The sequence below is a fragment of the Sminthopsis crassicaudata genome, chromosome 3, assembly GCF_048593235.1.
Source record: "Sminthopsis crassicaudata isolate SCR6 chromosome 3, ASM4859323v1, whole genome shotgun sequence".
NCBI lineage: Eukaryota > Metazoa > Chordata > Mammalia > Dasyuromorphia > Dasyuridae > Sminthopsis > Sminthopsis crassicaudata.
Window position 1 is genome coordinate 556,811,469 of NC_133619.1, and position 65,411 is coordinate 556,876,879.

The 65,411-nt window shown below is 35.7% G+C and overlaps 1 protein-coding gene across 1 annotated transcript; it reads left to right on the plus strand.

Moving 5' to 3' along the window:
• Positions 1 to 31,257: 31,257 nt before the first annotated feature.
• EED (embryonic ectoderm development) lies at positions 31,258 to 60,044 on the plus strand. Its single transcript, XM_074304671.1, has 12 exons — positions 31,258 to 31,583; positions 37,823 to 37,975; positions 39,585 to 39,677; positions 42,789 to 42,854; positions 48,150 to 48,275; positions 48,814 to 48,895; positions 50,999 to 51,090; positions 55,359 to 55,492; positions 57,305 to 57,410; positions 58,385 to 58,543; positions 59,185 to 59,258; positions 59,690 to 60,044. Exons 1-12 carry the CDS (start codon positions 31,470 to 31,472, stop codon positions 59,814 to 59,816), a joined length of 1,326 nt encoding a protein of 441 aa, XP_074160772.1. The 5' UTR covers positions 31,258 to 31,469; the 3' UTR covers positions 59,817 to 60,044.
• The last annotated feature ends 5,367 nt before the right edge of the window (positions 60,045 to 65,411 follow it).

Here is a 65,411-nt window from a genome sequence, read left to right on the forward strand (position 1 = left end):
AGGATCAAGAATACAATAGGATTAAACAAGATGAACTGGGGAGGTTTGTAATCTAGAGAAGGGACATCTCTATCAAAGACTTAAACTGCCTACCTGTCAATGACTAGCCAAAGCCCACAACAGAAACTTCAAAGGGTGTCTAAATTCCTGATAAAGAATAAACACCAATACCGATTTAAAACTTCCCCAAACAGTTCCAGGATCCCCCAGATGCAATTATAGAACAGTAACCTTTTGTTTATATGAGGAAGTCTGTGGCTCTGGTCTTTCCCATTGGAGATAACTGATATTCAGAGTGGATAAAGGAGAGTGCTTGGCATAATGAGCCTAAAGATAAAGGACTCTTCAGGTTTCTTGCCACCCCTGGAACATACATCATCAGGTATTAGTTAGCAGGCTAGGAGGGTTCCCTTTTACAATTAGATTTTAGTGTGTTTTTTTTTTTTTAATTTTGTTGTTTTGTATTGGTCAACCTGCCATCTGTGGGGGAGGGGGGAAGGAGGAGAAAAATTAGAACAAGAGGTTTGGCAATTGTCAATGTTGTAAAATTACCCATGCATATATCTGGTAAATAAAAACTATTATTATTTTAAAAAACCCAAAAATTTTGTTGTTGTTACAAGTGTATGGATTAGTGTTTAACTTAGTGAATTATTTATTTAATATTTCTATGCATTAATGACCTCATCAATCAATCAAGCATTGACTTGCTTCCAAAATCAAACATTTAAGTACCAGACACTATACAAAGATTGGAGTGATTTGTTGTATTTATTTATTTATATGTATACAAAATGAAAATGAACCTGCCTCTGGCTCTTAAGTACCTTAGAAGAAATTAGAGAAAATAGCATATACATAAATATACAAAATGAATACAAGATGACTTCTGAAAAAGAAACCTTAGTAGCTGTGCGGATCAGGAAAGGTCTCATGGAAGAGGTAACATCTGATTTGAATTTTGAAGGAAGGCAGGAATTGATTCTAAGAGGTAGGGATGAGGAAAGAGGAAATGGCAACTTCCAGGACAGTTTGGAAAAGGACTCAAAGGCAAAACTAGAAAGTTGAATTCCGGGAACAGCAAGCAAACCAGTGTGGCTAAACTGAAGAGGTGATGAAAGGGAATAATACTCTATAAGCCAGGTTGTGAGGCACTTTAAATACAAAGTGGTGGAATTTGTACTTCTTCCCAGAAGTAATAGGAAACCATTGGCCTTTGCTGCACAGGGGAGTGACATGATCAAGCCTGTGCTTTAAGAATGTCAGAAGATGGAATATGAGAAGACTTGAGGGAGGGAGACCAAATAGGATGATCCATGTGGGTGTTCCTTCTAACAACAGATCAGTAGACATTCACAGCTTCTCCCACTCTCTTTCATGGCCTGGCAAGTATCCTCTACATGAGGGCTTCTTGGTCTACCTTTAGGTTTCCTGCCACTAGGTAGGTACCAATGTAACACATGGGCCTTCCACTAGTTATCTCCCTCACTCTCACTTCATACCTGGCTCATGCCTTTTTCAGTCATATATCTGAGGATTATTTTGCAAATAAAAATTGTTTTGCACGTATTGTCTCTGTGCTATATTTCGTAAAATAGCAAGCCATTTTTTTTTCAAATAAATTCAGCAAAACTTTACTGCTATGGGTCATTGGGAAAAGTTTAGAACCGCTTTTATTATAATGACTGTTGGATATTGGTATATTAAAAAGTGGAATCTGACCTTCAATAATATTGCCTATCTAATAATAGGTAGCTGGTGGCACAGTCTATAGAATGTGATGGTCCTCACCTCAGAAAGACCTGAGTTTAAATTTGACCTCAGACATTTAGTAGCTTTGTGACTTTGAGCATGTTTGAGCCTCAGTTTCCTCAACTTTAAAATAGAGATAATAATAGTACAAACCTTGGACTATTAGTATGAGGACTAAATGAGATAATGTTTATAAAAAAAACTTAGTACAGTGCCTAGAATACTAGATAGAATTATATTCATGTTTATTCTCTTTTCCTTCCCTAATAGAATGACTATCAAGTTTCTTTTGTTTGTTTACATTTTCTTTTTTAATTTATTTTTAATACACATTATGAATCATGTTGAGAGAGAAAAAAAATCAGAGCAAAAGGGAAAAGCCATGGGAGAGAAAAAAAAAAAAGACGAGAAAAGAAGTGAATATAGGATGTGTTGATTTACGTTAAATATCCATAGTTCTTTGTCAGAATGCAAATAGCATTTTCTGTCCAAAATCTATTGGGATTGCTTTGGATCACTGAACCACTGAGAAGAATCAAGTCTTTTATAGTTGGACTATCGAATTTCAATACAAATCTTAAGAGATGAGTCTTTGGCTTTTTTAAAAAATGGAAATGCACTCTTTAAATCAATCAATCCATACTTAAGGGTTTGCTATGAGCTAATACATATGATTATTATAATACATATTATTATAATACATATGAATCACCTACTATGTGCTATGTGCTGGAGAGACAGAAAGAGGCAAAAGATAATCCTTGGTTCAAGAAACTATAGAGAAAATAAAAGGAAATAATTAAGAGGGGGAGCTATTAGAATTAAAAGAGGTGAAGTTTTAGCTGGTATTTAAAGAAAGCCAGAGAAGACAGTAGGTAGAGAGGAGGAGGGAGAGCATTCCAGGAAAGGAGACAGGCAGATTATGTCCAGAGTTGTTCTTATGTGCCCAGGGCTCTCCAGTTCTTGATTATTTATTTGTCCAGTATGATACTAACAATTTAAGGATGTCTCTTCATACCCTCTAAAGGAGTTCCTATAACTTGGAAACTGAATATGGCTACTGGAAGGGCATCTTCACCTTTGTTGAGAGAAGCTTTGGATATTTTGCCTCTGCCACTCAGTCTATGTGTGACATCTGGTGATCCACTTAATTTCTTTAGGCCTCAGATTTTCAGTCTCAGTTTCCTTATATGTAAAACAGAGATAAAATGTATAGTGCTTAACTCTCAGGGTTGTTGAAATGCAAATGAAATCAGGTGAAGTGCTTTTCAGACTTTAAAAGTACTAAATAAATACTAATTAATATTTTTTAGCCACAAGAATCCTGACATTAATAACAGCAACTCACATTTACACAGCACTTTGCAATTTATAAAATATTTACCAACCAATAATCCTGTGAGATTGTAGTATGCACATTATTATTCCCATTTTATAGAAATTAAGACACAAAGAAGTAAAGTCACATAGCTAGGAAACTGTTAGGATTACTAAGTGAGAACTGAGGTTTTCTGGACAATTACAAGGTGAGAACTCAGGTTGACTTGATAGAGGGGGCAAGCTCATTGGCTGGGGTGGTTCTTCCCAGAAGCCTTTGCATTATCCCACGCCCATTCTCTGGGAGAATAAAAGAGAGGACTCTCAGAGAAAGAAGAGGACTCTGAATTGCATCAGGCTTGACGGGGCTCTCTGCAGGAAGGGAAGTCACTTCTTTGGACAAGAGTTAACAGCAACTGCCTGGAGACAACGGTTCATTACAGGAAGAAGAATCTGTCGGAGAGATTTGAGTAGAAGACACAGCAGATCTCTTCCCAGAGAGCGATCCAGCAGCTTCTGGAGACGACAGCTCGTTACAATTGGCGCCCGAACAGGGACAGACACAGTCCTGATTCCAGTGGAAAAGCTTCCAATCTAGATCTCAGTCTCTCTGACCCAGAACCGTGAGTAACGAGGAAACTTTGTTAAAGATTAAGTGAGCGTGCTAATAGATAAATAAGGAACTTAACTTGTTAAGGGCTAAACCAGGAATCTCTTATAGCTGAAATGGGGCAGATGTTAGCTATATTCAATCCCTGGACCTCAGCCGACTCAACCTCAGCCCCAGACGCAACCTCAGCTCCATTCAGGAGTGGTACTATAGAGAGTATAATCAAGATAATTGAGGAGCAGAGTTTACTTGTAACCTGGGTACAGATTGCTAAACTCTTGGCTGCATTAAGACGCACATCCCCTTGGTTCTTAGAGGAAGAAAAGATAGATGTAGATAAATGGAAGCTAGTGGGATATGAAATGAAAGAATTTCAAGCAAAAAATGGGCCTCGTTCAATTTCTGCAGAAGTATTTTATATCTACAACATAGTTCAATTAGCCTTAAACTATCAAGCAAGTTGTAGGAGAAGGAAAAGTTCTAAAAATGAACAGAGGAGGAAGTGTGAGGAAAAAAGGAAAGATCAAGATCTTTCCCTAGAGCAAGAGGATTTAAATGAGGAATTATGGTATGATTCTCTTGAAGAAGCTTCAACCCTGCCTAGAGAACAGATTATTGACAGGCCCACATCAACCCCACCTTCAGAGATGGAGGAAGAAAGAGGGGAAGAGGCAGAAACACAAACAGAATTGCCTGTGAAGAAGCCTAAGCCTATGACAAGATTAGAAAAAGCATTGGTTAAAGCTAAGAGAGAAGGACAGGATATAAGTGATTTTATACATGCATATCCTGTGATTGAAAATACTGACTCTGTAGGTAAAAAAAGGAGAAGATATGCACCTTTAGATTTGAATACAATTAAGGATTTGAAAAAAGGTTGTACCCTTTATGGGGCTACATCAGCTTATGTCAAAATGTTACTAGATGGTTTGTCTTATGAAGTCCTAACCCCGAATGATTGGAAATCCATAGCAAGGACATGTCTGGAACCTGGAGAAAATTTATTATGGCTTGCGGAATTTCATGAATTATGGAAAATTCAAGTCAGATGCAATTTGGAAATAGGAGTTAACACACAATTCACTTTTGAGCACTTAGCTGGTGAAGGTCAATATGGAGAGAATTCGGAACAGATTAATTATACCATGACAATATATGAACAAATTGCTAAGGCTTCAATAAAAGCTTGGGGTGTCCTCCCTGGACAGAAAGATCGGGGAGAGGCTTTCACTAAAATACAGCAAGGTCCCAATGAACCTTTTGCAGATTTTGTGGGACGTTTGCAAACTGCTGTCAAAAGAACTATTGGAGAAAATTCAGCTACAGAAATAATGACCAGACATCTGGCTAAGGAAAATGCCAATGAGATTTGCAAAAGAATTATATGGGGATTAGACAAAGATGCTCCTTTAGAGGAGATCATAAGACGCTGTGCTACAGTGGGAACAAATGCTTTTTACACCCGGACTATGATGAATGTGGAAAGGCAGGGTCCCTCCTGGCAAGGGACTTCTAGAGAAACTCGGCGATGTTTTCAATGTGGAAAAATTGGGCATCTAAGAGCTCAGTGTAGATATGGAGATACAGTGAGAAGACAGGGTGAGAGAAGACCTAAAACTCCATGTCCAAAATGTCACAAGGGCCTCCACTGGGCCTCCGAATGTAGATTGACCCAGGGAAATGACAGGTGGGACCCAGCTTCAGCCCCCCAAGTGGGGCATGATGGCAGCCGAGGTTACATCCAGAGAATTTTAAGACACGATCAATCAGCCAAAAGGCAATCAGATGGAAGAAAGGGATTGAAATTAGGAAAAATAGAGTTGTGTGCAGTAGAGACTACCGAGATACTCCCTGGAGAAGTGAAATCTGTTCCTGTTGAGCCTATGGATCCTTTGCCTCCAGGCACAGTAGGCTTGACCATTTCACCTTCTGAGAGTGCCTACAAAACAGTGTCCATCCATACACTGATGTGGGAGACTGGAGAACGTGTATCTAATATCCCAGTCACTAACACAGGCAGACAACGTGTGATTTATCAACCAGGAGAAGTAGTAGCATCAGGCTTATTGTTACGGACCCCTAATAAGCAACCTAGTGATAGTCGCCTAGATTTTGACTCCAATGAACAAAATCCAGGAATATATTGGACAGCAGCTGTGACAGCTGACCGACCTATGCTTACTATTTATATAAACGGAATACCATTTGAAGGATTGGTAGACACGGGTGCAGATCGTACAGTTATTAGAGGTGCCAATTGGCCCGTTCACTGGCCAAAGATTAAAGCAGACACCTATATGTCTGGGGTGGGAGGATCAATAGCAGCAGAAGTTAGTGCTAGACCTTTGAGATGGGTATTTGAAGGAGAAACAGGAGCTTTTACTCCTTTTGTGGTTGAAAAAATCCCCATCAATCTGTGGGGAAGAGACATTTTACAGCAGATAGGATTACAAATAAGCACTTCGGCTTTTTAGGCAGGGCTGCTGTTGAAGGCCTACCTGCACTTTCACCAGTTCCTATTCAGTGGAAGACTGATTCACCAGTGTGGGTAGAACAGTGGCCCTTAAGAAGTGATAAAATTCAGGCCTTATTAGACATAGTGCAAGAACAACTTGACCAAGGACACTTGCGGCCTTCTCTAAGTCCTTGGAATTCCCCAGTATTTGTGGTGAAAAAGAAATCTGGAAAATGGAGGATGATAACTGATCTAAGAAGAGTAAATGAACAGATGGAAACTATGGGAACTCTTCAGCCTGGACTTCCATCTCCTACTCAGTTGCCAAGAGAATGGCCTCTATGGGTTATAGACATTAAGGATTGTTTCTATTCTATTCCTCTAGATAAGGAGGATATGAAAAGATTTGCTTTTTCAGTGCCTAGTGTTAATTTGGCTGAGCCTTATAAAAGATATGAATGGACAGTTTTGCCACAGGGAATGAAAAACAGCCCTACTATGTGCCAAATGTATGTTGCAGCTGCTCTTGCTCCAGTAAGAAAAGCCTTTCCAAAAGTAATATTGTTACATTGTATGGATGATATTTTGGGATGTGCACCTGAGGAACAAATGTTAGAGGCATGTCTACAAAGGACCATGGAAACATTAAAGTACTACAAACTGCATATAGCTACAGAAAAAATTCAAAGACATGCTCCTTTTCAATATTTAGGATATGAAGTATATCCTAAGACACTCACAGTACAAAAGCTTTCTTTAAGAACAGAGAAGTTGAACTGGCTTTATCCAATGTGGTTGAAAGAGTCACTCAAAAACCCTTGGAAATATCAGTTTTTGCTACAAAAGAGGCACCCACAGCAGTCCTTCACCAAGGAGACAGAGTGATTGAGTGGGTGAACCTCCCAGCACAACCAGAACAAAGCCTTACACCTTACCCAGTGCTTGTGGCTAGGATTTTATTAAAGGCTATTAAGAGAGTAACACAATTATCTGGGATAAGTCCTGAAAAAATATACACATTCTATACTAACGCACAGATTAATGTATGCTGTGAGACCATCCCAGAATGGCAAATTTTATTAGCCACCGCTCCAAATTTTGCACATGGATCTCCATTAAAGATTACCCGGCTACTACATAATTGGCGATGGATTTTTGAAGAAAAGGTTTCTAAGGTTCCTCTTAAAGGACCAACAATCTTTACAGACGCCTCCAAAGAAAATATTTGTGCCATATACTCTCATGATTTAACCATAAAGAGAGTAATCAGGACTCCTTTTCAATCCACTCAACAGAATGAATTATTTGCTATCATGCTAGCTCTCACTTATTACCCAGGAGACGTAAATATAATTACTGATTCAGCCTATTCAGTAGGTGTAGTACAAAGAATTGCCACAGCCCAAATAAAATTTGCAGCCTCCAATATTTATCAGCTCTTTAAGGAACTTCAAGAGCAAGTGAGAAAACATCCAGGCAAGATTTATATCTTGCATGTCCACTCACATAGTGGACTTCCAGGTCCCATTTTTGGTGGAAATTCAAAGGCAGATAGCCTTCTAACCATGTTAGCCAGTAGTCCTTTATTTCAGGAAGCACAAGAATCTCATTCTAAATATCATCAGGCTGCTCGAGCTTTACGTTTACAATTTGGAATCACAAGAGAGGAAGCTAGGAGCATAGTAAAAAGCTGTACAGCTTGTCTTCCTTTCCACGCTCCTACACTCCCTCCAGGGAAGAATCCTCGTGGTTTGAGACCCAATGAAATCTGGCAAATGGATGTGACCCATTATAAATCTTTTGGTCGTCTATCTTTTATTCATGTTGTGGTAGACACCTTTTCAGGATTCACATTTGCAATGCCAGCAGCAAAAGAGACAGCCCGAGTGGTCACTGAATTCCTTATACAGGCTTTTGCAATTATGGGTGTGCCACAAGCAATAAAAACAGACAATGGACCTGCATATACGTCCAAACATTTTACACACTTTTGTGCACAGTATAAGATTTTACATACCACGGGCATACCCTTTAATCCTCAAGGGCAGGCAATAGTAGAGAGAAGAAACAGAGATATTAAGACACTCCTCCAAAAACAAAAGAAAGGGGGAGCCACAGGTAGCCCTAGGGAACTTCTAAATTTAGTTCTCTATACCATTAATTTTCTAATTTTTGACAAAGATGCACTGGCTCCAGCAGACAGGTTTTATAACCCACCAGAAGGGCAGTGTCCAGTGAGAGCATCTCCACTGTCCTTAGATAATCGCCAGGTGATGTGGAGAGATCCAGAAAGTGGTGAATGGAAGGGACCAGATAGGTTAACTGCCTGGGGGAGAGGGTTTGCTTGTATTTCTTCAGCAGGAGAAGGAATCAGATGGGTGCCAACGAGTCATATTCGCCTTGTCCATCAGAGAGAGACAGAAAAAGAGAAAGGCCTCAAAATAAAGGAGAAGATCTAAGAAACATCTGACACTGAAAGAGCATGGATAATAAGAAGACTGTTAAAGAACTTTAAAAACCAGCAGGAATCATTGGACTTCCTCACACAAGATGAGACTAATGGACAATGGACTTATGGACATTTATAAATTTTCAATTTATGATTATGTTATATACTTCTAGCATGTGTTACGTTACTATGTTACTATGTGCTTATGTAATTTATGTAATTATCTGTAATACTTCCCATATTGATGGATTTATGTTTCAAGGTCATGACTGTCCTATGTTCTAAATCAAAAGAAAGGGGGAGATGTTAGGATTACTAAGTGAGAACTGAGGTTTTCTGGACAATTACAAGGTGAGAACTCAGGTTGACTTGATAGAGGGGGCAAGCTCATTGGCTGGGGTGGTTCTTCCCAGAAGCCCTTGCATTATCCCACGCCCATTCTCTGGGAGAATAAAAGAGAGGACTCTCAGAGAAAGAAGAGGACTCTGAATTGCATCAGGCTTGACGGGGCTCTCTGCAGGAAGGGAAGTCACTTCTTTGGACAAGAGTTAACAGCAACTGCCTGGAGACAACGGTTCATTACAGGAAGAAGAATCTGTCGGAGAGATTTGAGTAGAAGACACAGCAGATCTCTTCCCAGAGAGCGATCCAGCAGCTTCTGGAGACGACAGCTCGTTACAGGAAACAGTTTGTGACAAGTCAAACCTAGACTGAGCACAGGGCGTAGTCCTGAGTTTTCTCCCATTCTCTGATGCTCTTTCCACCAGATTTTTCTCACAGACTTTTTCAGATATATTCATATGTACCCAAAGCTAGTGATCAGCATCAAAAGTACCATCTTCAATCTAGCAGGGTAGTGATATATTCATATGTTTCTATCTGTATGAAATGTTTTCCCATAAATTGAGTGCTTCAAAATCATTGAACTAATACTAGGGGGATTCACTTGTTCCCAATCTAACACTGGGAAATTTAAATGGGTGTTAACCAAAATGCTGGTAGTGTTATGAACTTATATATTAATCTCTTCCTTTTTGGAAAGTACTGCTTTTAAACTCTTTGATACCAATGTAGTTTTGTTTTTTTAATATAAAATTTTCTAATTTGAAAAATATTTCCTTTTTTTTTCTTGTTTGAAAATTAAATCACATGGGAGATATAGAAATCAGTTCATTTCTCTAGGACTCAGTTTCTTTGTCTATCAAATGAGGAAGTTGGACTAATTTTATCTCTAAGATTCCTTCCAGATCTAAAAATCTGTGGTCATATTCTCTAACTATAAAAAGCAATACTTGTTATTCTAATTCTCTGGTTCAGTAGGACAGACAGGCCTGATGACAGTTAATTTAGGAACCTAATCTCTAGGTGTAGGTTTATAAAATCACTGAAAGAGAATCAAGTAAACTCCAACTCACTAAACCATTGACACTAAAAATGAGTTTCCATGGCCTCCCTTAGTGCATGCCTAATGTATTAAGCATTATCTAAAAGAAAAAGGGGGAAGTAGTAAAAATTTGCCCAAAGCATTTTACCAAGCCTATTTTCTCCTTAATACTTAAAGAGTATTTATCAAGTATAGAATTAATCTACTTCTCATTCATTTACATTTAACTCATCAAAATAATATTTTGAACACTCTGCTTGATATTAAGACTTCTTCTAGAATCTGTTTGCTACTTGTTAAAGCCTTTGTTCTTAGGAACCGGAAGCCACCCTTTTTTTTCCATGGATGAACTCCAACCCCCAAAGGTTTGCAATGAAATAAATGCCAAAGCAAGAGTGAGTTGTAAATTGATGATTCATAATTTAATGGTTAACACTTTCTTAGCTGCCTACATTTTTTTTGTTTGACACACTTTATTATTTTTATTAAACCTTTTTATTTACAAAACATATGCATGTGTAATTTTTCAACATTGACCCTTGCGAAATCTTCTGTTCCAAATTTTCCCTCCTTCCTCCTACCCACTCCCCAGATGGCAGGTAGGTCCAATACATGTTAAATATGTTAAAATATATGTTAAATCCAATATATGTATACATAGTTATAAAGTTATCTTGCTGCACAAGAAGAATCAGATCAAGAAGAAAAAAAAAAGTTGACAAAAGAAAACCAAATACAAGCAAACAACAACAGAAAGAGTTAAAATACTATGTTGTGTTCCACACTTAGTTCCCACAGTCCTCTCTCTGGGTATAGTTGGCTCTCTTCATCACTGAACAAATGGAACTGCTTTGAATCATCTAATTCAGTGGTCCTCAAACTTTTTAAATAGGGGGCCAGTTCACTGTCCCTCAGACTGTTGGAGGGCCGGACTATAGTTTTTTTTTGTTGTTGGTTTGTTTTTTTTTTGTTTTTGTTTTTGTTTCATTTTATTTTGTTTTATATTAATTTTTATAATTATAACATTTTCTTTGACAGTACATATGCATAGGTAATTTTTTTTTTTTTACAACATTATCCCTTGTACTCCTTCTGTTCCAAGTTTTTCCCCTCCTTCCCTCCACCCCCTCCCCTAGATAGCTGCCTACATTTTAATGGCAATTTCATCCTCATCTGGACCATAAGCTCTTCTCCCTTGGTCCCTTTCACATTAGCTATGTTTTCATTTATATGCAGACTTCCAAACTCAGCATAGCATGTGATCAGTCATGCAGAAATATCTATCCTCTTTCTTTGGTTACAGGGAATGTTTGTGGATTGCATGCTATCAAGATCAACTGATTCAAATGCAATCTGTTGTAAGGGAACTGTTGATGTCATTTTGCAGAATTTATACAATTTGCATATTTGTTTTAACACTAAATTTCTGTGCTCTTTTTTTTTCTCTACCAATATCAAGAGAATCTTGTCCTCCAGGCTAATCCTCTGGAAATACACTGCAATGATAAACTAAGAGCTGCATAGGAAGAAGGAAAACCAGAGATCAACAAAGAAATCCAAAGAAAGTTTTTTGTTTTTGTGTTTGTTTGTTTGTTTGTTTGTGGGTTTGGGGTTTTGTTTTTTGTTTTTTTGGGAGGTTGCTTATAAAGGCTCAACCTTACTAATCTCTAGTTATATACTGCCTCTCAAAGTAGCTTAGGCAAAGACTAACTTGTGAGGTACATCAGAGTTGACTTTCAATACTTTAGACTACTTAAAAAAATGTTTTTTAAACAGCAAAAACCAAACTTCTCTTCTAGGTGGAACTCTGGTTCTGTTGGTGTTCTATTCTGGGCTTAGGAATCAAATTGAGCAGAAAATTATATTTATATGGTACTTATAAATATTTATAGAATTTAGCTTCCTAATTAATATAGTGCTATTTGGTGTGTAGAAATTAAATTAGATATAGCCTATACTTGATAGTTATGTGTAGATAAGTTTAGTGCTTAATGCTTCATTAGGTACTGTCCTTATCCTGAACTCAAAATCAAAATTTGTTCCAGAAGATTTCAATGCAAGGAGAGAATGGGAATTGGCGTTTGAAAACACTAATTGAAATAGTTAACATTTTTGTGGCACTCTCAGTTTTCATTTGAAGTTTTGTTGTTTTTTTTTTAAAGAGCATGAAAGTCTTAGATTGAAGGCTCTACAGGGTTGTAAAGTATTTTTCTTTAGAAATCTTTTCATCTATGAGGAAAACTAATAGCTGAAGATATGATGTGAATAATTTAAGGGAGTCAGCAGTGTGACTAATGAAAGAGGCATTATGCTGGGGGACAGGAGAGGGGCTTGAGCCCATTCTCTGCTAGTCACTCACTGTGTGAATTTGAAAAATTCACTTCATCACCCCAATTCTCTCTTTCTCTGAAAAGACAAATAACAGCCCAAAGTATCATGTGTTCAGTACCTTGTCCAGTGTACATGCTTAAATGTTTGATGAGTTGAATTGAATGCAGGAGCAGAGGAACCTGTTAGAGTCCAAAATGGATCATTTCTAGATGGGGATTAACTGGGTGGGAGGACTAGATTCAACTTCCAAGATTCATTCCAGTACTAAAAGTTTTTTCTGTAACCTAGTATTTCTCTTCTACTTGGGATAGGTATAGAACATTGGAAATTTTATAAATGCTAATAAGTTCACCTTTAAATGTGTTTCTTAAAATATATTTCTCATCAAAGTTCAAGTTTCAATATCTTCAAAATGCATGGTCATAGGTAGGAGCTAAACTGGGTCTATTAATGAATGAGTAAAGGTAGGAGGAATGGGAAGGGGTGGGCTGAACAGGGACTGGTCACAGAGGAAATTGTCTTCAGAGGATATACAGTATACTTTTCCCATAAATTGGCCTGAGCTCCAGTACCTATATCTTCAAGCGGCAGTCTTCTGACCTTTCAAAGCTCATCAAGTCACAGATCTCTTCGATATTCCTTCATCTACAAGGAGGGAAAAAAAACAAAATAAAAGAAATAGCAGGACCATATAATCATGATTTCATGCTGACCTAGGAGGTGAAAGTAAATCCTTGATGCTGATGCTCTCTTTGAGTAACAGAAGTGGTTCCAGATGGGAAAGACCACAAGGCCTCTTCCTCATGCAAAGGCCCACTTATCCTAGACCACTTCCAAACAAGGAAAGAGAAAGGGTATTTTGCCCAATAAGGAGCTAGTACCTTTTTTTCATTAGGTGGCACAATGGATAAAATGCTGGATGTGGGGTTAGATAGAAGCGAATAGAAATTCTGCAGACATACATTAATTACGTTAAGGTAAGTCATTTATCCACCCTTAGCCTCAGTTTCCTTTACATATGTACTTTACATACAACTCATTTGATTCCTACAATTACTTCCTCTATTTCACAAATAAGTAAACTGAGGGGTTTAAATCACTTATTCAGAATATCTGTGACAGGATAGGAACTCAGTTCTTCCCTCCAAATGCCATATTCTATCCATTACACCCAATGCTTCCTTTTTGCTACTTTTTAAAAACTGCTTTACTACTTTTACTGATTTCTCTTTCCTTCATTGCGTTGGATATGAAGTCTCCATTCTAACAACTATTCAAATAACTATTCCCCACCATCATATATTATGCTTTCAATCCTTTAGAACTTTACTCATACTTTCTTATATATCCTATGTAGTATCCCCTCTTAGCTACTTCCCTAATTACTGATCTTACAGATCAATTGAATCTCAGATGACAGTTGGCTACTTCTGTTGGGGTTCTAGTGGCAGTCAGAGAGCTGTGGAAATCCCCTTTTGATTGCAGAATTCACGAACCTGAAGAGTTTTAGATGGCAAAAATGGAAGTTTATTGTTGGATGAGAAGTCAGCTTTTGCTTTTGCTAGGAGACTGACTTCCTAGAGGCAAAGTCCTATTAGGGAAATAAAAGGTCTTTCACTGAGAAGAGGGCCTCTCCATAGAGGACAGAAGTCCTGGCAGGCTTTGGTTGTTCTGCAAAAAAAGTGAGTTTAAAATTGCCCTTTAATAGGGAATCTTGAGGCTCCCATTTCAGGTTGAAAAGAAAGCCAAAGTCCCAAGGCCTAGATCTCCAACTGAATGGAAATCACCTTTTGAAGGCTTCTAGAATTTGGAATTTCCAAAAAAGGGTCTGTATCAATGGCATGATTTGCTTTAGAAAAGCCAGCCTGAAAAACACACTCTCTCATAAACTCCACAGAGCCTGGGAGACCAGGAGTCAAAAAGGAGACAGAATTTCAGTGTTAATTTTACAGATCAAAAGGGAACTGAGTTTCACACCCCCATCACTTCTCCTCTAAAGGTTCTATCATCAGGTGACTCTTATAGGCTTTTCTAAAACCATGATTCATGAGTTCCCATTCAGTGTGTTCCTCTGTGTTACTCAACCAGCTGACATCAATTAGCTTTTATAAAAAGGAATTTACTGAGAAACTACACCAAGAAAAGTAGCTATAAAGCAATATCTCCAAAGTGAGGGCATACTTTATCTTTCAAAACTCACAAATTTAAGATCAAAATGTAAAAAACCATACTAATGAGACATGTGTAGAGTATACATAAGATTAGGGTTGCTTGTAGACTCCTAGAGTTCCCATAAAATTTGCTTTGAAGACTGGAAGAGGCTCTTTCTTATTCATGTGTTTAAAGCTGTATTGTGTAGCATGGAAATAGTATAGTTTCTGATGAGGTTTGGCACAGGGCAGGGAATCGTGGGAACCCCCTTCTGGTCAGTGCAGATCATAAAATGAATTTACAAACCCAAAAAGTTAAGTTGGCAAAAGAACTTTATTATCGGAACTGAGAAGCTTTTGCAGGCTGACTTCCTTAGTGACAGGGTCCCAACAGAGAAGTAAAGATCTAGTAGAGAAATCCCAACAAAGAGGTAAATGGGGTCCTGTTAGGGAAAGAGGTGGGAGAGATAAAAAGGAAGTAATGCTGAAAAGAGAATATCTTTTCAGCAGGCAGAGGGTCACAGCTATGCCAAGGATAGAGAGGGTTTCTTGGCATAATTCCTGCCTTTAGGTCCTTTTCTAAGAATTGAGCCGAAGGAAGCTTGCTTGGTGGGGGCCGGGAGCAGTTTGAGTTGGAGTTAGTGGTCCTGGACTCAACTAGTCCCACCCAGATAACAGAATGAAACCACTTTATCTTCATTCCCTGGGGTGTGTCTCTCAGGAGAGAGCTTTTCTGAGGGAGTTTCCCAAGCTTTTCCCCCAAAGTTGAGAGAGAGGAGAGACAGAGTGAGAGAGAGAGAGAAACAGAGAGATGGAGAGACAGAGAGAAAGAGAGAGACGAGAGACAGAGAAAGACAGAGAGACATAGAAAGAGACAGAGAGATAGAGAGAGACGAGAGACAGAGAGACAGAGGGAGACAGAGAAAGAGAGAGAAAAGAGAAAGAGAGAAGAGAGAATGAAGAGGGGACCCCAGAACTCTGAAAATCCTTGAAGGAGAAAACCTCCTTTGACTCTGCCTCCGGGAGGGGACTCTACCCCAAGCACAAACAGTTTCATCTTTGTTATCTGGGTGGGGACAGCTCAGTCCCAAAACCCATAGAATTCAATTCAAATTCTAAGCCTGGCTGAAACCCAGCCTGGAGCCAACCTGGACTCCACCCACAAGCCCCCTTCAGCTTGTAGCTAAAGCCTCCTATTATAAAAGAGCCAAGCTGTAGTCCTCTCTTTGCAGAGGTTCCAAACATGGCAGCTATGCCATGCTTGGCAGCCAAAGGATCTCTGCCCACTGGAACACTGGTTCTGGTGCCCTCTTCTCTTTACTTAATACCTTTTACTAACTAGACTTTAACTTTACTTCCAAACCCCATAATAAACCTCTTTTATCAGTCTAGGTTTTCAGATCTGTAAATTTCTTTACTGGGGATTCTGCACCACCACTAGACCTCATTTAACTCTGTATTCTTGCACCAAATCCAAAGGGGTTTCAGGGGAGCTCTATTTGACTCCCTGTACGCGAATCTGCCGCTAGACCACAATTAAACCTAATTTCATTTAGGTACCCCAATTCTAGACCTCATCAAGAAGAGGAAGAGAGAGAAGAGAGAGAGTGTGTGTTTTTGGGGCTCCCTTCGTCAGTTTCCATTTCATAAATTAGCAATGTTATAATTTTATCTAGCTGGTCACAGTCACCCAATATTCATCAAGGGCTTACTTATTTAATCAGCAGAATCAATATTAGGGATTTTGGCACTTGGAGCAAATTTCAGCTGGGAAAGCACAGAACCACCAGGGCATCTTGAGGCTAATGGGAAATATGAACACTCTGTTTGATTAAGATCCTCAGGTCAGGAAAAAGGGCTGGATGATGGAAGCCTGAGGGGATTGTTAGAAAAGAGAACACAGTTTCATATACTTCTCCTTGAGGTGCGGACATTGGGCCTGCTTCCATAGCTGCTTCTCTGAAAAGGGAATGTTCCCTCAAGTTGTCACCTTAGAGGGAAGAAGGAAGGGAGAGGACCTTGTCCTAGGGCAAAGCCCTGAAGCTGGGGAAAGCCCTTTGCTAGTTTTGACTGTTCATCAGGCCTTCAGGCCTATTTTATAGACAGAAATGACATTGTTGCTATTTTCTACCTTGATCTCATATTTGGAGCAAACCCGTAACCCGTGAGAGTCCAAATATTCATACTAACATATTTTTGTATAACTCCCCCTTTCCAGGTTTGTTTGGCAGTTCCCTGAAAGCTAGCCCTGTGATGCTACTTAAGGAGAATGAGATGTAACTCCTAATTGGCTGATAGACCCTTGAGCTTCTGTGTCCAAGGTATGTGAAAAAGAGAGACTTTGGGAGGGAAAAGTACCATTTGAGGGAGAGAAAAAGAGGGACAAGGCATAAATTTTTGAATAACTAATAGGAGCCGCCAGAGCTATAGACATATTGGGGAAATCTGCCCTCCAACATATGTAACTTGGTTCCCAGCACCTGAGACAGTTAAGAGGACACTTTTGAGATTATTCTCAGTTGCAAGATTTTTTTTCTTGCTCACAACTTGAATAGCTCATTTTTGTTCTCTACTCTAATATTTATAATGTCCCCAACTTCAATTTTGCTGATTGAATAAACGTTTTTGCTTTTATGTTTGCTTCTTTTGCACTAGTAACACCTCCATACTCATTCATTGGTTCCAGAAGGCATGACAAATGGCAAAAATGAAGACTATCCAATGAATTTTTCCCATAAAGAATACATCTTCAGTCTGCAGCCTGACCATCTCTCCCCACCCAGTTCCATAAAGGGGCAAGCGGGGCTTTCCAGCTGCTGAGAAATAAGCCAGCCCAGCCCAGCCCAGTCCAGCCCAATTCAGTGGAGCTCTTCCCTGCTTGATCTCAATCACTTTCTGAGAGGAACCAAAATTTTTATACTCCTTCTTCTACTCCATGCAGTCCAAGCTTTATTAAAACAAGAGAGTGGAGTTGGGGGGGGGGGGGGGAAAGGACTGGATGTGGAGGCGTAGCTATGACCCCTTACCCTCTTCTGGTCAGGGCTCTGGCGCTACCTGGGGCTGCCAGGAGTCCTGGGACCATGACTATCTATACCTAGGCTTTTGCCCCCCCTACTCATGTCATCTCACTGCTCCTGCTCCTATTACTTCTTCTGATGAGACCATGAGCAGCTCCATGTTCCTTCCAGTATTGATTTTAGGAACTGGGAGACTATATTCTGCAGCCATATTGTCCTGCAGGAACTGCCTGATGATATGTCCACCATCACACACAACCTCAGCATTGTGGGCTCCAATCTGATAGCTCTGCACACAGCTGCCTTTAGGTAAGCAGGGGCAGAGCTTACATGGCTAATCTCACATCCCCATTGTTCAACCTAGATAACAGCTAAGTGTGATGGGCACTAAGCAAGTGGCAAGTGCTGGAACATTTTCCCCCACTGAGATGCATGAAATTCAACAGACAAGCATGGAGGTAGCACTATATTTGATTGGAAGGAGCTAACCTGGCCAAACAGAAGGCAATTGTCTTCCTCTTTAAAAAAATCAGGAGAAAATTCTTTTTATACTGAACCCCTAAAAGAACATCATGCCCTTAGATTACCAATATAAAATATTATTGTAGCTCAATCCCCCTTTTGGAGACTTGAAAACGAAGGAATGAGTCTTCCTTGGAGAATGGCAATGGGATGATATAGGTCTTATATATCTAAATATACCCTTCCAACACAGGCCACTTCAAGTCCCTTCGGACTTGTTAACCTCTAATACACTTGCAATGTCAAAGCCCAGAAAATAAAATCTCAATAAATACATGAAAAAAAAATTAGGAAAAAGAGCTCAGCATTGCAGCCTTCATGGGAAGAGGAGGAGAACAACAGCAAGAACAAGTTTTGTAAAGCACCCAGCAATCCTAGGAGGCAGATTCTATAATTATCCCCATTTTTCAGATAAAGAAACCAAGGCAGGGAAGGAGTTAAATGATTTGGACACGTTCACTTATTTGAGGTTGGATTTGAACTCAGGCTTTCCTAACTCCAGCCTGGCACCCTTATCCAAGTGCACCACCTAGCTTTTTCATAGTGTTACAACCACAGCCCCAACCCTCTAGGAAAACTCTTTTATCTCCTTCTCTCCTGCATAAACTAGTACTGGAAATCTCATGCAAGACTTCCCTGCCCCAATCTTTGATATATCCCCTTAACAAAAACTTGTAAATATGTCAGATAAGGAAGCAGGATAACCTGTTGGCTGGTTTCTTTAAATCCTAATAAAAGGCCCTATATCCTTTTGTTCGGGGCCACAGGCTTTGGATGCAAACCCCATGGGCCTGTTGACTTTAATAAATTCTCCAATTAAAAATGACTATTTCTCCACTCATCTCTATATGTTGGCACAGCAATAGTAGGGAATATTTTCTAACCCTTCTTATCTGATGAGGATGCCACTGATATGATTGCTTTCTGTGCAGGCTGAAATGTGGCTGAAATGACCAAGATAAAACTATACAAATATTTATTAAACAACTTCTGTAATTCAAGGAATTGTGTATCAAGGGATACAAAGACGAAAAATAATTCTATAGCCCTTGTCTTCGAGGGGCTTACATTCAGTTTGTAAATACCAAGTTGTTTTTTTTTCTGCACTCCACAACCACTTGAACTACTGTAATTGGCTATTTGTTTCTGCCACTTAGATTCTCAGTCAGTCCCAGGTTTTTGCCCAAAGAAAGCTGTCTTATTCTTGATTGCCACAAGGAAGTGTTATTGTCTGCTTGCTCTTTTTGATACCCAGCCGTCCAGCTTTTCCAGTGCTTAGAGCTGTGCCTCCAGGCAACCTTAACCTCCTAGGCATTTCTTTTAGTTCGTGCTTAAAGCTCCCTTTACAATAAAAACAATTGCTCTGGTATCCTGCTGTGATTCTGCATATTCTGTTGTTAGAATCACTTGAAAACCACTTGTAAGTAGGACTCCATATTTGTTGTCCTACCACTTATTAGCAAATAAGGGTCTCGAGAAATCAAATAATGTTTGTTCTAAGTTTAGATCCCACAGTGCAAAGACACTACTCTGAGAGTAGTTAAGCAGAGCCTCAGAAATAACATTTAGACTATTTCCCACCCTTGGTATTTAACCATTTTAAGCCATTTCCATGGTTAATTTTTATCACCCAGAAACACACAAAGAAAATACTTTGGATTTAAAGTTGGAAGACAGGGGTTCAAATTCTGCTCTTCATTAATTGGGCAAAGGTGACATAGTACAAAGCAAAGATTGATTCTAGAGTCCAAAGATTTGAGTTCAAATGCCATTCCTGATATTAGATGTATTACCCTAGAAATATCACTTCATTTCTCAGGGCCTCAATTTCCTCATGCATAAAATGAAGGTATAGGATTGCATGGCCTCTGTGATTTCTTTTACACCCATAATCCTATAAGTTCTCCACTCAGAGGACCCTTTCCTCTTAGATACACACAAACAAGACTCTCTTCCTTGGGGTCAAATCCAGAAACACAAGAGCCCAAATATATACTAACTCATACAGATAGACAAACAAAAGGGGAATTTCATACAACTGATTACATGGGAAAGAGGCTAAAAATGTAAATCATCTTAGCTGGTCTTTCTGACTTTAAGTATTGAGTACATCAGTCAGAATATATCACATAGGTGGCTAATAGAGAAATTTATGGACATGAGTTATTTAATGCTAGTAATGCCTCAGATCCATACAACCACTTCCCCAAGGGCAACAATGACATGAAAATTGTAATGGCGGAGAAACTGAGGCAAGATAGAGATTAGAGAGTTTTTTAATATTTTATTAATTGGAGAGTTTAATTGACTGGACTGGACTCTCGTCTCAATGTATCCAGTGATGAATGGGGGAATGAAAAACCCTTTTATAGCTTTTCAGACAAAGAAAAGAAGAAGAGCGGGAAAAGTTAGAACCGTTTGGCTTTGTCAGGATGGGGGGAGGCTATAAATTCTTACCAAAAGCCAGAGTCAGGATGTTTGAATAACAGAAGTAAAGATGCCAGTGAAGTATCCGAGATAGTCTTATCTTTTGGAATATTTTAGAGGGGCAGTGTCATAAATTCTTGGGGGCAGAAGGAGCTAGGAGCCAGAAAGTCTGATCTGCTCCTCCTCTTCCACTGTCAATTTATAACCTTAGAGCAAATGGTCCTCAGTCTTAATGAACCAGGGGGGTTTTACAACTTAAGGGACTGGGGCAGAACAGTTAAGGAAACTGAGATAGAACAATTCAGGGAAACTCAGTCAAGACAATAAGAGAAACTAGTGCAGGGAAACTGAGGTAGGACAGCTCAAGGAGACTGTGGCATAACAAATGTCCTTTTTGAAGTTCAGTCAAGCTGAACAAATCCCACAAGGAGCAAAGAAAACACTCAGATGAGGGTGAAGAAATCCAAATTCCCTAAGACACCAGAACTCTTACATATCTGAAGGAAACCTGCTTCTCTATCACTTTCATACTTCACTTAAATGCTTACTCTTTTGCTGAAAAAATGGAATCCTAGTTTCTCAAGCACAAGCAGCCTTGTTCTTCCCTATTATGTGCCCTATAAATAGTCACCATTCCCTATTAGGAAAAATTGTAGAGTGCTGGACATGGGGCTGTCAAGCTAAATTACCTGCTAAACTGTCTGGCTTATCCCTGCTAACACGTGTGGAAATGATGCTATACCTGTGTATTCAGTTCCCTCTTCTTCCCCCAAAAAGCAGCTTTTCTTGGCCAATGTAATTGTGTGATTAGCTCAACTTTCACCAACTACAGGCAGTTTTATTTTTCTTCTATTTCTCATGTTGTTGCTTTACAAGACTTCTTAGCCATATAGAAAATTGTACATGACCATAGATTTATAATTTTTTTGTATAGTGTAGGACTCGATCCTCCATTCCTATCCAACTTAGTACATTGATAATTCACTACTGATTACACTCTCTAATGAAATGAAAATTAGGCTAGGACTTCTCATTCAATTCCAAGATTCGCTATTTTGATTTCAGCTCAAACTATGTCTAGCCCCCACCAAGAGCTGTCCATAAAATAAGCTTCTCTCAGCTCAATCCTTGGCAGTAGAGGATCTCAAAGCAGGAATCATGTCAGGCCAAGGGATCTCCCTTGGCATAGCTACCTATGAGGGATTCTCCGCACACTAAAAGACATTCTCTTTCAGCATTACTCCCACTTTATCTCTCTCTCCTATTTCCCTAAGAGGACTATGCCCTCTTTACCTTCCTGCTGGGATTTCTCTGCTAGGATAGGATTTTTCTGCTAAAAACTTTATATTCCTCTGTTGGGACCTTGCCACCAAGGAATTCAGTCTTTCTAGCAAAGGCTGACTTCCCGATGCCAATAATAAACTTCTTTTGCCAGTTTAATTTTTCAAGTTCATAGGGGCCTGCGCCGGCAGAAGGGGATTCCCACAACTCTTTGCTCTTCAATGAACCTCATCATTTGGCTCCCTGACTCCACCCAACTGGGAATCTAGGGGAGCCAAACCTCATCACTTCTATCTGTACAAGCGATCCTATTCCATTTCATCTCTTCCAACAAATTGATCCCTTTGTCATCCCCATTTTTCACATAGCTTCAATTTTTCCCAGTCTACTGGATACCCCCTACTTCCTACAAATATGCCTATGTCTTCCTCATCCTCAAAAAATTCTCACTTGATCTTTTGTACCTAATATCACCTATCTCCTACCTTTTGTGTTTAAAGTCCTTTAGAAATCTACTTCTGTTAAGTGCCTTCATCTACTTCCTCTCTTCTTCCTCTCTTAACTAACTCTAATACAGCTTCTAAACTCATCATTTCATCAAAAACTATTCTTTCCAAAGTTATCAAAGATCTTGTAATTGTCAAATCCAATGGCCTTTTCTTTTTTTCATCTTTCTGAGTTTATTTTATTTTTTATTATAGCTTTTTATTTACAAGATATATGCATGAGTAATTTTTCAGCATTGACAATTGCAAAACCTTTTGTTCCAATTTTCCCCTCCTTCCCTCCACCTCCTCCCCCAGATGGCAGGTTGACCAATACATGTTAAATACAATATATGTATACATGTCCATACAGTTATTTTGCTGCACAAAAAGAATCGGACTTTGAAATAGTGTAAAATTAACCTGTGAAGGAAATAAAAAATGCAGGCGGACAAAAATAGAGGGATTGGGAATTCTATGTAGTGGTTCATAGTCATCTCCCAGAGTTCTTTCATTGGGTATAGCTGGTTCAATTAATTACTGCTCTATTGGAACTGATTTGGTTCATCAAATTGTTGAAGAGAGCCACGTCCATCAGAATTGATCCTCATGCAGTATTGTTGTTGAAGTATATAACGATCTCCTGGTCCTGCTCATTTCAATCAGCATCAGTTCATGTAAGTCTCTCCAAGGCCTTTCTGAAATCATCCTGTTGGTCATTTCTTACAGAACAATAATATCCCATAATATTCATATATCACAATGTATTCAGCCATTCTCCAATTCATGGGCATCTGTGGCGATCATGTTATTACCCTGGATACCTTAGAATCAGCCAGAGTCAGGATAAGCAAAAATCTTTATTCTTGGTCTTTAGAAGTGAAGAGAGTGGATGTGTAGGATCTCTGTGACCTCACCTCCTCATCTCTCTTGCAGAAATGACCCTGGCTAGTCTCCCTCCACCTCCTAGTCCCTCCCAGAATTCTCTGTATATATCAAATGATTGGGCCAGCACAGGATAGTGGGAAGGGCCATTTTCCAAGCATATTCCTACAGAGTATTGTCCAGTCAGTAATTAGCCTCAAGTGGTTGGTTGATTGTCCAACCCCAGTGCATTGACTCAAGTTTCAGCCTTTTACAGGCATCCACTCAGATTCCAGTTTCTGGCCACTACAAAGAGGGCTGCCACAAACATTCTTGCACATACAGGTCCCTTTTCCTTCTTTATTTATTTTTTTTTAATTTTTATTTTTTCTTTTTTTTTTTAATTTTATAATTATACAATTTTTTGACAGTATATATGTATGAGTAATCTTTTTTATAACATTATCCCTTGTATTCATTTTTCCAAATTTTCCCCTCCTTCCCTCTACTCCATCCCCCTGATGACAGGCAATCCTATACATTTTACATGTGTTACAATATAACCTAGATACAATATATGTGTGTAAATCCAATTTTCTTGTTGCACATTAATTATTAGCTTCCGAAGGTATAAGTAACCTGGGTAGATAGACAGTAGTGCTAACAATTTACATTCACTTCCCAGTGTTCCTTCTCTGGGTGTAGTTATTTCTGTCCATCATTGATCAACTGGAGGTGAGTTGGATCTTCTCTTTGTGGAAGACATTCACTTCCATCAGAATACATCTTCATACGGTATTGTTATTGAAGTGTATAATGATCTTCTGGTTCTGCTCATTTCACTCAGCATCAATTCATGTAAGTCTCTCCAAGCCTTTCTGTATTCCTCCTGCTGGTCATTTCTTACAGAGCAATAATATTCCATAACCTTCATATACCATAATTTACCCAACCATTCTCCAACTGATGGACATCCATTCATCTTCCAGTTTCTGGCCACTACAAAAAGGGCTGCCACAAACATGTTGGCACATACAGGTCCCTTTCCCCTCTTTGGTATTTCTTTGGGATATAAGCCCAAGAGCAGCAATGCTGGGTCAAAGGGTATGCACAGTTTGATAACTTTTTGGGCATAATTCCAAATTGCTCTCCAGAATGGCTGGATTCTTTCACAACTCCACCAGCAATGCATCAGTGTCCCAGTTTTCCCACATCCCCTCCAACATTCATCATTATTTGTTCCTGTCATCTTAGCCAATCTGACAGGTGTGTAGTGGTATCTCAGAGTTGTCTTAATTTGCATTTCTCTGATCAATAGTGATTTGGAACACTCTTTCATATGAGTGGATATAGTTTCAATTTCTTCATCTGAGAATTGTCTGTTCATATCCCTTGACCATTTATCAATTGGAGAATGGTTTGATTTCTTATAAATTAGGGTCAGTTCTCTATATATTTTGGAAATGAGACCTTTATCAGAGCCTTTAACTGTAAAAATATTTTCCCAATTTGTTACTTCCCTTCTAATCTTGTTTGCATTAGTATTGTTTGTACAGAAACTTTTTAGTTTGATGTAATCAAAATCTTCTATTTTATGATCAATAATGATCTCTTAATTCTCCTCTGGTCATAAATTCCTCCTCCTCGACAAGTCTGAGAGGTAGACTATTTTCTGTTTCTCTAATCTATTTATTATCTCATTCTTTATGCCCAAATCATGGACCCATTTTGATCTTATCTTGGTATATGGTGTTAAGTGTGGATCCATATCTAATTTCTGCCATCCTTTTCCTTCTTTAAAATCTTTTTGGGATATAAGCCCAGTGGCCACACTGCTGTAACAAAGGGTATGCACAGTTTGATAGTCCTTTGGGCATAGTTCCAAATCGCTCTCCAGAATGGCTGGATGTATTCACAAGTCCACCAACAATGCATCAGTGTCCCAGTTTTCCCACATCCCCTCCAACATTCCACATCATCTTTCCCTGTCATTCTAGTCAATCTGACAAGAGTTATCTTAATTTGTATTTCTCTGATTAATAACAATGGTCTTTTCTTAATCTTCATTCTTCTAGACTTCTCTATAGACTTTGACACTGTTGATTACCCTCTTGATAATCTTTACTCTCTAGATTTTCAGGACACTACTTTTCTAGTTCTATTACCTATGTATTCCTTCTCAGTTTCCTTTGCTGGATGCTTATCCAGATCATGCCTGCTAATTATGAATTTCCCACAGAACTCTATCCTGGATTTTCTTTCCTTTTCCTTGTATTGTACGTCACCTAATGAGCTGGTCTCATAAGTTCCCAAAGATTTAATGATCATTTTTATACTAGTGATTCTCAAATCTACCTATCTTGTCCTAATCTCTGCTGATCTTTGGATCTCTAACATTCTTCAGACAAATCAAATTAGATATATCATAGATACCTTGAATGAAAATTTAACTCATTCTCTTTCCCCTAAAACTGCTGTTACTCAAAATTTCACTATTTCTATCCAATGCACCATTATCCTCTCAGTTCCCTAGGGTCACAATCTCTTTTATCCAGTCTGTAGTCAAGGCCTCTCCATTTTATTTTAGCAATATCTTTCAAAAACACTCCCTTCTCTCTTTTGTTGCTGTTACCACAGTGGAATAGACTCTTGTTGTCTCTTATTGTCTATTGTAATAATCTTTTGGTGAATCCATCTATTCAGCTGCCAAAGTAATTTCCTAAAGTATTTATCCAAACTCTGTCATCCTTCTATACTCAATAAACTCTGTTGTTTCCCTATTACTTTCAGGATAAAATGCAAAATCCTCTGTTTAGCCTTCAAAGCCCTACCTAAGCTAATACCCTCCTACCTTTTCAGTCTTCTTACATCTTACTACTCATTGCATGGTATTCAATTAAATTACAGTGGACTCCATGCTGAAACACAAAGAAGACACTCAATTTCTCACGTTAGGCAGTTTCTTTCATTGTTCTCTTTAACTGAAATATTCTCTCTTCTCTTTCTGCCTCCTTCTGGTCTCCTTCAAATCCCAACTTCTGCAGAAAGCCTTTCTCAGTATCTTACTTTTAATACCTCCCCCCTTAGTTGATTACTTTCAATTTATCTACTATATAGACTTTTTTGTAGATAGCTGCTTACCTGATGTCTCCTCCATTAAATTGTGAGCTCCTCCAGGGCAGGAGCTAACTTTGGCATTCTTTGTATCTTCAGTGCTTAGCACATTGCCTGGCACAAAATAGGCACTTAATAAATGCTTATTGACAGACTGATTTACCCTTGCATATCATAGAACAACATACTATTGAATTAGCCATCTGGCTGCTTTATGAAAGTTCTTTTTACTCTGTGTTGCTGATTCTATTTTTGACAATGGGAAGTCCATATCTGTTCCCCAAAGATTCTGGATTTTTTTTTCTAACTGTGCAGGTCTAAATCCATCTCTTCCTACCATCCTTTGCAAATTTTGTCTATAGTCTTCTAATAAATTTGCTGTGGGGTATCCACTATACACTGTTATGTGGAAGGCTTCCTCTTTTTCTCCAGACATCATCAAGATAACAGTATAGTATAAGGGCTGTCCATCAATGATCTTTTGCTAATGTCATGGGATAAGCCCATCTTCCTTTTCAAGTATAGCACAAGAGCCTGGGAAAGTGGAAAGGCTTTTAAATTTGAGATTTGAAGACATGAGTTTGAATCTTTGCCTAGTGACTGAGTAGCATCTGGCAAATAAGATGACCTTTCCAAGCTCAAGTTTTTTCATCTACAAAGAAGAGGGATAGAGGTGGTTTGACTAGATAATTTCTTCAAAATCAAAACCAGTGGTCCCATGACCCCTTATACATTTCCACTGGCTTCTCTACTTTGAAAATGTTGTTATAACTAATGCATTGTTGATGGAATTATGAAATGATCCAAACATTTTGAAGAGCAAATTGGAATTTTGCCCAAAGGGATATAAAACTTTGCATGCACTTTGATCTAGCAGTCTCACTACTAGTTCTGTATCTCAAAGAGATCACAAAAAAGGGGAAAGGACTCACATATGCAAAAACATTTGTAACAACCTTTTTTGGTAGTGCCAAGGAAGTGGAAATTGAGTGAATGCTCATTATTTGGGGAATTGCAGAATAAGTTATAGTAGATGAATGTAATGGAAAACCATTGTTCTATAAGAAGTGACAAATAGGCTTGATGAGGGTATGTGATAAGGAGGTTAGGCAGAATGGGTGAGATTCCTTCCTTCTGAGACAGGAGTTCTGATCGAAAGGATTCGCTAAACCTAGAGGTTATGGTAAAAAAGGCTTTATTGTTAAAGAAACATCAAGAGGGATTCTCTCGGTGGGCATATCATTCTCAAGGAAGAATTGATCTGCAAAGAGTCATTTTTGAAGACTCATATTATGTATGAGTCTAAGAGAAGTTTGATAATTCTCAACTAAATGTGAAATCTTGCCTGGAGTTGTGACTTCCCAACAAGAAAGCTTATCTTACTCTGAGAGGATGCTAGACCATTTGGAGGTATAGCTCAAAAGGGACATGTTTTTTGTGATTTTACATAATTTTACAGGGCTCATTCAAGTCATTAAATCAGGCTGATTTAAGAAAAGCCTTTCCTTTATGGAAAGATTTACATGAACTGATGCTGAGTGAATCCAGCAGAACCAAGAGTTTACACACAGTAACAACAAGATTATGTGATGATCAATTGTGATTGACTTCATTTATCTCAACAATGAGGTGATTCAAGGAAATTCCAATAGACTTGGGATGAAAAATGCCATGTGCATCTACAGAGAAAATTATGGAGACTGAATGTGAATCAAAGCCTGGTATTTCTACCTTTCTTGTGGTTTTTCTTTCTCATGTTTTTCCCCCCTTTTGATCTGATTTTTCTGGTAAAAGAAGACAAATATGTAAATGTGTTTAAAAGAATTGCACATATTTAACCTATATATTAAAAAAAGAGAAAATGTTGATACAAATTCTTTTCAGCTTCCTGACTTGCCTGCTGGAGTTTATTATATTCCTATGAACTCTGCCCTGAGGCCTTTCTTTACTTTCTCTGATCAAAACGGGGACCATTATTTTCCTCTAGAGGACTCTCCACTTGACAAACCCAATCAATTTTCCTTAATCAGAGCAGCTGCTCAGGTTCCACAAACACAAGACAGATATAGCATGTTCAAAAAAAAAAAAAAGTTTTTTATATTTAAATAAAATGTTAAAGAGCTCAGAAGAGGCAAAGAAATAGGAAAGGAAGATGGATTTGGAATGGTAGGGAAGATGGAGTCCATTTTGCCTGTGTTGAGTTTGAGATATTTCAGACATCTAGTCTGTAATGTCCAGTAAGCAGATAGGGATTGGGGATTTGGCACTATAGCTCAAGTGAAAGACTGAGGTTAAATATAAACATCTCAGAGTCATTTGCATAGATATGATAGTTAAATCCATAAAAATTAATGAGGTCATCAAGTGACAATGTACATAAAAGGACCCAAGACAGACCGTTAGAACACAAGGGTGTGTTTGTGTGTGTGTGTGTGTGTGTGTGTGTGTGTGTGTGTGTGTCTTAAGGAAAAAGAAGGATATAGCTGAGAAGCCAGCAAGAAGTGAGGCTGAAAAGGAGCAACCAGATAGATAGGAGAAGCAAGGGAAAAAAGTGTCATAGAAATCTAGAGAAGAGGGGTATGAAAGAGAAGAGAGTTTTCAAAAATGTTAAGTGCTTCAGAAAAGTCAAGAAGACTGAGAAAAGTTTGACAAAGGACCTGTTTCAAATAATTGCATAATAGTATGCATAGGAGAATGCATAGATTGCATAGTAGTATGATCAATTGAGATGAGAAGTTAAGGTAGTGGGTGTAGACAGCTTTTATTCTAGAAGTGTGGCTGAGATGAGAGTTAGAGGATGATAGTTTGAAGGAATGAATGGTAGCATCTGGCTATCGGATGAAATTGATTTGGAGATGTGCATGAGTTTCAGGGAAGGAACTTGAAGATGGAGAAAGAGACAGGAACAAGAGACAGAGAGAGACAAAGGGAAGGAGGGAGAGATGGATGAAGGAGTGAGGGAGAGAAAATGAATGAGGAAGAGAGAAAGAATTTGGGATGGTTAATGCATTAGAGGAGATGGGAGGACATGAAATCCTGGGCATAAAAAAAGGGACTGGCTTTGAGAAAGAGTTACCTCATTATCAGAGACAAAATTAAAATAGGAGAAAGTGAGGGAGGACATCAAGGGATTTGGGGATGAAGAGAGGAGTGTGGGGGCTCATTCCAAGGCCTCTGTTTTATCTGTATGAGAGGCCCTAAGTGGAGAGGACCGAGTCAAGGAGCATTTTTTTTTTTTTTTCAAGGAGCATTTTGAAGAGGGAGCAGAAGAAAGTAACAAAGTTCTAGATTGGAAGGACTTTCATTAGTAAAGGAAAATGCAATAAGCATTTCAATTAAAAAAAAAAAAACAGAAACAAAAACCAAAAACCAAGTATTTCCATATGCTGAAGAGGAATAGGCATTGTGTTACATCCTAGGGATGCAAAGAATAAAGAAAATCCTACAATCTACTGAAGGAGGTAACTTCTAAAGGAATACAAGCTACAACAGAATTGAAGACAAGGGGTGGGAAAGGATAAGGAATATTTTCACACAGGAAGTGGCCCTTGAGCTGAGCCTCTAATGAAACTAGGGTTCTGAGCGATGAGATGAGGAAGGAGTACCTCCTAACCACGGAGAACTGTCAGTCCAGAAGTCTGCCTTCCCCTCCAAACAAAAACCAGGACAGAATGGTATACAAAATGGGAAGAAGGCATTTGTGCAATGGGAAGAAGGTGCTGGGGTCAGATCAGGAAGGAAATTGGCATAATTTTAAGAGCTCACTATGTCAGGCACTATTTAGTTCTTGCTCCATGGTGCCCAACTCTTCCCGGCCCTTTTAGGGGTTTTCCTTGCAAAGATACTGGATTGTTTACAATTTCCTTTTCCAGTTCTTTTTTTGAATGAGGATACTGAGGCAAACTTGCCCAGAACCATTAAGTGTTTGAGGCTGGATATGAATTTAGCAAAGTGAGTTTTCCTAATCCCTCCAGGAAAGGGATCTCCTGGACCTTGTAGGTGACCACCAGGCATCACTCTAAGCATAATTAACAAGTGTTTATGCAGCCCTACTTTACAATGATCATTTTATTTGATCCTCACAACAACTCTGGGGGGTAGGTGCTATTATAGTCCACACTTTACAAGTAAGGAAACTGAGGCAATCACTAGTGAAACGCACTTGTCCGGGATTTTACAGCTCGGAAATAGGCTGAGGCTGGATTTGAATTCAGGTCTCTGACTCCTATCCCAGTGCACTGTCCGATTGTAGTGCACTTTTTCAGTGGCAAATATGAAAGAAGCAAATAATAGTAGGCAAAAAGAAAGGAAGAAAATAAGAGCCTGCATGTTTCCCAAAACTGCAGCAACTAGCTTCCTCGCTTTTCAGATAGAATTTGAAAAGAGTAGGCATCACTATAGCTCTAATTAAACCAGGGCAGTTTAGGAGGAGCTGGGGCTCCTAGCATAGGGGCGGGGCTCTCACTGGTGGGCGGGGCCCAAACCAACTGCGAGCCGCGGTATACGACACCTCGCGCATGCGTGCTCCCTCGTGGGTAACTTCCATTTTTTTCAGTGTAGGATCCGAAGATATCTGTACCACCGGTACTTTACTTCCATTCCTCCGTCGGGAGTTACATTGCATCTCTCTTTTGAAAGAAATGCTATGAAGAACTAAGTGCCGAAGGCACAACTGCAGGCCCTCGCCTCATTTTCCAGGAAGAGAGGCAGCTGTCTGCCTCTTTCCCCGTCGTAGCTAGCTTAATGGTCTGATCCATTCCGGCGGTTCTCGGGCCCTCTGAAACCCGTCAGGGGATCGAGGGTTTCGGCCAATTGCGGCTTAAACGGCTTCGGGAGGCGGAAGGGTTGAGGGGGAGTCCCTTCCATTCCCGCCACTCATTTTCAAGGTGGTGGTGAGGAACGGAGTAGGACCAAGGTTTTGAGGGACACGCGGCAAAGAGCTCTCGAAAGTCCGCGGACCCACGACGCCCTTTCGCGTGAACAGAGGCGGAAAGGCGGTGGGGAGTTGGTGGGGGTAGTGGGGTGAGCCGCGGAGGGACGGGGGGAGCCGCGAGGGGAGGGAGAGCGGAGGCCGCGCGGGCGGGCGCGCGCGAGCGCGCGCCCCTTTTTCAGCAGTGTGGCGGGGCCGCACGCCCGCCCGCCTCGGCGGCTGGGCGCGGTTTGCGACGGTGGGGGGGCCGGAGGAGGCGGTAGTGGCGGAGGAGGAGGCGGCAGCGGCGGCTTTGCGGCCGGCGCGGGCCGAGCTTGCTTGACGGCGGTGTGGCGGAGGCCGCGGCCGAGGCGACAGGAGCCCGGAGGGAGGCGCAGGAACATGTCCGAGAGGGAAGTCTCTACAGCGCCGGCGGGAAGCGACATGCCTGCGGCCAAGAAGCAGAAGCTGAGTAGCGACGAGAACAGCAACCCGGATCTGTCTGGGGACGAGAATGTAAGTGGGCGCCGCTTCCTACGGGCACGGGCTAGGGAGGATGGCAGAGCGAGCCCACGGGGGAACCTTTCATCTCGCCTCCAGCGTGGCCCCGCTGTCGGGGCGGGACTAGTGTCATCCCGCGGGAAGGGGTTCAGGGGAAACTCGGGGAGCACCGGGGGAGGGTCGTACCTACTCAGAGGGGGGGAGCGGCGGGAGCACTAGGGAAAAGACAGTGACGACGTGTCCATCCCCCCACCTCCGGGCTCTTTGTAAAGTATGTAATGGGGGAGGAGGAGGACTGAGGGGGACCTGAGTTCTCCAGCTTCCTCCTTCCCCCCATCCCACGGCGGAGGAAGCATGTGAAATTCATCAGGTGGTAGCAAGGAGTTAAACTGTGGGCATGCGGCTCTTGGGTACCACGGAGGTCAGGGTGGGGAGACATTTGTGTCCCAGGCAGAGAACGAAGCCTAGAGTGTGCTTGACAGGTAGTGCATCCCAGCCAAAGCTTCGCCTTTCACTTACCTCCTCCGATACTGGCATTTTACAGTGGAAGAAACTGGAGCCCGGGGAAATAAAGGGGCTTAGTTTTAATAATGTATCTGGATCGAGAGATTGAGTCGTAGAAGAAGAGCTGAACTCTTTGGAAAACTTTAAACTGAGAGAAAGTTGGTGTTGGGCGCTGCCTGGACCTTCTTTTCCAGCTTTAATGCACATTAATTTCTTCTCCTTGCTTACTCCCATTGCTTGTCCCTGGCTTTGTACTGACTGTCTTCCATACCTTAATTACACCTCTATCTCTAGAATTCTTCCCTTTCCTCTAAGGTCAAGTGCAACCTTGTGCCTGATTTACCAGCTGAGTCCCCCCTCCCCCACTCCCATTTCAGCTGCTTGTCCCTACATCTCCAAAATTAACTCTCTCAACTCATTTGTACATAGGTGTACATGCATAATGTGTGTAAAGACACAGCTTCTCTAGCTAATTTATAAACACTTTGAGAGCAGAGATTCTAATTTTTACCTTTGAATTCCAGCAGCTCAGACAGTGCAGACACATATTAAGTGCTTAGTAAATACTTGTTGGTTGAAGAAATATTAGGGGTCATCTAATTTAGGTCCTTTCTCTTACAAATGAGGAGACTGAGGCCATGAAGGAGGGAATGTTTTGCTTAAGGTTATAGTGTAAGTGGCAGACCTGATACTAAATCCAAGTCTTCCAGTTCAGATTCGTCCCTCTTTCCACTTCTCACTGAACCGAGTACTTTCAAATAAGAGTAACATTATGTATTAGAAATCTGGAACTTTTAGAGGATCATTCCAAGAAACACGGAGTTGGGGTCTGTAAGAAGCCACAAAGTCTAATATTTTGATGATCGAACTAAAACTTAATCAAGGAGGTAAATGATTTGCCTCCACCATTTTTGTATCAGCACGATATAGTGGATAGAGAGCCAATCAAAGCCAAGAAGACCTTGGTTCATTTCTTTACTCTGTCACAGGCTGTGTGACCTTCTGAGTTCTGTAGGCAACTCTGAAACTAAATTGCAAAGATGGTGCCAATCTGCTTTGGTAAATGGAGTTTCCCCACCTAGATATTACTCTTTGGCCAGAAAATCACAAAAGAGGCCCTCCCTCATTCTCAGTGAAATGTGTCTCTAATCATTTTAGTGTTTGTATTTCAAAGCAGCTGATTTTTGTGGTCATGGGACTCTATTGCTGGTACTATAATGTATTTGTTACTCAGACCAATAAGGATCATAGAGAATAGTAAGGGTATTCCCTTATTTTACAGTGAAAAAACAGGCCTGGGGGAGATTAAATGACTGCCACAAGATCACAGAAAAATGTTCGTAGCAGAGCTTGGACTTGGTTCTTAAGTTTTTTCCTCCTGAGCTCCTCAAATAGCTTTCTCCAACTGTGCTGTGACAGCAAAGCATGTGATTAACAGATAAATATTTTTTATTTTAGGCTAAGGTGAATAATTAGTAAGAGGTTACTGACTTTTTTGGCCTTATACTGATCTTTTTAAAGAGGAAAATGTTAACATACTCAGAGCTAAGGTGATTTAAAAGAGGTTACTTTATCAGTATTAGAATCAAACCTAATAGATGTGTGTATGGAAATAAAAACTATATATGTAAGGGAGAGATAGATTAGAAGAAATAAAAATAATAGGGTGAGGGAATAATCAAAAGAAAAATAATTTTACAATTTTGAGTTGATTAAAAATGTAGTCTTAATGGAAAAACAGCAACCTTAATCTATTATATCAAATGGCAGTGCTTGTTTGAGGTTGCATATAAAATATTCAGTACTGTAAACATTTATTGTTAACTAAGTAAAAGGATGAATATATAGATTCATGAACAATGTGAACAGTATATTGAATTAGCTATAAGGGATTTAATTTTGTCATCTTGAAACCTTGTAGCTCACAAGAAGTAGTAGAGGAGAAGCAGTTCTCTGATTTTTGAAAAATAATGTTAATGCAGGGCAGCATGGTAGAACAGTTGAGTAGAGTCAGGAGGACCCAAGTTCAAATGTAGCCCCAGACTCTTTTTTTTTTTTTTTTTTTTTTTTTTAATTTTTATTATATATATATTTTTATAATATTATCCCTTGTATTCATTTTTCCAAATTATCCCCCCCTCCCTCTATTCCCAGACTCTTATTAGAAATAAAAATTATGCTACTTCCTGTTTTAGTTGGGGGGAAAGCAAGGCTTTTAAAATTGAGACCCAAGAAAACAAGTGATGAGTTTTAGAGACAAATGACTTAATCACCCTGTTCCTTAGTTTTCTTCATCTGTGAAATGAGAATATCTGTACAGTTGTGCATGTGCTATATTGTTCAAAAAAATTTAGTGGGGGGCATTTCTTATACTGCTACTTTTGCTTTCCCTACCACCTTGTCCATATGCTAAGTACTTGTAAAATGGTTGGTTAGTAGTATAAAGTTAATTCACAGATAATATGAAGTACAGATCTAACCATATTATTTTTCTTGTTTTAAAATCTTCAGTAGCTCCTTGTTATGTCTAGGATCAAACAGATCATTCTGTTTAACATTTGAAATTTTCTTGAATCTGCATCTAACCTTTCCATCCAGTTTGATACATATTTCTCCTCTCCTCTCCTCTCCATCACCCCCCCCTCAAGTGCTGTATAGTCTAACTCTCCTGGTCTAGTTGATGTTTTCCTATATCAGCATTCATGCTCTGTCCCTGTACTTTTGCTAGATTTATACTTCATACCTTGTCTATGCCCTTTCAGTTCAGATTTACCTCTTGGATCCCACAACTCCCTTGAACCTTCAGCCCAGATAAGACTAAGCCTTTCTTGATTCATTGCCCCTGCCCCCATCCTAAAATAGTTTTATGTATATTTCTATTTACTTACCTATGTTACTGTTGTTTCTATTTGATGGAAAATAAGTTCCTTAAAGCCTAATTGTCTTTTTATCCTAACACCTGACATAGTCCCTAGTGTGTGAGTATATGTGTACACAGACACACACATACACATCTTTATTAGATAAATAATATAAAATGTGCCCTACTTATTTCACATCTATGCTTCTTTCTACTAGAAAGTCAGAACCAGAAACAAAATCAAAATAATTAACTTGATTACTGCTATGTAGATAAATAAAAAAATGTTAGCTTACTGTGATATAGTGGAAAGATGACCCAAGTCCATTCTTTGTTTCCTGTGTGATCTTGAGTAAGGCACAACTTCCTTGGACTTCATAATCAGTCAACAAGTATAAGAGCCTTCTATGGGATAGGCCTTCACTCTGCTAGGTGCTTAGAAAAGTATTAGGAAAAAAAAAAAAAAGAGAAAGAAAGAAATTATTTGTATTTATAAGTATGATCTAAGTAGGGAGACAAGCACGTATGAAATATATATATATATATAGTGTAGATATAAAGTTAAAAGACAGTAATTAAGTATAAGGTAGTAGTTTGGGAGGGAAAAATTAGCATTTGGGGAGATCAGGAAAGATTTCATGCAGAAGATAGTGACTGAGAAGCATCTTAAAATTAGATGCTTTTTGAGATTGTTCAGTTTGTAGGTTTGTGTTGCTATGAATTTAAATTATCAATGGAAGAATAAATTTTGAGAAATACAAATTTAAAAAAGAAAAAAAATTTCCAAGCTACTGATAACAAGATATTTTAACCAAAATGTAAAGAATTACAAATTCTATTTCTTTGTAATTTTCAATCTTTGTTGGGGATTTGTCCTTCATGTAAAAAAATGTCACACACACACACACACACACACTCTCTAACATAGTAGTTTTACTAGAAAATAATTAATTGTGCTATTCATCACTATGTTTTTGCTTTTTTATAGCATCATCAACATATACATTTCAAAAAGTTAAAAAACATGTATGTGTGAGAAGTAGTATTTATACAGTTTTAAAAAAATATGTTTGCTTATTTATTACATAGTCATCAATGAGGGATAGTCTTGCTATTTATTTCGGACCCCTCCTCTATCTCTGCCCTCACAATTTAAGGGCTAGTCTGGTAGGTTTTAGATGTATGAAAGTGAAAGAAAAGAAATGTACTCAGAGAAGAGTATCATTTCTTATGTTCCTCATTTGAAATTATCAAGTTGTATGCCTTTTAAAGAATAAACAGTCTTTATCTTTTTTTTCTCCTTGGATTAGCACATTCATAATTGAAAACTGTGTTATATTAGTTAAGTGTTGCATGGCATATAATTAAATTGCAATTAATTTTATTTTGAGTAATTTCTGATAGTTCTTTTGGAGACACATTGTTATATCAAAAGGCAGCTTTGGGAACCACTAATTTAGGAAATAAGAGTGGGATGAAAAATTTTTGGATGGTTTTAGTTTTTAAAAAAGTTATAGTTTGATCCCACTGAGAAAATATGAAACAAAATTAGCTTAAGTTGTATTGCAAAGAACAAATTCTTATACATTTTTCAGAACTTCATGATAATAAGATTTTTGAAGTACTGAACTAATGTTATCAAGGGCAGTTAAGAAACTTCTATAAATTGGAAAAAAGGTAGGTATCTCTCCAGAGAGACTTAATTATTCTAGAATGTAGGCTACTTCTCAGGACCCATTCTTTAATGGCTTACAGATTTCACTTCGTTTTGAATGTTTCTGGATTGCCATCAGGTTTTTCAATTTTTCTTGTATTTTTTTTTTTCTTCCCTCAAAATAAATGTACATGAACTCCCATCACAAAGGATTTCTACAAACTTTGTATCACCCATAAAATAGAACATGAAGGACGAGTTAAGAAATTGCAAGAGTTGCTTACCTTATTAATCTAAACTTTTGTGAATTTTTGAATTCTTATGTCTGATATTAAATTCACCCATTCCTGGTCATTGGTTTGTGAAAACTACACCAGTAATAGTTCAGTCACAAATAGGGAAGTTTTGTTTTCTTTTTAAGATCTTATAATTTTTTTCATTTCCAGTGTCTTCATCTGATTAATAAATCTCCAGAAGGATAGCTATTAGCAAGGAATACAAAGAAGGGTCTGAAAATTAAAACTGAATTTGTGGCATCTGTGACACCATTATGGGCGTGAACTTTAAACTGAAAAACATTCAAATGATAACATTTTTGTAGGATAACATCTACTTTCTTACTGACTTTTTTGGGTTATATATTGATATTATTTTGATATATTAGTTCAGCACATATTACTAAGTATTTTTCATATGTAGTTCAACTATAGCAGCTTTTTAACCAAAACTTTTACTATTTTTAGGACTTAAAGACTATGAATTTTTAAAACTGACTCCTGTTTTAAGTTTTCCTTTGTCTTCTACTCCTGATGTCCTTGTGTTTGATTCCTGGTCCTTAACCTTCTAATATTGAACAGTGGTTGTAGAGAAGTATCAGAGTTTTTAGCTATTTTACTTGTTTAATATATAGTTTGGATTGGAAAATACTAATCTAGACTATTTTCTTCATTTTATATGTACAGAAAGAGATGGAAAATTAGACAACTTAAAAAAACTGGATTGGAAGTAGAACAAAGTCAAGCCTTCTGACTTCCCAGTACTTATCTTTGTTTCCTGTCTTACTCTGTCCTTCTCATTGTGTTTGATGGGGTAATATTTAAACTTGATCTTTTACTCTTTTACAGACCTTTGCTAATGAATTTTTTTTTTTAAAGGATGATCATTTTCCACAACAAAAGTATTTGTTCCTAAATATAGTTCTGTAATTTTTAAATGTTTCCTAATTTGCCTTTGCAGGATGATGCTATCAGTATAGAAAGTGGCCCTAACACTGAACGACCTGATACTCCAACAAATACTCCAAATGCTCCTGGAAGGAAGAGTTGGGGGAAGGGAAAGTGGAAGTCAAAGAAGTGCAAATACTCTTTTAAATGTGTAAATAGTCTCAAGGTATGTGAGTGAAAAGCATAACCCTATGAACTTGAATTATAAATTTGAAAATTATTTTGTAGTGGCTGATATTTTGTATTCAAAGTGTCCTACAAATCCAATCAAAGAAAGATTACTTCAAATATAAAGTGTATGTTTTGTGACTTAGGCTGTTGCTATTTAATTTTATCTCACACTGGCCTAGTTTCCCTCTTTTAATAAGATGTTTTATTTTTTTAAAAATCCTACTTCCTGGCACCAGCTAATTGAAGAGACTGGCCATGGTCCATTTGCTTTGAGTCCGCATAAATTGAACCAGATGGCTTAATTTGTATAGGGTTTTTTTCCATCTACTTATGGGAGAGGGTGTGTGTGTGTGTGTGTGTGTGTGTGTGTGTGTGTGTGTGTGTGTGTGTGTGTGTGTGTGTGTGTGTTTGTGTGTGTGTTTAAAGGGTAAGGTTGACTTTAATGTCAATTATTTTTAAAAGTTTCTTTTTTGTAGGAGTAGATGTTATTTTTATTATACTTAGGATTATCAAATTTTTATCATCAATGTGGTATTAGAATCTTCATTTAACTTTTTAAAGTTAACTTAAATTCATTGTATTCTTTTCCTTCTTTAGTAGTTTAAATCCTATAAATATGTAATAAAGCCTAGATTAGCTTCAATTTCTAAGTAATTAATATACTTAGGGTAAGAGTATAGGCATTTATGGTAACTGATTTTTGTTCAAAGCTACTTTTCTTTGTAAGTATAATTTCAAAATGTAATAATTAGGTTATTTTGTGACATGATCATTATACTTTGCTCTATATGTTAATATAAGCATGATTGTTCTAAAAAGTATTCTTTGCTCTTTATATTCTTTTCAAGTTATTAATTAAATATTTAAGAAATTAAATGCTTGCCTTCCAAATGACAAGAAGTGAAATTTCAGTTATTCTTTATGAAATGGTATAAAAGTTTACTGTTTAACTGTCCTGAAAATAAACATGAGAAAAGTAATTTTTATAATACCAGTAAACTCCTAATTCTTGTCAAAGCTTTTGTGAATCAAATGCCAATCCTCTTTTTTTTTAAGTTCATGTAAATCTTGTAATTTGCTTTTGTGAAAGCAGTGCTTTTTTTTTTTTTTTTTTACCCCAGGTAAATGTTTTTGAGTCTTGAGTGGTTTCTCAAGTCCTGAACTTAAGGTTTTGAATTTTTGCTGTGGCATTTTAAAAATAGAAATCTATATTTTGTTCTTCAAGGGAAATGATCACTTCACGATTGCATATTCCAAAAAAAAACAAGTACTACACTATAAACTGAAAAATACAGGATGATAAAGTTTTAGTAAAAATAATACAGTAGAAAATATTTCTTTTAGATAGCCTTTCAACTTGGGTCTAAGTATATAACTAAGATATATTCAAGTATTTTGGATAAATATGTAGTTAGTAGAAAATAAATGATTTGAGTTTTTGAATATTTTTATTTTATTAATCTGTGCATGCTATTTAGAAAGCTTGACATACAGTTAAAATACTTGTTAATTTTAATCAGTTGGATTCAATATGTAATATGTTTTTAAAGTTTTAAGTTTCTAAATCATATTAGTCTTTCTAATGATATTTCTTTCTCTTACAGGAAGATCATAACCAACCATTATTTGGAGTACAATTTAATTGGCACAGTAAGGAAGGAGATCCCTTAGTTTTTGCGACTGTAGGGAGTAACAGAGTAAGTATAGTATTAAAGGTGTTCTCATTTCAGCTTAGATATTAAATAAACATTTATGAAATGCCTAATTTGTGCTAGGCATTGAGGATGCAAAGACAATTGTAATGGTCCTTGTCCTGAAGGAGTTTGTTCTGTTTTATTAGAGTTTTGTTTTGAAATAATGAATTTCCTATAAATAGTCTTAAGATTTTATAAAGATAAGCTGTGGTTGAACACTCAAAAAAATTCCTTAATGTAAATGATTATACAAGTAGTTTTCAAATTAAAATTGCTTAGTCAAAAATATCTATTAGTTCCATGCAAAATGTAAATACACTTTAAATTTTTTGAGTGAATAGATTTGGATATCCTTTGTTTTTAAGTAACTTTAGTATGTATGGGTTTACTTTTGAAAGACGTTATACCATCAATAAATTTATGGTTGTTATTTAGATGCCAGCTTATGAAAAAGAGTCAATAATTTTAAACATGCTTGTTCTTTGTTTTTTAAATCTAGGTTTATTTGCAATAAGTAGTGGGGCTTTTTTTTTCCTCCAGCAAACCATAATAGTCTAGAAACACAAGAATTATTTGAAAAAGAACTATATTATTACAATTAGGTTTGATCTTATGATAAGCCAGAGTTTGGACTCCTAAGCATTGGGTTTTTGTGGAGTGGTTGTTCCTATGAATGAAGAGTATGTGGGCAGAAGTTCATTCAGTGTCTTCCAGAAAATCTTTGACTTTAATCACCGTCATCTTCCAATCATCTTACTTTGGTAAAGCATTATTTTTTTGGCACTACACTGTAGGGCAGATAACCTATTAAAATGTAGATCCTTAAGCCCAAAGCCCTTATCTGCTGACAATTTAGGTAATCAATTAATTCAGAAAAAACTAAGTGGATTGAGAGCAGTGGTAGTGCTTTGCTGGGGTACCTATCAGGTAATAAAAAAGGAAATTAACTAGGAATTTGAAAGATCAGAAAAAATAAACCTTATCATCATCATCTGCAGCCTCAGCACCTTTATAACTAAAAAAGTCATCTGTTTCAAGTGTCATACATTGTTGAAACTTGAAAGTAAACGGTTTTAAGTTGTGTGATTTTTTTGCTCCCCAAATTTGAGAATTGTTACTGATTTTTCAAATGGAAATTTGAATTTTCATCTCACTTTTAACATCACCTAAGTTCTTAGAGGTGGAACTGTCATTTCAGTAGAGAAATTAGAAGGTCTCTATAAAGTCTCTTCCTTTCCATTTTTTTGATGAAAACTTCAAAGTAGATAAGAAAAGCTCTTGTGTACAATTCCAGCTTCATTCCTTATGGTTTTCTATAAGTGAAATTTGGCATAAGGTATATACTTCTTGGTTCTTATATAAGGAGATTTGTTGTTGTACCCAAAAGACCTTACTTGTCCTTTAAAGAGAATAAGCTTGGATACTGAGGTCTTGTTATATCTGTTCCCCCCTCTTCCTACTTGACATAATTTCAGCATACTCTCCTAAGATTCAGTACTGAAGATCATAACTTGGTGAAATGCCATTTTAAAATTCTACTTTGCAAATAAGATGCATACGTTTTAAGTTTGTTTTTGTCTTTGGTTTTATAACCTTGAAAAAAGTGCAGAGAAAGTTTCAAGTGAACAGTGAGACTACTTTGTTCCCTTTGGCTTATGGGAAACATAATCTTTAATTATCTTAAGGATACTTAAAATATTTTATAAAATCTAGGATGAACAAAAATTACATATCACTCACTTGATCACAGAATAATTTTTTTTCACTGGACCTTTAAAAAAATATTGGTATAGGAGACACTGCATGAGAAAACTCCCTTTATTTACAGCTTAGCAATGATTCTACAATTTATATTCTTTTTTCCACCCTGAGGCAATTGGGATTAAGTGACTTGCTCAGGGTCACATGGCTAGGAAGTGTTAAGTGTCTGAGACTAGATTTGAATTCAGATCTTCTTGACTTCAGGGCTGGTGCTCTATATACTGCACCACCTAGCTGCCCCTACAATTTATATTCTTAGAAAGTTGCCTGCTTTATTGAGATTTTAATTGACTTTGCTGGCCTATAATGTAGCTGATATGTGTCAGAATTGAAAATTTAATCTGGTCTTTCTAGGCCTGTACAATTCATCATCCTGCCTCTTGTACTAATACCAAAATTCAACTTATAATGATGTGTTTTGCTAAAGCATTTAAAAAATTTTTTTTTCCCTTTTTGAAGTTTAACCTAGAGAGGAATTTAATTCATCAGTGATTTATCAAATGGTCTCTGCTCTGTGTTAGGAAGATATTTAAAAAAAAAAAAAAGGTCCTGGTCCCAGTTATTATGAAACTTAATGTCTAGATAAAAGGCATTGGTTTAAAATGATCAAAGTTTCTGTTATGTGTTCGAAAATAAAGTTGATAGAATTATATCTTTGACATAATCAAATAGTTATCTCAATAAGGAATATTTTTATATATTTAATGAAGATATGGCTTACTTTGTTGAGTTTTAATAAACAGTAATAAATTATACATAGGATCTTCATCAAATTATTATGTATTTTAAAACTTTAATAATATGGTGCTTTCAGATTTGCAAAGTACTTTCCATAATTATCTTTTCTGATATAGAACTTTTAAGAATTCTGTAAGTTGAGTACTATTAACATCCCTGTTGTATAAATGAGAAAAATAAGTCACAAAAAAGATAAAGTGATTTGCCCAGAGTCACACAGAAAGTCTTTTTGAGTGGGGATTTAAATCGGAATTCTTTAATTCTGAGGCCACTAATCTATCCATTAATTCATGCTGTCCTAGAGATACTATATGTGAGATCCATAATGTTCAGAGAGATTACTAATTGTTTTTATTTGACACATAGTTAGAGTTATTCAAGTTTCTTGTTACATAAGGACTTTGTAAAAACTAGTTGAAAGGAGAAATTCTTGTAACATTTATCATATCTATTGCGAAGTAAGACAGAACACTGACATAAGACTTTATAGAGATTCTGTTTTGAAGTAACAGCTTTATAATATTTCTGTATGCTTTCTTAACCCCATTCAAAACCTGCAGAACAAACTTCTGTGATTATCAAGATTAAATATACTGTTCATTTTGTTTTTATCAGGTTACCCTATATGAATGTCATTCACAAGGAGAAATTCGGTTATTGCAATCTTATGTGGATGCTGATGTATCCTTCTCTAGTACATCATTTTTATGTGGATTTGTGAATTGATTTGAGATAAGGACAACCCCTCTGAGGGGAAAAAAACTGCTTTATGTTAATTATTCCCCTAAAATTTGCATTGATATTCATTAATTTCTATTTGTGTCATCCCTTCTATAACTTTGTTTCCTATATTAGATGATTCATAACTGATATTAGTGTTTTAAAGTTTGTAGAGCATTTTATATTATTTTATTTAATTAAAGCTTTTTATTTACAAAGCATATATATGTAATTTTTCCAATATTGACCCTTGCAAAATCTTTTGTTCCAAATTTTTCCCTCTTTCCTCCCATTCCCTCCCCTAGCAAGCAGGTGGTTCAATACATGTTAAATATGTTGAAATATATGTTAGATCCAATATATGTATACATATTTATACAGTTATCTTGTTGCAAAAGAAAAATCAGATCAAAAAGGAAGAAAAAGAAAAACTAAGAAAACAAAATGCAAGCAAATAACAACAGAAAGAGTAAGAATGCTATGTTGTGGTCCATACTCTGTTACCACAGTTCTGTCTCTGAGTGTAGATAGATCTTTTCATCACTGAACAAGTGGAACTGGTTTGAATCATCTCATTGTTGAAGAGAGTCACATCCATCATAATTGATCGTTGTATAGTCTTGTTGCCATCATGATCTCCTGGTTCTGCTCATTTCACTTAACATCAGTTGATGTAAGTCTCTCCAAGCCTCTCTGAAATCATCCTGCTAGTTGTTTCTTACAGAATAATAGTATTCCATAGCATTCATATACCATAATTTATTGATCTGTTCTCCAATTGATGAGCATCCATTCAGTTTTCAGTTTCTTGCCACTACAAAAAGAGCTGCCACAAACATTTTTGTACATGTGGGTCTTTTTCCCTCCTTTAAGATCTCTTTGGGATATAATCCCAGTAGAAACACTGCCTGATCAAAGGGTATGCAGAGTTTTTTAACTTTTTCAGCATAGTTCCAAATTGCTCTCCAGAATTGTTGGATCTGTTCACAGTTCCACCAGTGGTGTATCACTGTCCCAGTTTTCCCACGTCCCCTACAACATTCATCATTTTTTCGTGTCATCTTAACCAATCTGTCTTAATTTGCATTTTTAATTTTAATTGTCTTAATTTGCATTTCTCTGATCAATAGTGATTTGGAGCACCTTTTCATGTGGCTGTTTGTAGAGGATTTTACAGACATCATTTGCTCTTTCTAACAACACTGGGAGATAGATATGAAGGTATTAGTAGTGTTGTTACCTATCTTTAACAGAAGAGGAAATAATATTAGAGAGGTAGTAACTTTGCCATAGTACAATGGTACCATAGTACAGCTAGTAAATAACAGTGGCAGGAATTCTGCTTTGAGAGTTTTGATTTTTGATCTATATGTTACTATTTATTTCTCCTATAAATTGCTCTTTTATTTTGAGCCTTTCTGAAGTTTCTTACTGTTCTCTTCTCTCTTAGGAGTCCACAGGATTCTGTATTTCATCAAACATTAAATCATTTAGCTTTTGTTGTGAATTTGTTGAGAGTTTTGTAAAACTCTTTAAGGATTTAGTATTCATCCTTGTGATTTTTTGATTCTTTCAGTTGATTTATCTATTTGTATTCTGAACCTTTATTGAGGGTTTTTTCTTCTAAAATCTTTAGTGTTTCAGTCTTTTTATATATTCGTTGATTACCTAATTTCTGACTTAGTTTTTTGCTGTTGGTCACACCCATCCTACTCCCCAGCCTTTCCATATTGAGGAATATAAAATTGGCTAATCTAGATCTCTGTTTTGAATACTTCTTAGTGCCAAGGTCCTTGTCTTCAGTCTACATTCTTTCAGACCTAGAATCATTATTCCCATGTCCCTTGACTCTCTTTTATTTCTTGTAGTTAGGTTGAATCTCATTATCTCGAGTCCTTTTGCAGAGGGAGGAGAGTTTTTCAAGCAGATTCTGAAATTTGGGAGTCTCTGATCTAAGCCAGGCAGACAGAAGACTGCACTGTTTCTAGCCCCCTTCCCTTCCATTTCATGTAGTTGTTCAGTCTGTAGTCTTGGGAAGGAACATTGTCACCTTTGTAGGAAATAGGAGTAGAAATTATAAGGTGGATCCAAGTACAAGTGCTGTAGTCAACTTAGTGTCCATGCCAGATAAATGTGTTGGCTAACAGCTAAAATGATTAGAGTTAGCATTTTTTGGATTAAATTTAACTAGTGTTCAGTCATAAAGATTTTACTTTATTGAATTGCTTTCTTATTTTTATTTATTTTTTTATTTTTTTACCAAAGCAACACATCTGGATTTTTTTCTTTTTTTTCTTTTTTTTTTATTTAGAATTTTTTTCCCACAGTATATATGCATGAGTAATTTTTTTTTTATAATATTATCCCTTGTATTCATTTTTCCAAATTATCCCCCCCCCTCCCTTCACTCCTTCCCCCCCGATGACAGGCAATCCCATACATTTTACATGTGTTACAATATAACCTAAATACAATATATGTGTGTAAATACCATTTTCTTGTTGCACATTAAGTATTAGATTCCGAAGGTATAAGTAACCTGGGTAGATAGACAGTAGTGCTAACAATTTACGTTCACTTCCCAGTGTTCCTTCTCTGGGTGTAGTTGTTTCTGTCCATCATTGATCAACTGGAAGTGAGTTGGATCTTCTTTATGTTGAAAATATCCACTTCCAACAGAATATCTCTTCATACAGCATTGAAGTGTACAGCGATCTTCTGGTTCTGTTCATTTCATTCAGCATCAGTTGATGTAAGTCTCTCCAAGCCTCTCTGTAGTACTCCTGCTGGTCATTTCTTACAGAGCAATAATATTCCATAACCTTCATGTACCATAATTTACCCAACCATTCTCCAATTGATGGGCATCCATTCAACTTCCAGTTTCTAGCTACAACAAAAAGAGCTGCCACAAACATTTTGGCACATACAGGTCCCTTTCCGCTCTTTAGTATTTCTTTGGGATATAATCCCAATACTGCTTTCTTATTTAATGTAGAGTCAATTATAATGGGTCTACATTTGGTTCATAATTTGTTTTTTTTTTCTTTCAGTCAAAGAGGGTCACGGGGCTTGTGAAAAGTGACTGAATTTGTTGTCTTACTGGTTATGTATCATGATACTCAAAATGTTTGTATTTATTTCTATGTGTTTATGTTCTATATATTTTATATTATGTGTACATGTTACTTTTCCCAGTTGCCATCAAATCTCTAATCATCTGAGTTATGCTCATACTATTCCCTCTCCCTAGAATGATTTCCTTATTCTTTGACTCCTAAATTTTATACCTAAGTCCACTTCAAGCAGCTCAATTCTAAGACTGTGATCCAAGTTCTTATGCAGCAACCTTTTACATGAATACATATCTAAAGGTCATTATTCTTGAAATAATGACTGAAGCATTCAGTCATTATTTCAAGAGGTAGCCTGCTCCTTCAGTGAGGTCCAATTCCAGCCTATGCTTGAATATCTCAAAGGAGGGGAAAATCTGCCAACTTTTGAGTTAATACATTCTACTTTGGGACAACTTTTGTTAACAAAGTTTTTCTTATTTTCAAGCCTAATTTTTCCTCTTTGCAACTTCTGTTTCTTATTTCTAGAGCCACATAAAACAAGTCTTCCCTCCAGCTATAAAGATATTTATCTTGTATAAATATGTATACATATATTGGCTATAACATGTATTTTAACATATTTAATATATATTGGACTACTTGCCATCTAGGGGAGAAAGTGCAGGGAAGGAGTGAAAAATGAGTTTCTTTTTTTCTTTTTCTTTATTTCTTTTTCTTTTTTGAAGGAGAAAATTTTTAACAAAGTTTTGCAAGGGTCAATATTGAAAAATTACCTATGCATATGTTTTGTAAATAAAAAGCTTTAAAAATAAATAAATAAAAATTGAAAACATTTTTAAAAAAAAGATGGTTATTACATACTTCATGAGTCTTTTTTCTCCAGACTAAATATATCCAAGTCCTTCAAATAAAATATGCTAAGTGTTGACTTTAGTATATAAAGATGACCCTATTGATCCATAACAAGATCATGGATACATAATGGGAATGGATACAAGGGAACATAAAAGCCAAGATTTAGAATAGAAAAGGATCTCAGGCTGCAACTGAATGTCTCCTCTATATATAGGCTATGCCAAGGATCAATCTTTGTTAGCATATTTTTTATTTGATAAGTTTGTGATCTTAAGAAAAGTCTTACTTTTAATGAAGACAGATCTTTAGCTTTTTAAGGAGGGTGATCTTATTAATACCTAATATTTCATAAAAACTCTGTGTTCCTGACTTTGAGTCATGAATTATCCAAGTGAATGTTTTCAAACTTACTGTTTTAAGTTTATAGCCTAGGTTTACAGCTAGAAGAAACTGTAATGGAGTATGTGCTCTTCCATTTTACAAGTAAGGAAACAGATGTAGAGATGTTAAAAGAACTTGTTCTTCAGGATACCAGGAAATAAATGGCCAAACCGAGATTTGAACCCAAGTCCTCTTAACTTCAAATTCATTATTTTTTCTACTTGAACTATTACATTCTAAATTTGACTTAGTTGGGAAAAAAAAAAAGATACATAATTATTGTATTCTGAGACCATGCAAGCAGCTCAGTGAGGTTGGAAATCTTTTATTTTGTTACTTCAATTATTGCCCTTCTGATCTTAACATTTTATAAATGATTCTTAGCCATGTCTCTAAATTTTCAGATTCTTATTTTGAAGAATAAGAATTTTAGGTGATCAGATTCATACTTAGTTAGAAGCAAAAAACACAGAGAAAGGGAAAATATATGTATTTTTAATGATTAAAACAGAAGAATTAGATCTTCATTCAGAATATCTTTTACTGTATGTAAACTTTTCAAATCTTAAAGCACTATGAATGTTAGTTGTTATTATTACAAAGTTGACTACAAATAGACAAGTCAGTATCAGCACCATTTGCAATGAACTAGAATGAAATATTAAGTTAGGTAGGAAAATAAAACATTGTGCTTCTTTGTTGATTGATTTAGAATTTATTGATCCATTGATAATTTAGAATCTACTCTTTACCTGGATGAGCATAGAAAATAATAGTAAGAGTTAAGTACTTATCAAGGACACAGATAAAACTGGCAGTTTTACTATATTTGAATCATATTATAAAATGTTAAATATAATACATCTTTCATAGTTAATGAAATGATTGTGTTTAGAAGTTTTCTTTTTAAAACTTTGTGTTCCTTAACAGCACTTTTTCTTAGGCTGATGAAAACTTTTATACTTGTGCATGGACTTATGATAGCAATACAAGCCATCCTCTCTTAGCTGTGGCTGGATCTAGAGGCATAATTAGGATAATTAATCCCATAACAATGCAGTGCATAAAGGTAAGTTGTAGGTTAAAACCATAGATTTACTTTTCTTGAATATGTATCATTGGAACTTTGTCATGCATCAATCTTAGCTAGTGAAATTTTGAATTTTGGCATTAGGTTAAATGATTATACTTAAGAGTTCATTGGACTAACATAATTTAAAACTGCATTTAGCAGACATCCTTGAAGTGAATTTCTATATTCTTAAAAGTATGTTTTGCATCATACATGTTTGTCTAGTTAATGGGAAAATGTGGGCGTTCCATTTTTTGTGTCATATTTTTGACGTCTATAAAAATGTACTAACGGAAAAGGAAAATACAGAATTTTTTCTTTATTTTTGTAATCTCCTTTCAGATTTTTAAAATTCTGTTTGTGTTCCTTTTAGTTTAGCTTGGACATAGATTTAGAAAGGATCACATAAGGCCTATTTAAGTGGAAAGTCATTTTAATGCACGAGTCACTTAAACTGAAAATGATTTCCATGTCCATGAAATGAAAACAATAGCTGTCTTTCAGAAATTAATTTTATCTTTAAATTTTATTTTAGCATTATGTTGGCCATGGAAATGCTATTAATGAACTAAAATTTCATCCAAGAGATCCAAATCTTCTCCTCTCAGTAAGCAAAGGTAAGACAAGCACCTCTTTCTTTAGATCTACTTATATGTGAATGAAGCCATGTTCCTTCCTTTTAGTTAGGTGTTGAACAAGAATTGTATTAGAAAGTTATATTAAAAGTCATAGAAATTTATAGTAATAGGAAATAAAAACACAAGCCTAGGTGAAGTAGTGCTGAAAATAAGGTATTAACTGATGGCCTTTTATTGAAGTTAATGAAGCTAATGGTACTAGGGGTTTCAATACAAAATAGTTGATAACAGAAACCTGATACTGTGAAAATTTTATCATCAAATTTTTCTGCAATTGAATTGTTATTTAGAAGTTTTAATAATTTGAAGCTTGTCATCAGTAGTATGTCATATACAAAGACATTTTGAAAGCATGTTTTATAAGTATATCTATCAAACACTTGAAATTCATATATAGGTATGATCTATATATGAAGTCATCAATATTATCTAATTCATATTTACAAAAATATGTATTTATCACACCACCTAAAGTAGTATGATCTTTTTTTACAAAAAGATTGATTTTTACAAAAAGTTTTCCATAATGTTATTAGACATTGCATTGTGCATGGTTTTAGCACTGTGCTTTCAAGGAGCTCATATCTGTGCATGCTTTCCTTCCCATGGATGCATATCTCTTCTCCTAAATCTAAATCCACTCAAACTTTCCTTGGGTTCTTGGTGATAAGTAATCTTTGCTTTCCTAAGACAACTCAAGTCACTCATGCTCATGGGGTCTGTGTGTATGTGTATTTTCATCTCACTTTACTCTCCTTTTTTATGGCCATGGTCTAGAATAGATTTTTCATAGGTCCATTCTCCAGTTGTGCTACAGATTAAAAAGGGTTTGTGAAGCAATGCCCTAATGAACTTTTAAGTAATTCAGTTTACAAATAACTTTTTTCAGAAATGCTTTTATGTAAAGTACATATGTATATGAAGCATGCATGCGTGTTTCATGCCTTAGGCTTCTATGACCCTCCAGTTCCTAACTGTGCCACATGTCACCACCTCTGAGAAGTAAGAGGAATAGAAATACTTTTTTCATCACCTTCCCTCTTGACAGTGGTGAGTGGAACAGGCAAGAGTGCCTGGGCTCAAATGCACTTCTGTGTATAACGCAGGTCATGTTTTAATTAATTTGTTTTATTTAACACAGCTTTTCAACCCAGCTTTTTCCTCATTTGTACATCTAAAAGTAAAGAAAATATTTATTTTCAAATATTTTCAAAGTGAGTTAAAATTGAATAGAATATTTTAAAAGCTTGGTGTTAATATTTTGAGGTCCTGTCTTTAAAAATTTGTTATGCTGACTATTGATATAATTTGTTGAACGTTGTTGCTATTGGAGATATATTTAACATTCCCTGATTAGCTTTCTTGATTGAGAGCTTATTGTCCTTTTTCTTGTATCATGTTAAGTGAAACATTTGAAGAATTTAAAATAGTTTTATGATTTCAGAATGTGAAGAGCATTATACTACAGAGCTGTATATGATAGATCCGGTCATTCATAATTTCAGCTTACTATAGATGTTTTATAAACTTGCTTATTCCCATCTCTTTCTTATATAAGCATAATAGTGTGAAGAATATCTAATGATAAGCAGTGTAATACATTTTTTAGTATTTTCTAATAAAATGTCTAAATATGATTTCTTCTAATAAACCAAAGTCATGTCTCCATTTTGGGGGGAAAAATGTTCTTAAAAAATGTCATAGTCAAAAATATGATTTTTGTCTTCTTCAGTTTCTATCTCAAAACAATTAAGCTGATAAGTAACTTTAAAAATAAGCTCTGTGTTCAATAAATAAGCATTGTAAATTGATCTTTTAATATTTATTCAGATTCATCAGGATTTGTGATGAAAAAAACTTAAAAAAGAGTATTCTATAAATTATAAAGGAGTTTTTTGAGCGTATAGTCTTGATTTCTATTCTTCAAGGAAGTCTTTAGTTGTACAAAAAAAGTGTAGTGCAAATCTAAATCATTTTGATAATTATCTTAAGATTTTCTTACCTGTCAATAGAAAGAATAGGTTTGAAAGGCTAGAGCTATAAATGATCATGGTTAATATTAACTATTTGCATTTATACTAGATCATGCTTTGAGACTGTGGAACATCCAGACAGACACACTGGTTGCAATATTTGGAGGTGTAGAAGGGCACAGAGATGAAGTTTTAAGTGCTGTAAGTAGAAAACTACAGGACAGTGATTTATTTGTAAATTTGAGATTTATTTGTGAATAATTATCACTGATAGATTTTTTTTTTTTCCTACAAGAAAGCATATATGGTTCTTATGGTACAGCCTTTCAGGCCATCATTTTAATTATCAGTAATATCTACTTTAATCTTGTGGTTGAATGAAGCAAATAATTGTAGTATTTCTTCATTTACATTAAGATAAATCTTGAAAAGATAGTGTAAGAAAGCCAAAACAAAAAGTCACTTAATAAATCTTATTCATTTGTATGCTCTATGAGGTTATAGAATGGACCTTATGAATGGAGAATGACCCCTGAATCTACAAGACCTCAATTAATTTCTTGCTTATGCCACATACTATGTCACCCTGACAAGTTACTTAGCTTTTCAGTACCTCAGGCAGCTCTCTAATATTGTCAGTTGTGCAGCAAGTATCAATATGGATTGTAAAGAAGTTTCTTTGCAGGGAATTCTCTGAACCAATAAAATCACAGTCTGGAACCTCAAAAGTTGGATTTTAAATACATTTAGAAAATACCATGTTTTGTTCTTATAATTCATGTTGCAAAGATACTGTTTCCACTCTTCTGTGTGAATTAAATGTCTCTATGAGACTAGGGATATCGTAGCTTTCAATCTCTTTAGAGCACATATAGTGCCATTCTCTATTTGCTGTAAAGTATTCTAAACTGTTTTCGATTTTTAAAAAAAATTGTTTCATGTAGTGATTTTAAACTTAATTTTAGTTTCTTTGTGGGAAAATTCTTGTAGTGTTATCCTATCCAATGCTTACATGGGAAACAACTAATTTTGGAGAGTGCAGGATACATCATACACATAATAAATATCCTTAACTTGGATTTTTATAAGTCAGGGACCCTCAGCCACAAATGCTGTAAAATGCAAATGCATATAGTAATAAATTCGCATGTGGCATATTCTCAAGATGAAAAAACTTAAGCTATCATCCTAAATCAAGAATCATAACTTTAGAGCTACCCAGCTAAGGAAGAATGCTTGTTAATATTGGTTTTCCTAAGCAAAAAAACTTGGAAACAAAGTAATCAGGCTTGCAAACTAAAGTTTTAGTTTCTTAGATTCCAGTAGCCTGTACCTCATCTCATAGGATTGATTCTTTAGGTTATAAAGTTATTGTTCTCAAAAGGAACATTCTGCTTTGGTTTTTTGAGTATTAAAAGTGTCTTGTTTTAAATACTGTGAGATTTTTATGAGCATTGTCCAATTAAGAATTTATTTTTCAAGATGCTTTAAACAGATTTTCTGAAGGATCAGGATTAGTAAAAATTGGTTTTGGCATTAGCTATTCTATTGTGATATGCTGAAATTGTAGACTATCATGGAGATAATGGTGACAACTTCAGGCTGATTATAGATAATTTGGGTAGGTAATAAGATATCTTTAGAATTTTTCTTTATTGTACTTTTAATTTACATGTTTTGCTATGCTTCTTTTACCTCTGCAACAAGTATATTAAGTCATTGAACTTATAGTGCATTTCAATTTTAAAAAAAGTAATTTACATTAAAAAATACTATTATACATGACCCTGTTGGATTTTAGTTTTAATTTGACAGGTACAATTTGAAAGTTTTAAAGAATATAACACTTTTTTTTTAAAAAAAGAGTAAATTGTTAAGTTTTTCTTCTATTTTTATGGTTTATCAACTTAGACATTCTGTACATTGAAACTTTATCACATCATTTGATATTTTGAGAATTAATAATGAATTAGGATAGAAGGAAATTGATGGAAAATTCTTCAAATCTCAAACTTCTAATTTGCTTGGTTTTGAATTAGAGTTGAGACAGGATTAACCCAGAGACTTATTTCTGAAATTAATGGTTTATAAATACATTTGCACTAGTCTGTTGCTGTAAAATAGAAACAAAACTGGGTTTATTTTTAAACCAGTAACTTCTTTTTTTTTTTTTTTTTTAATGTATCTTATTAGAAAAATCTTTTTTTATTAGGAAATTATTCTGAATTAAAGTTCTCACTAAACTTGTTATTTGGAAGACCTATTGTGGGTTTTTTTAAGTATCTTAAAGGCTAGCATTTAGCAATGATTTGGTTGTTCTTTTTTGGCCTTTTGGTACTGATACCTATTAATGTACCTTTTTGCAAGCAGTGATATTTCTGTATCAATGTACAATTATTAGTGGGATGCTAAGTTTGATTTCAGACACCTTGTCTGAATTTCAGAAAACAAACTTTGAATCATAAACATGTGATAATTTTCCCTAATTATCTCAACAGTAAGCTTAGCATAATAAAGGTGTGAGGTCATAGTAGTGTGATAGAAACAAATTATTCACAGAGCCATTGCTCGTTGTAATTTTGTGCTCATCTGATGGCCTTTTAGCATCTCCATCCACCAGGGAGAGAAAGAAAAGCAAAATTGTTGAGTCTTATCAATTAATTTTGTCATGTAACTTTAAAAATATTTAATGGGAAGAAAAAGAAAGGTTCTTAGTTTAAAGGTTTTTGAAATTTTTGTATCTTAACTCTTGCTGTTCATAGTTAAGCTGTATCAATTAAATGCAGTTAATATGTTGTTAGTAAAAGTCTCTTATAACACATAGAAATGGATGAAAATTCATTTTTTTACTTTCTGTAAAAGATGTCTGTTACATGAGAAAACTTTGCATTAGAATTTAGCTTATTGAAAATTAAGCAAAGAGATTTTAGTGAATTATCTGGAATAGGAAGTGCAGATTACAAGAAACCTACTTTTCATTAAGAACAGCTCATACAATACTAACATTATTTCCTTCCTAACTTGTTCAGGGGTGAGCTATAGATAAAATTTACCTAGACTTGAACAAAGTATGATAAAGTCCTTTATGTTGTTCTTCTATCATAAAAAGATAGAAAAATGTGAGCTAGATGATTGTGCACAGAGGTAGATTTGGAAATAGCTGAGTGATGACTAGACTTGGCAAACTTATGGTTTGAGTAAACTCAGAAGGATATTTCATGCCCCAGAGGTCAATGTCTGACTTCATTCTGTTGAACTTTTATTTATAAATTGATTAGAGATGGCATGCTTATCATATTTGTAGTTGACAAGTGTGCAGTTGATAGACTGCTAGGTTTGGATAAGGACCCAAGTTCAAATTGGATATCTCAGTAGCAATGTGATCTCGTTACTTAATCTCTGTCATTCTCAGCTATATAATGGAGGTGATAATAATAGCATCTGCCTCCCTGGGTGATTGTGAGATTCAAATGAGATGTTCATAATGGTCTTATCATAGTGCCTGGCATACAGTAAGTATTTAATCAATGTCTGCTTCCTAAGGTATTTTTGTTAATATTTCCAAAATATTTTACAGATTAAAGTGCCCTGAGTATAACAAATAAAGTCGAAAGTGATGAGTGTAAAAAGTTTACATTTGTATAATGTACATTGGACAGGAAATGGTTTTTTAAGTACAAGATGTAGAAATTGTGACTAAACAGTAGGTTGCCTAAAAAAAGATTAAATGGGTTTTGGAGGACTGTAAACTCCCAAGTGTGGTTTCATCACCACTAAAGTGAATAGTATAAACTGTATTGAGAGAGAAATAGCTACCAGAAATTGAGGAGAAATGCATATTAAACTTGGTATGACTGTATCTGAGGTGAAGGAAGCATAAGAGTCTCTACATGGGAGGATAGCCAGGAAGGTGAAAAGCTTTAAGTTCATGCTATATAAAGATCAGTCAAAGTAATAGTTGAATTTTTTTTCCCCCCTTAAGCAATTGGGATTAAGTGACTGGCCCAGGGTCACATAGCTAGGAAGTGTTAAGTGTCTGAGGTCATATTTGAACTCAAGTCCTGCTGACTTCAGGGCTGGTGTTCTATTCACTATATCACCTAACTGCCCCTAATACTTGAATTTTAAATAATTAGTCTGGAGACAAGAAAATGTTGGGTTGGTGACTTCGAACTATGTATAGGTATTTGAAGGACTGATAAGTAGAATACAGATTGGACTTGTTTTATTTGGCCCCAGCAGACAGAAATTAGAAAAAGGCCTATTTAGGCTTCATGTAAAGGCCGATACACTTAATGGTGTATCTGTAATTTGTGATTAAATTGTAAAAAGCCCCCCCAAAAAAAAATTAGATACAATTTGTATTATAGTGGGTACCATTTTGCATCTCATAAGATAAATTTGCACAAATGGCATAAAATTGATACTCTGACTTTTTTTTATCTTGATTTAACCTGTTTACTGTATAGGATTATGATCTTCTGGGTGAAAAAATAATGTCCTGTGGAATGGATCATTCTCTCAAACTCTGGAGAATCAATTCAAAAAGAATGATGAATGCAATTAAAGATTCTTATGATTATAATCCAAATAAAACTAACAGGTAATATTTGTGACTTAATATTTAAGAACAAACAAAACTCTTGCCATACAAAACAATTATAAGTGTAGATGATAGCTATTATTTTTATAAAATCATTTTTAACCATTCAAAAAAGTGAAATTTGGAAAATGATTTTCTGAAATAATTAATGGATTAACGTTCTTAGTCTGTCTTTCATGTTTTTGGTTTATTTTCAGTTTATTTTGCTCAAGTTTGTTTTTATTTTTAAAAAATTTTTGTTTACTTTAGACATCATATTCAACTTTCTGTCCTTAGTTGTTTTTAATAAAGGACAAAAATTTTCATATTAACATATTTTATTTACTGTGAAGAAATAGGAGACAGTAAATGGCAATTCAGAACTTAAATTGTACCATTAGTTATGTGGTCAATAACATCTCAAGTTCTGTTCAACAATGGTCTGAGGGAAAAGTATTATTTAAACTTAATTTTAGCACCTAAAGACTTTGGGCACCATGTTTCCAGTACTACTTTTAAAAAATTTATTTTCATTATGTCTGCATGCTTAGTGTATGTGCTATATAAAACATTATTTTTTTGAAAATAGTTTTGTTTTTTTAAATAGGTCTCAATTTCTAACATATTACTTCATTATGCCAAATAATCTCCCATTTTATTAAAAATTGGGTCAAATGCCTGACAGAAGAGATTCTATAGACAGATAGGAAAGGGTTGACCTTTTCTTAATCGAATTTATAGTGTTATTTTAGGAACCTTTTAAAAAAGACTATATTTGACTCTTCCATTATAGAGATTATCTGTCCTTTATAAACACATTAAATTTTTACATTAATGTCTTAACTAAGAACAAGGGATGCTAAAGAACATGAATTAAATTCTCTTTGATTACTTGATTACTGAGTCAGCTAGGGCTGGTCTCTTAATTCATAGAAGTCTAAAGAATTATTGTAACTTTACGTAATTTATAACCAAAGAATGAGGCCTTTAAATTTTGACATAGTATTAAAGTTTGAGTCATAGAATATCAGAGCAAGATATATTAGAAATAATCTCATTTTGCAGATAAAAAAATAAAACTTTTCGAGTGTAAATGATTTGTATAAATTAACACACTAGTTGGCAGCAAAAAGTCATTTCTATTGTGTTCAAATAACCAAAAAAAAAAAAAAAAAAAAAAAAAAAACCCTGCAAAGACTTTACTTTTTTGGTTTAAAAATATAAGGCGTTCTTTCAAAGTTACCCTTCATGCTAGAGTTAAAGTTTACCTTTGTCTTGCTTATGTTAATATCATTTAAAGTGAGAATAATAAAAAAATAACTTTAGCGAATTGGTGCTTCATTTATAGTTTCCTAAAATGAAATAGTTATTTGGAATAAATATACTTTTGGATTTTTAATCTCTGAGATTTATTAATATCAGTTTTTGCTTCTATATAAACTAAATGTAACTAACTATACTCAGTTTATTAAGTTTTTGAAATTAATTTCTAGCCATAACATTTATAATTCTATAGGCTGTTCTGTAGTTCATTTTAAAACTATTTAAATAGAAGAAAAGAGAATTTGCCATCTTTTAAGCTAACTTCTTTCAAACTTTGTTTCAAGCATATTAAGTTGAAAGAAGAAAATAGAGTATGAAAATAACTAATGAGGCTTAGATCTTCATCAGTAGAAAGGAAGAACTCAGCCATTGGAGAATGTCAGAACAAAGAGAAATTAATAGCCCTCTTGTGTTTTATTTTTCACACTTTTACATTTCTGAACAATGAAAATGAATGTGCCACTGCTGTTCTCCTTTTTTTGAGTTTTGACATATCCATTCTTCCTGCAGGCCATTTATTTCTCAGAAAGTTCATTTCCCTGACTTTTCAACCAGAGACATACATAGGAATTATGTCGATTGTGTGCGATGGTTAGGAGATCTGATACTTTCCAAGGTATAGTAGCTGTTGTTAAGCTGTATCTCTTTGTATGTGTTGGGGCTCCTGTTTAGGGAGTTCACCATTTGAATATAATTAGTTTCATTATAAATCTTGACAAATTATATGGCAGTTTCCAAATTATCTATGCTCTTTATTCTTTGCTTAGAAAGGGAGGGGGGGGATTTATCCAACCGAGATTGTTTTGCAAAGAATAATCTTATATTTTGACTAATCTCAATAATTGTCAGTGGTGATAGAAAGTGTTCTCCTGGGCTTCTTTTTTTCTTTTACCTATTTATTGCAGGTGCCTTGAGTTTTTATATGTTTGCAAAATTATTTTAGAAAACATTAGAATATTGAATTTTATCTATTTTCAGTCCCTTTGTGGGAACCTTGTTTTTATGATAATCTTTCCATTTTAAAATCTCAACTCTTAAGTGATAAAGTCTTAAAAACATATTGGGTTTTTGCAAAGCATCATGGAAAAGGTATGTTGTATAATTGTATTTGTTAATAAATATTAAAATAGAACCAGAAAGTCTTAGTGCTTTCCCTGGGAACTGTGAAAGTCTTTCTGAATCCATTCAGTTTATATCAAAACTATGTTGGGATTGTCCCATTTAAAAAAACAACAACAACCCACTTGACATTTTTAAAGGCTTATAAATATTTGGGTTTGGAGAATTATCAAAAGCTCAAAACAAGTTTTTTAATAGCCATTATCTTGTATTTTATATCGAGATTGAAAAATATCCATAGATGTTATATGGTATGAAGTAAGATAATAAGGGAGCTTCAAAATCAGTGAATTTCTGTATCTCCTACTTTAGCCTTTTTTCACTATAGAGGGAACTCTTGCCCTAAGTGGGAGGTTAAACTAGCTATAAGTTTTCTTCCACTTAATAAAATTTTACTGTTCTATAACTTTAAGGTAATAATTTAGAAAAACCTGCTTTTCATTTTTTTCCTTTTACATTTCTGTATTTCAGTCTTGTGAAAATGCCATTGTGTGCTGGAAACCTGGCAAAATGGAAGATGAGATAGACAAAATTAAACCGAGTGAGTCAAATGTGACTATACTTGGGCGATTTGATTATAGTCAGTGTGATATTTGGTACATGAGATTTTCAATGGATTTCTGGCAGAAGGTAACACTTTATTTTTGTACTTTTTAAATGGTTTATATTTTGAAAATTGTAGTACAGTTTATTTTTTTATTATGCCGCTGATCTATTTATCTAGAATGTCTTTGTGAGCATGTGGATTGATTTCCTTTCATTACCTACAGAAGATAGTTGGTGTTGACTCTGGGTTTACATACCATCTGCAGTGCTTATTATGAGTAAAATTGGCAGTTGGGTATTAAGTTTTGTTCCAAATAATCCCTGTTTTTTAATAAGCTATTATATCTAAAGATTAAAGAGTTATTCTTTAGCAGTTTTCTGCTTTATGCCTCAAAGTCTTATAGTTGAGGGGACATAGTAAGGGAGGAGGTGGTGAAAAACGTATTAGTTATTTAAACAGAAATTTGCTAAGAATTGTTGGCAACAAATTACCTGAAATGTTTTTCATTAGAAGTTTGAATGAATCATTTTGTAGAGTTTTTGCTACCATTCTTCTCTTCCATAATCTATATCACATGCCAAGTAATGAATTTCAGGTTATTTAGAATAGTCATAGAAAGGAAATTTTTTTTTTCCTAGAAAAAGTATAAGTTGGCTGGTTTTCTATGATTTTTAGGTGTGCTTTATATCTAGAAACATTTATATATTTCTAATTATACCTTTAGATGCTTGCTTTGGGCAATCAAGTTGGCAAACTTTATGTTTGGGATTTAGAAGTAGAAGATCCTCATAAAGCCAAGTGAGTACTCATAATTTTCCTTCATGTTTCCTGTTCCCATCTCCTCAGTTATTTAGAAAACAGTACATGGTACATTATCTTTAACAGACCTTTGTGTTTGATCTCTAGACAGACATTATAAATTGAAACAATATTGACAGATTAAGTAAATCAACTTTTATAACATGTATTCTTTAAAAACTTATTTTTTAAATTGATAATTTTAAGGAAAAAATAATTTGCTTTAAATTTCATGGAATGTTAATTTTCACCTGTGAAAGTATTTATATTACCTTAGAGTAAAATCATCTAACTTAAAAGTACATTTTGATTTTACACATTTGTTCATTTCATAATTTTCTCATAGAGAAAATAATGATGTTTGCTACTACCAGTACTTTGTGTGCTGTTTTCACCTATAATCATGGTTTTTGTTTTTTTTTCCTCTACAGATGTACAACACTTACTCATCCAAAATGTGTTGCTGCCATTAGACAAACCAGTTTTAGTAGGGATAGCAGTATTCTTATAGCTGTTTGTGATGATGCTAGCATTTGGCGTTGGGATAGACTTCGATAAATTACTTTTTCTTAATTGAAAGTAGGAAATTTCTGTGTACAATATAACCTTCTACTGTGTCTTGCTAGTAAAAGCACCTAGAACATCGCTAGCATTTAGAGTTGTGTTGTCTTCTTCCAGTGTACAATCAGCCTGAGCTGAACGTAGTGATGTTTACATTGTTTACATTCTTTGTACTGTCTTCCTGCTCAGACTCTACAGCTTTTAATAAAAATTTATTTTTGTAAAGCTCTCTGTATTGAGTCCATTTTCATTTATCATTGTGTTTAAAAGATATTTTACACCATTTAATATTTACACTTTTTTATTATGATTATTCTTATAATGTGCAGTAAACAAGAGTTTACATGACATTTTCATATTTCAAAATGAATTCTGAATGTAATTTTGATCCTAACACTTGAATGATTAAATGATGGCCACTTTATTAAAAAAATTTTTAAGCATAATAGCATATTTTTAATATTAATTATGACTTGTCAAAAAGAGATTTCTCTTACTATTTAAATGTAAGACTTAATGATTATCCATTATACAAAGACTTGACAACATTTTCAAGTTTCATTATAATAGCATTATAAGACATAGTCATTCCCTTTAAGAATCAATAATCTTGATGAAGTGAAACTTGTTCAATAAAACAGTAGTAAGCTATGATACAATGCTTAAATATCTCTACTTGAGAGGCAGCAAAGGGCAATGCAAGTCTTAATTATTGAAGAATACTTGAGTGATTTTTTCTTTTTCTCCACTTTTAACAAAGTCCTGATAAATTTTTTTCTAAAGGCCAGCAGTACCCACAGAGTGCCAAGGAACATAGGCCAAATCACAAAAATTTTAGCATTCATCTACTCAAGAACATAAAAGGTGTTATGTGTATAACAAAATACCTTATTTTTCAAAGATTTGCTACATAATATGACTTGTCTTTTAGTACATTATGGTTCGAACAAAAAGGAAATTTAAGTCATCTACTCCAATTCCATCATTTTATAGATGAGAAAATAGAAGTCAAGTGACTTAAAGTCTCATATTTAATAGGGAAGACCAAGATTTGAACTTCTGCCCTGTGACTTTCCAGTGCCTTTTACAGGCCAGACTTTTTCCCCCAAGGAACACATCTCTTTTTATTTTTTCATAATGAAAGGAGAAATTGATTTAATATGTAAAAATGCATTTCACAGGCAGTAATATTTTCAAGAACGGATTTCTAATTAAATTTTATGCCTTTTAAAATGACAAAGAGCAAAATCAAAATTTATTTCATGTAAAATCTGTTAGCAATAAAGTATTTAGATAAAACACCTATATTGATTTGATGTTTGAAGTTTTTTTTTTTTTTTTCCTTGGCCCTCAAAGTCTTTTTAGGATAGTATTTGTCGTGATACAGGTTTGAAATCTGTACGTTCTCAGCTTGTGCATGTTTTGTGGTTGTCCTAACCCATAAATACTCCAGAGGTGCTATCTGATGTGCTACAGACCTGTTTTGTTTTAAAATTTCATAGGAAAAAGTACAATATCCTCAACTCTTTGCTCATGTCCAATCACTACAAATTTTTTCATTTCTGACTCTCCAATATTTTTTGCAGATCTGACCTCTCCAATCATAGAGTCTTGTAAAGTACAAGTTTACCTGATAAGATTTCCCCCTTTCCCCTCCCCCATTCTCCATTCATTAACCTCCTTATTCCCACTAGGATCCACTCTTCTGACATTTAATGCATTTTGCCACCTGGCCCCAGTATTCTTTTCTAGACATCTTACATATTATGTCTCTGTGTTCCAGCCAGGCCTAAACATATCTTTCTAGTCAAGCATTTATAAATTTTTTCTGTGTCTTTATGTAGGATAAATTTGAAGTAATCTTGGCCATTAACATTAAATAAAATGGAAAAAAACAAAGTGGACTTTTCTGAAACTTTAGGGAAGAGAGAACATTCCAAGCATAGGGGAGAACCAATAAAAAGGCACAACAGAATTAAGAGATGGGAGTGTCTTGAGCAAAAGTTAAGATCACTATCATGAAGTTTGTATAAGACAGGAAAAATAGAAAAAGACCTGAGTCATGAAGAGCTTTAAAGGCAAAAACAGGATCTTATTTGATCCTAAAGGCAGTAAGGAACTACTGGAATTTATAAAATGGGAGTGAGGGAAAGCAAGCATGGTTAAGATTTATGCTTAAGAAATCTAAGTCACCAAACAAAATAGTGTTGAAGAAAAGAATGTCCAGGACAGGGATGCTCAGTGGGTGCAATCTATGAAGATTCAACAACAAAGGTTGGGAAGGAGAAACGTGTCATAAAAATTTAGAGAGAAGCCAGTTTCATCAGAGGATAACTGACTCAAAAGACTTAGAGGTCAGAAGTATGCATTGAGAAAAGGCCATTCATTTTGCAATTAAGAAATAATTTGGGAGATATCAGACCAGACTTGAAAGAGGAAGGTATGTGGAAGTACCTATAATAACATTCTCAGGCTGTGAAATGAGGAAAAGAAATATACAGGAGAGGCAAATCTAGTGTGGATTTTATTTTTGAGGATGGGGAAGTAAACAGATTTTGCTCTGTGTCAAACACTGCAGGAAAAATGGATAGGTCAAAACTTGTTAAAAGCAGAATAGCAGTGGCACATTGATTTTCACTGTTTAGAAGTGTAAAAATGTGAAAAAACACAATAGGAAAGTTAGTTCTTTTTTGTTCTGACATTATTCAATGACTTTGTTCTACTGATGGGGAGTTCATAATCAGTTGGCTCTTAATAAATGTTTGTTGGTTGATTGATTGCCTACTTTCCAAATGAACTTCAGAACTCCAGTAAGATTGTTTGCTACATGATACTTTCCAACATAAAAGAAACTTCGACTTAAAATTAAAAAACTGGCTAACCCAAGATATACTTAAGTACTTAAGTGGAAGAGCAGTTCCTACACCAGGAATGGACATATCAAAGAATTCAATGTGTTTACAAGAAATATTTGAAAATATATAATTTACAACACCATAACAGCTACAATGCAAAGGAAAAATAATATTTCTATATTTGACTAATAGCCCTTCAAATAATTTTTTAAAAAAGTCAAAATTTTGTATGATTAACATTTCCCTTCATTTTCTACCAACAGCATAAAAGTGAAATTTCCAAAGAGAAGAGCTTGGCTATGAACCACAAGACACTTAGGACTATTTAGACTATGATTGTTTTGTCATTTGGTCATATGATTGCTCATATGATACTGATCTTTACCTTCTATGTGTAACAAATTTTTCTCCAAATTCTGCTTCATCTGGCAAGTTGTGCCTCTCTCCTACTGTTCTATTTTATCTGAGCTTCCTCCCCTCTGACCATCAAATTATTGCCCAAATCACCCCTGAACTTCTTACTTCCCCATCTAACACCTTTCTGTCTTCTCCAAAATTATTGATAACTAGAAATTTGATAGTGTAAAAGTATTTTTCAAACATCAATAGTGGCCATACTAGTTAATGTTAATAAAAATTAGTAAATATGACAAAAAATTATTCATTTTTATAATCACAAAACTTCAAAAAATGTATTATTTTAGGATTGGAAGAAAGAAACCTGAAATGTGGTCAAAAAATGTGTTGGAAGACAAGTGGGGGGAGAGGGTGGTATTCCTGATAACATAGATAAAATAATATTTGTAAATCTTTTTGCAAACCTTAAAGTTCCATATAAATATTAATTATTAGTAGTAGTATTAGCATACTTTCATAAGTCCAGAGAGTGTCAGAATTGTCACTCAGAAGAGAAACCAGAATAGGGAATTTTTGTTTGATTTGCTAGAACTGGATGCAGGGAGTACAAAAATCCATAATCAAAACAAGAGATCTTTGGAAACATTTCCTTTCTTTCAAGGAAGACTTTATTTAAGGATCAGAAAAATTGGCTTGATCCAGGAAAAAAAGAAAACAATGGGGAATTCTTCAGAGTACTAGGAAAGAGAATAAAGAAGTTTTGGGTGGAATTCAGTGAGTTGAGCTATGATGACCATATGTGCAGGGAACTATGGAAAATTCTAAGGAGAGGATGAGGGAAATAGCAATCAAGGAAGAAATGATAATGAAGGAATTTAAGTGCCTACTATGTTCAAGGCACCATTCTAAAGTATATAAATTGTATTAAGTATATTGAGTTTATAAAGGCAAAACCAAATCAAAATAATTTTTTAAAAAATCCAGCAATATTAATTCCTGCTCCCAAGGCATTCCCAGAGATTATGCCCAAATAAGATATGTACAAAGTAAATTGGAGATAATCAAGAGAGGCAAGGTAGCCTTAAGGAGGATCAAAAAGGGTTTGTAGAAGAAGGAATTTTATAAATTTATATAAATATAAATTTACAAATTCTATAAATATAAATAAAGGAAGGAGGAAGAAGAGAATTGTAGGCATAGAGAAAATTTGCCAGTAAAACAGGCTAGTGAAAATTTTTGAGGTGAGAGATGGAGTATCTCATGCAGGCAATCCTTGTACAAGGCCTTGGTGGCGAGTAAGATATAAGAAGGAATGACCAAGAAAACCTCAGTAGGAAATTTGTTCTCTGGCAGGAATGATTGTTTCTCCCTAAAATAAATAAATAATGTTTTCTTCTAAGTTTTGTGAACCATGGGCTAGTAATAATTATATCCTGAGTAAAGTAAAATACTAGATTCCTAAATTATGAGTTAGTCAAAGGAATTGAAATACTTCAAGATGTCCCCAGGCCTTTCATTCAAAATTTATACATACATTCTCAACCCAATTTTTTTTTATTAATTTTATAACATTTTTTGACAGTATATGCCAATTTCTTTTTCTTAAGTGGGGCAGTGAATAGAGTCAGGAAGACTCCTCTTCATGAGTTCGTTCAGTTAATGCTGTTTGCCTCAGTTTCCTCATGCATAAAATGAGCTGGAGAAGGAAATAGTAAATTACTCTGGTATCTGAACAAATAATTTTAATAATCTGGGTTAGAGAAACTTCTCTACTAATGCAAACGGAAACTTGGAGTCTCAGAGAACTACTTAGGGTATTGAGACATCAGTAACATATTTATTAGTGCTTTGGGAGAACTTTTGGCTCAGTCAGAATGAGAACATTTACACAGGATTCCCTTTCAGTTAAAGCTTTATTTCGACAAAGCAGGCAGACCCAGTAGCGTGCTAACTAACTGGCAACTAGAGTCAGGGGGAAGAATGCTGACATGTCATAAATCCGGCTGTAACCATAGTTAGGAATACTAAAATTGCTCTAGAAATAAAGAGGTTTTAGAAACAATATCTTTTTAGATAGTAGCCTATCCACACAATCTACTGAAAATAGAAATAGTCAAAACATCTCTCTGGTTGTCTGGGTTTAAGGGACAGTTGCTTGGGAAGCATTCCTTCTATGTTCTTAACAAGTCTAGAAGTTCTTAAATCAGTGATTTTACAAAATGCTTGTTAGTGATTTTCATGGGCTAGCCTAGGGCTCCGCGTTAGGGTCCAACGTGTCTCCTACACTAGCTGTGTACCAGGCATACGCTAAACAAAAGGGATACAAAAAAGTCATCATTATTACTCTCGTCAGTATCATCATTACCATGATCATTATGGC

Bases quoted from the DNA above. Each gene is read 5' to 3' on its own strand.
- EED (XM_074304671.1), top strand. From the start codon at position 31,470: ATGTCCGAGAGGGAAGTCTCTACAGCGCCGGCGGGAAGCGACATGCCT. The intron at 31,584-37,822 runs GTAAGTGGGCGC...TTGCCTTTGCAG, and splicing joins ATCTGTCTGGGGACGAGAAT to GATGATGCTATCAGTATAGA. The intron at 51,091-55,358 runs GTAAGTAGAAAA...TTTACTGTATAG, and splicing joins GAGATGAAGTTTTAAGTGCT to GATTATGATCTTCTGGGTGA.